At 38.5% G+C, this 72,089-nt stretch overlaps 1 protein-coding gene across 1 annotated transcript; it reads right to left on the minus strand.

Annotated features, from left to right (window-relative positions):
• Window positions 1–23,428: 23,428 nt before the first annotated feature.
• On the minus strand, window positions 23,429–58,583 carry LOC145098491 (uncharacterized). The gene is made up of 2 exons (XM_079036128.1): window positions 58,322–58,583; window positions 23,429–24,192 (listed from the first exon to the last, which is right to left on the minus strand). Exons 1-2 carry the CDS (start codon window positions 58,581–58,583, stop codon window positions 23,429–23,431), a joined length of 1,026 nt encoding a protein of 341 aa, XP_078892254.1.
• Window positions 58,584–72,089: the final 13,506 nt, after the last annotated feature.

The raw sequence follows: 72,089 nt of genomic DNA on the forward strand, positions 1-72,089 counted from the left end.
TCTCCCTTTTTTAGACCCTCCACCTATACCTGCTAAATCATATCAAATAAAGGTGAAATCACTTTTATCCTCAAGCAAAGATCTCGAATCGGGGCACTTCCCATCTTACGGATCAAAGCATCGGCTACAATATTGGCCTTCCCGGGATGGTACAAGATCTCACAATCATAATCTTTCACCACATCTAACTGTTGGATTAGTGTCTAAGCCCGTAACTATATTTGGTATGTACTTGACCCGGTTGTGCATGGTCCTTTTGGGTTGCCTTCACCAAAGCAACTTGACAAGGTAATTTAAGGAGAGAGAGAGAGAGAGAGAGAATATTATGGTTTTTTAATATATTACAAGAATAATATATTAAAGGAGAAATCATATTATTTAAATAGTATTGGTCATAAATTAATTGGGAATTAATTTGGTGACTAAAAGAGATTAATTAAATAAAGGGGTATAAACTGTGAAATGTATGATAGTTGGGTTTTGGACTAAGGAAACCTAATGGCTCAAAGGGTGAATGAAATTATGATGGGGATCCATCAAAATTTCGTCCATACGCCTTACTCCAGAAGGTTCCATGGGCTGCTTGGTCAATAAGCTGTCTATTAGGGTTTTGACTGAAACCCTAGCATCCAGTAGTATAAATAGAGACCCCTAGCTCCCAAATTCAGCCACCTGCTTCCAAGGGAACCCTAGAGCCGAATTTAGCTTCATCCCACCTCTCTCATATAGTTGCCTTCTTGCTTGTGGTGTTTGTGAACCATTAGAGGACTTATAATTGTGACTCTAAGCTCAAGATCAAGAAGATTACAAGGATTAAAGCTACTTGAAAGAGGTAAAACATTTAGATCTGTTTTCTTAATGTTAATTTTGAATTATATCTGATAGATCTAGGGTTACAAGTCTTGGATTCAAAGCATGTACAATAGAGAAACCTAGATCTAAGCATTAGGGTTTGTATGAGCACATATGATTGTTCTTATGCATAAAACCCATCAGTGGTATCAGAGCCTTGATTGGTTTCAATTGTATATGATGTTTAACTACTTTCTTGCTGAAAATCGAGTTTTCTTGCCTCTGCCTGACTCAACTCGGCGAGTCAGTATCTCGACTCGGCGAGTCTTTGCGTCAGACAGAGGGTATTTCAAGATTTTGTTGTTGTTTTGTCATGGATTTGATGCCTAAATCGTTTTTTTAAGTTAAAATCTGAATTTTACTTTAATTAAATGATTATCCCTGCCAAAACAATAGATAATTTCAAATCTTTTGAATATTAGCTGTTTATATGATAAATATGGATTGTTTAAAATTATTTGGTAATTATCTTATGACTAAAATTAGATTAGATCAAATATAGATAATTCTGAAATTAATTGTTTAATTTAAATGATTTGTTATTTGATCCCTTTTGTTTTGAAAAGTTCAAAACTTGCCCTTAAGTTTTGAAATTTGAATTTTATGATTAAAAGTTTAATTTCGAATAATTTAAATTTCAAACCCTTAGAATTTTACAAGATTAAAATTCAACCTTATATTATTATATTACAAAATTAATTAATATATATGTATAACTTAAAATGCTAGTCTTACCGTTAGTAGGCCTCATTCACGAAGACATTCTATAAGGTGGGTATAAGGCTGCTGCCTATAAAATGGCGCTTAATGGTTGTACACTCACACCCACCGCTTGCTTGACTGGTGGAGGGTCGTTAGCCGAACGGGTAGGATAGGGCAATCCTCTCCACATTAAAAGTATAATGTAAGATATAAAGTAACTACATGTTTTACAAATTCCCAATCTTAGTTACTTTAGGGTAAAATGTGAAAATGATGCTAGTCCATGGAATCACACTTTGTACCCTTGTCAAACATTGGTGGAGCGCGTGTGGTTAACCGACACACTAATTTGGGGATGACATTGGTAGCGAAGGGTGACTCGATGTTTGTCATAGATCAATGACGCGTGTATGGTTTACTGACACATTGATTGGGTGATAAAGACGTTGAGTGCACCATGTTGATTCGCATGGTTGTTCACAACTTGTTTGTGAACCTCGGTATCCCAGTCGCAAATTTGAAGTGCATATCGAGATTTAAACATGCCATTGAAAAGTTCAATGAATCTCAAAGATTTAGGAGTTTTCAGTACATTTAAAACCTAAATCTCTTTTTCGTTTTTCATGGTGAGAATTAGTGAATCGTCATTCACTTACCTTCAAATTATTTACTTTTAGAGTACGACATCCCTTACTTAGTTGTAAATAATGTTGTTGGGTCCTAGCCCAAATTTCTTGTTTGGGTGTTTAATTAGGGACTCATTTCTAATAAAACTTTGTTCCTTTCTTTTTTAGATGTCTACAAACAACAACAACAACAACAACAACAACGCTTCTGGGTCATTTTCGTTGATGAAACTATGTCAAAAGGTGATATTTGATGGTTCAAACTTCAACGAGTGGATGAGGTACATTCGCATGATCACATGCTACGAGGACAAATAATATGTCCTTGATGAAAATGTAACACCCCAAGTTCAGAAGTGCAAGTTCAAGGATCTTAGTGTAAATATGGAAGGTCGACTCGGCGAGTCGATGGATAGACTCAGTGAGTCGAGTTGCGATTCTGGTCATGTGTTAATGACCAACTCGGCGAGTCGGAAGTGGACTCGGCGAGTTGGTGCTGAAGGGAGAAAACCCTAATTCTGGGAGTTGTGCTCTATGTAAAGCAAATTATAGCCACCCTCAGTCTCTTTACTACCCATTTGAGATCCAGAAACCCTCATCTCATGTGTGTGACTCCATTGATGAAGAATTAGAGCTTGGAAGAGAAAATTGGTGTAAGAAGCTTGGGGTTTTGGAGACCATCATCAAGGGGCTTGGGTAGATCTGGAATCTACTTATGTTTAGGAACATTTCAGGGGTAAGGAAACTCCTCCTTAAGCTATTCATTATTAATTCATGAATGGTGGTTGATTTGGGATTCATTAGCTTCTTTGGGAGCTATCTCGAGTTTGAGGCTTAGATCTGAAGTTGCTACTTCGGATCTAGACTTGTGATGGCCCAAAAGGTCACAAAGTTCCTGTCTTAGAGTCATTGGTGAAGCCCTTTGTCTTAAACCCTAGACCTAGAAGTGTGTTGGGCTTATATCTCCTTGCCTTCACATAAAGTTTGCAACATTATGTGAGGGTTAGGCTGTAGAGGAATGGATCTTTAGGTTGGAGCCCCTGCATGGCTTGAAAAGCCTCTATATGGAATGAGAACTGAGGAGACTCGACGAGTCACATGGGTGTGCTCGATGAGTTGTATGAATATGTGCATGGACTCGGCGAGTTAGAAGAACAACTCGGCGAGTCTGTTGATGATTGCCTTTGACTCGGCGAGTCTGTTCTTGGACTCAGTGAGTCTGGTCGTGGAACCCTAACCTTTTCTGGTTAAGTTGTGAATCGGTGAGTCGAGGGATGACTCGGTGAGTTGAGCAGGAAGGGACTCAGAGCTTGATGGACTCGACAAGTCTTGGGGCGACTCGGCGAGTTGAGTCGTGGCATGGGAGTTTTTGAGCATAGGAACTCGATGAGTCAACACGTTAACTCGGCGAGTAGGGTCAACCAGGAAGGTTGACTTTGACTGAGGTGTTTGAATTTGACCAAGGGTTGACCAGTTGACTTCCAGGGGTATTTTGGTAATTATTAGTATTTATTGGATTTGGTTATTTGGTAATGTTAAGTGGTGGAGTTCATGTCGATGGTCGGAGCAGCGTGATCTTACTCTTCAGTCGGCAGTTGCAGGTGAGTTATCCTCACTATATCGACAGGGTCTAAGGCACCAAGGTCGGCCCTTTATCGGATGGTAATCCGGGTAGTTGATGGTTATTTTACTGCATTGCTATGTCTGTATCCTGGTGGATAGGATGGTATATGTTAGAGTCCTGGTTAAGTTCGGTATCCTGGTATATAAGATGATGCTATGTTAGTGACCGGTTAGGTTGGTATCCTGGTTAGGATGTTGTTATGATATGTGATCTGCTAAATAGGTATGATTAGTTGTGAATTATTATTTGATTATATGTTTATGTGCACATGGTTGTTAGACTGGAGTTGGGTTGAGGCGGGCCCTGCTTTGTGTTGTAGGCCAATATACCCTGGGCGGACTGGTTAGGCCGAAGGCCCGGCAAGCGGTTCGGATAGGCTGAAGGCCCCAAGAGGGTGGACCAGACGTGCCGAGGCTCGGAGAATGGACCAGATAGACTGAAACCCCGGTGCGGGTGGACCAGTCATACTATAGACTCGGAGAGAGGACCAGGTGGACTGAAGGCCCGGTGCAAGAGGACCAGCCACACTGTAGACTCAGAGAGAGAGTGGACTGAAGGCCTGGTGTAGGCGGACCAGTCACACTGTAGACTCGATATGCATGGATGTTCTGTTTATGATATGATATGATATGATATGATATGATATGATATGATATGATATGATATGATATGATATGATATGATATGATATGATATGATATGATATGATATGATATGATATGATATGATATGATATTGTGGTTGCTATTTTGGGGGGTAACTCACTAAGCTTTCGGGCTTATAGTTTCAGTGCATTGTTTCAGGTACTTCAGGAGACCATGGCAAGGCGAAGGCGTGATCGTGCCGCTCCTTTGTTTTATGTTGATGGTTCTGGGATACTCTGATAATAAATGAACTGAAAACCTTTTTGTAATAACTTAATGGATATGGGTTGTTTTTGAAAATTTTAAATTGGTTGTAAATTTTTGGATGTTACAAGTTGGTATCAGAGCCTTGGTTTGAGTGAATTGGAGGAACATTCGTGTGAATCCAGTCTCAAATCAAGGAGAGTTTTCAAATTGAAATTGAAATGGTTTTCAAAAATAAGTAGAGGAGGATGCGGAGGTACGATCAGCCAGAGCCAGTAAGTAGACCCCAAAATACCATACAAGTTTTTTGATTAGGTGATATGTTAGAACAGCGTGCTAGTACTAGGCTAGGGATCTTCAAGAATTGCATGATAGAATTGTCTGATTATATGATGCCTTCTAGCCTAGGGTTCCCTGTTATGTAAGGTAGTTAGCAGTTCCTCTAGAGGCGAGGATTGAGTGTTGCCACATATATGTTTATCGCTAGGGTGTGGTGGTGATACTTGATATAAATATGGGTAGGTGTGGAAGGTAGTATTGGCCCGTACTACTGAAAGCACAGGACCCATGCGCGTATCAAGGAAGTCACAACCCCTAGAGTCGGGTTGGGAGTTGGTTCCCAGGTTATTGGGGAAGCATCTGATTTTTGGCAGTGTATTTACAGTATGGTGGTTACGAGGCATGCCGGGGGTGGATCCGGGTCAGGATCGAGATCAAGAGAGGTCAATCAGGGTGGATCGATGCCACCAGAGGTCATCGGTCAGATGAGTACAGAAGAGTTGGATGCCAGGATTCGTGAGATCCTCCATGATGAGGTTGCTGCTATGTTCAGGGCGGAGATGCCGGAGATATTTGGGTCAATCAATACCGCCATGGTTGAGTATTTTGATGAGGGCTACGCGGCTCTTGCAGAGACGGCTGTCGCGGCAGCTGCAGCGGCTGTAGTAGCGGCAGGTGGAGGAGTCGGTCGAGGCTTTCAGTATCAGGACTTCGATAATACGAATCCCCCTACTTTTGATGGAGTTCAGGATCCGATCGTTGCTATGAGATGGTTGTTGGGTGTGGAGGGGTGTTTCTTCACGTGTTCATGCCCTCCGGATCAGAGGGTGAGGTGTGCTCTGAACCTTTTAAGGCTCGGGGCGAAGGATTGATGGAGGTTGAATACAGTATCTTATTCTGATGCGCAGCGGGTTGCGGTTAGATGGGATCAGTTCCGGGAGATGTTCAGTACCCGTTATGTTCCACGGGTTGAGAGGGAGAGGTTGGCTCAGGAGTTCTTAGAACTGAGGTAGGATTCAGAGTCGGAGACAGAGATCAGCAGGATGTTCACTGAGAAGGTGATGTTTTTGCCCTGAGTTTGCTTCGGAGCAGCCTCAGATGTCCCGATATCTGAGTATGCTCAAGAGGGATATCAAGCAGTTTGTGTCTACGCAGAGGTGCGAGACTTTCTTGGAGTTGCAGGAGGCCGCTCGACAATGTGAGTTGGAGATTGAGTTACAGTTGCGAGAGCAGAGGCAAGCCCCGGTGCAGTCGCAGCCGGCGCCGAAACGGTCCAAGACCGTTGATTCCAGGTTGGGAGGTTAGGGTAGCCACACCTATGAGAAGTGTGGGAAGGGTCATACCGGAGTTTGTAGGTCCAGTGGTGTGTGCTGCAAGTGCGGGAGAGGGGGGCATTATGCGAGCGATTGTCAGCAGTCAGCCCTGATTTAGGATTTGAGGATTTGTTATCAGTGCCATCAGGTTGGTCACCTGAGGGCCAACTCTCTACAACTTGTTTCCAGGCCAGTGCAGGTTCCAGCACCGTCCACTTTGAGGACTACTGGCGGGGGCCAGGGTGAATCGGAGCCTACGAGGGCTCAGGGGCGCCCTTTTCAGCTAACAACAGAGGAGGTCAGGGCAGAGCCGGATGCGGTTGCGGGTATGTTTTCGTTTCGTTGTTGTCTGGTTATCTTGTTATTTTGTGGTGTTGTATTTTATTCGCCATTCTGCGTGTTTCATGGGTTGGTTGAAAGTGATAGTAGCCAGGAGTTGTAAGTGGTGGCATCCAAGGGATTGATGGTCAGAATTTGGTTATATGGTCTTGTTGCCGGATATAGCAATTGCGACTTGAGAACTGTTCAGCGGAGATTCGAACTCCCTTAGAGTTCGTGATGTGCGATGCCGAGAAGTGATTTTGTGAAGGATTGCTCGCTTTAGAGGAAATCAGTTCATGGATAAGAGGAGCATGTTGAGTAGGGTTATTTAAGTGATGCCGGCTGGGTCACCGGTGGTTGGAAATCAGTGCTCTAAGTGGAGAGAATTGGAAAATTCTCAGGAGGATCGACAAGTATTTGAGGTTGATTAGCTGTTTGGAATTCAGCGGTGTTTCAGTCAGCCAAGAGTGTGGGCTGGTATGAGTAAGTGACAGACAAATAGGATGGGGTGCAGGCCAAGGTTTTCGTAAGAGGTGATTGGTTGTTGTGAGGCCTATGATTAGGCTGGGATCTGAGTAGACGGAATGGATTTAGAGTTCGGAACCCCTAGAGTGCTAGAATAGTATGTATGTGAGAGATTCCCAGGAAGGATAGTTCAGGATGATGTAGGATAGTTGAGCGATCTGGGGAGACTGAAGGCCGGCGAGTGTACCAGTCAGGCCGGAGGCTTGGAGAACGGTCCAGACAGGCTGAAGGCCCTAGAGGGCGGTCCAGACATGCTGAAGGTTCTGAGAGTGGTTTAGATTAGTTGAAGGCCTGGTACGGCGGTCCAGTCATGCTGAAGAATTTGTATGTGTTGATAGATCTATATGAGGAGGTGGCTTGAGTATGTTGTGATGTAATAGCAACCAGTAGGTTTAGCCCCGAGTATTGATTATGTTAGTAAAAGGTGGTGTATGGACTTCGATAATCCTTGTGATCAGATTCTGAGTATATGCGATGCATGGAACAATGGTTTCTCTACAAGGGATAGTGTAGAGTAGGGTGTGAGCACGGTGGCACTTGTTGTTATGGCAAGGTGTTCAAGTATACTTCCTTGGATAAGGAAACGGAAAGGTATGTAACTCCGGGAGGGAGTGTTGGTTCACGGAAGTGAATGCAGTAGTGAGAATGGATGATTGAGAGTATTTCAATTATGGTTTTTGAGCACTATGATTGTGCCAGTGGTATGGAAGCACATCCGGATTGGGTGTCTGTTGAGGTTACGGAAGAATTTCCGGTGGTGTAGAACCAGAGGAGTCTGGAAGGGATGCAAGAATGGAGCCTTGGATTTTTAGTATGGTTGTGATCAGGAGGTTATGTATGTAGAGGTAATTCATCCTAGGGATGTCTGAGGTATCGTTAGTAAGTCAGTTTTTTTTTCCAGCCCGAGGGTGCTGGATCAGGTGCAATATGAGTATGGAAGTGTAGATGAGAGCTCATGGGAGCTGCTTAAGAGCTGTAGGATGTATTATCTTGACAGAACAGAAAGGAAAGAGTTGGATTCAGAAAGGAAGCGGGATGAGTCCCAGCAGAGATTTCGAGAGAGGTAACACCAGTTAAGGAAAGGGATAGCAGTTTGGTTCAGGGTCAGGACCCGGTGGTTCATGGTGATATCCAATTCTGTAAGGGGAAAGTGAGTGGGTAAGTAGGAATGATGGAAGTATCATCGGGTGATACTTAGTTGATATGGACATCATTAAAAAGAGAAACTGGTAGCTAGTTTGAAACAGTTGTCGTGACTCTATGAGGGAAGAGTTGGACTTCATAGGGTTTGATAGTAGCGTTTGGAGGAACTTGAGTCGGTTGAGACTAGGATCTGTATTGTGGGAGTATCATCTGGGATGCGTTGCTGCAGGCTTCGAGGACGAAACCTAATTTAAGTGGGGGAGAATTGTAACACCCCGAGTTCAGAAATGCAAGTTCAGGGTTCTTAGTGTAAATATGGAAGGTCGACATGGCGAGTCGATGGATAAACTCGGCGAGTCGAGTCGCGATTCTGGTCATGTGTTAAGTGACCAACTCGACGAGTGGGAAGTGGACTCGGCGAGTTGGTGCTGAAGGGAGAAAACCCTAATTTTGGGAGTTATTCCCTATATAAAGCACATTATAGCCACCCTCAGCCTCTTTACTACTCATTTGAGATCCAGAAACCCTCATCTCGTGTGTGTGACTCCATTGATGAAGAATTAGAGCTTGGAAGTAAAATTAGTGTAAGAAGCTTGGGGTTTTGGAGACCATCATCAAGGGGCTTGGGTAAATTTGGAATCTACTCTTGTTTGGGCACATTTTAGGGGTAAGGAACCTCCTCCTTAAGCTATTACATTATTGATTCATGAATGGTGGTTGATTTGGGATTCATTAGCTTCTTTGGGTGCTATCTCAAGTTTAAGGCTTAGATCTGAAGTCGCTACTTCGGATCTAGACATGTGATGGGCCAAAAGGTCACAAAGTTCTTTTCATAGAGTCATTGGTGAAGCCCTTTGTCTTAAAACCTAGCCCTAGAAGTGTTTTGGGCTTATATCTCCTTGCCTTCACATAAAGTTTGCAACTTTATGTGAGGGTTAGGCTGTATAGGAATGGATCTATGGATTGGAACCTCTGCATGGCTTGAAAAGCCTCTATATGGAATGAGAACTGAAGATACTAGGCGAGTCACATGGGTGTGCTCGACGAGTTGTATGAATATGTGCATGGACTCGACGAGTTGGAAGAACAACTCGGCGAGTATGTTGAAGATTACCTTGGATTCGGCGAGTCTGTTGTTCGACTCGGCGAGTTTGGTCGTGGAACCCTAACCTTTTCTGGTTAAGCTGTGAATCGGTGAGTTGAGGGATGACTCGGTGAGTTGAGCAGGAAGGGACTCAGAGTTTGTTGTACTCGACGAGTCTTGGGGCGACTCGGCGAGTTGAGTCGTGGCATGGGAGTTTCTGATCATAGGAACTCGCCGAGTCAACGCGTTGACTCGGTGAGTAGGGTCAACCAGGAAGGTTGACTTTGACTGAGGACTTTGACTTTGACCAAGGGTTGACCAGTTGACTTCCAGGGGTATTTTGGTAATTATGTGTATTTATTGGATTTAGTTATTTGCTAATGTTCAGTGGTGGAGTTCATGTCGGTGGTCGGAGCAGCGTGATCTTACTCTTCAGTCGGCAGTTGCAGGTGAGTTATCCTCACTATATTGACAGGGTCTAAGGCACCAAGGTCGACCCTTATCGGATGGTAATCCGGGTAGTTGATGGTTATTTTACTGCTTTGCTATGTTTGTATCCTGGTGGATAGGATTGTATATGTTAGAGACCTGGTTAAGGTCGGTATCCTGGTATATAGGATGATGCTATGTTAGTGACCGGTTAGGTCGGTATCCTGGTTAGGATGTTGCTATGATATGTGATCTGCTAAATCGGTATGATTAGTTGTGAATTGTTATATAATTATATGTTTATGTGCACATGGTTGTTGGACTGGGGTTGGGTTGAGGTGGGCCCTGCTTTGTGCTGTAGGCCTATATACCCAGGGCGGACCGGTTAGGCAGAAGGCGCGATGAGCGGTCCGAATAGGCTGAAGGCCCCAAGAGGGCGGACCAGACGTGCCGATGCTCGGAGAGTGGACCAAATAGACTGAAGGCTCGGTGCGGGCGGACCAGTCATACTGTAGACTCGGAGAGAGGACCAGGTGGACTGAAGGCCCGGTGCGGGCGGACCAGCCACACTGTACACTCGGAGAGAGAGTGGACCGGGTGGACTGAAGGCCTGGTGCAGGAGGACCAGTCACACTGTAGACTCGATATGCATGGTTGTTCTGTTTATGATATGATATGATATGTGTATGGTATTGTGGTTGGTATTTTGGGGGTAACTCACTAAGCTTTCGGGCTTATAGTTTTAGTGTATTGTTTCAGGTACTTTAGGAGACCGTGGTAAGGCGAAGGAGTGATTGTACCGCTCCTCAGTTTTATGTTGATGGTTCTGGGATACTCTGATAATAAATGAACTGAAAACCTTTTTGTAATAACTTAATGGATATGGGTTGTTTTTGAAAAGTTTATTGGTTGTAAATTTTTGGATGTTACAGAAAAGCTTGAAAAGATCATCCCAGATGTTGCTACTCCTGAAGAGTTGGCCGCCTTTGAGGCCCACGAGCATGATGCTACGAAAGTTCATTGCATCATGCTGGCCACAATGAACCTCGAACTCCAAAAGTCCTATGAGGACATGTATATGTATGAAATGCATCAGGATTTGCTGGACAGGTATCACCAGAGCGCGAGGCAAGAGCGCTATGAGATCATTACTAACATGATCATTGCTAAGATGGGGAGTGGAGAATCCCTAACCTCTCATTTGCAGAAAATGCAGAGGTATGTTGATCGTCTTCTCAAACTTAATGTTAAGTTTGATGAGGATTTGGCTATCGACATAATCCTCCACTCCTTTCCCTCCTGCTACTACTAGTATAGGATGACCTACCACATGAACAAGGAGGAGGTCTCCTTGAGCAAGCTCCAAGGACTTTTGAGGACTACTGAGAGAAACCTCAAAGACAAATATGTTGCATGTTCCCCTGATGTGGCCACTCCTGTGATGGCAATAGGTCAAGGAAAGGGTAAAAAGAGGAAGGATCCATGTAAGAGCCACCAAAAAGGGAAACCCTGTGATGGTTCATCCTCAAGTGGGACCAAAGCAGGCCCTGCTAAACCCTCTTCTGATCCCAAGGAAGCATAGTGCTTCTACTGCCACCAAAAGGGACACTGGAAACAAAGCTGCCCTCAGTATCTGCAAGACATAAGGGATGGGAAGATTAAGCCCACCTTCGCAAGTATGTATTCTATTAAATCTAATAACTCATCATTTGCTACTTCATGGGTTCTTGATACAGGGTGTGGTTACCACATTTGTTCTGATATGCAGGGCCTAAAAGGAAGTAGGGAAGTGGAACATGGAAAGACGAACCTGATTATGGGAAACAGAAGATCGTAGCCTGTGACCAAAGTCGGTGTTTATTCTTTAGTGTTGAGTAATGGATTAGGGATAGATTTAAACAATTGCTGTTATTCGCCAGATATGGCAAGAAATATTATTTCATTTAATGGATTGTTTAGACAAGGTTTTAGATATTCTTTTGATAATAGCAATGGTTCTATTATTGTAGGGATGAGCATATGACCCGTTGGACCGGACCGGACCGGAAAAAAACCGGGACCGGACCCGAACCAGACCGGATATACATATTAATGGGCCGGTTTTCGGGTTTTGTTTTTACCACTAATCGAGTTTCGGGTTTGGACCGGACCGTACCCAGAATACGAGATTTAACCCGGACCGGATCGAATTTTTTTTTCTCCTTAGAATATATAGATAAGGATATTGAATTATTAGTTAATGTTATATATAACATTATGTATAAAACTTGATGTTTTTATTTTAACATTGTTTATAAATCTTGATCAACGTTTGTTCCTATCACTTTACAATAAAGAATGTATCTAGCATGCTATTTTTTGTTCAAACATGCAAATTTTTTTATAAAAACATGAAAAAAAATTTATAAAAACATGCAGTTTTTTATAAATAATGTAGTTTTTTATTATTTTTTACACAAAAAATCTGTTAAAATGCAATTTTTTATTAGCAATGTTGTTTCTTTTTTGTTAAAACATGCATTTTTTTTTTATAAAAAGTGTAGTTTTTATGCTAAATAGTGTAATTTTTATTTGTTCCAAATGTTAATAAGGTTTGTATATTTTTGTAGACACCTCGTTTGCACGTGGTCTAAGTAAAGTCCCGCATTGTACAAATTTCAAAGCCTAGTTCGGTCTAAAACCCGAAACCCGGTTTAGTACCCGAGACCGGACCGGACCGGACCGAACCCGAACCCGATACATCCAAAAACGGTCCGGTTTTCGGGTAAGAAAATTCACGATTTTCGGTCTTCGGTTTTTCGGTCTTCGGGCCGGTCTGGTCCGAGTTTGGCCTGTTGCTCATCCCTATATTAATGTGTATTTGAATGGTGTCTTTTACTTCAATGCATTACGTTGTAATGGGATTTATGAATCTGTGATGGTTGTTGATAATTTAGGAAATGATGTTTTGAATATTGATTCGTCTACTAGTCTAGACAAGGCATGCTTGTGGCATTGTCGCCTTGGCCATGTCAACAAGAAACGCATAGCCCAACTCCAAAAGGATGGAGTGTTAGAGTCATTCGACCTTTAGGGACAATGACACATGTGAATCTTGTTTACTTAGGAAGACGACCAAGTCACCCTTTACTGGCACTTGTGAAAGGGGTGAGGGTCTATTGGATCTCGTACACATCGATGTGTGTGGACCCTTTAGATCCACCACAAGGGATGCTTGCCGCTTCTACGTGACTTTTACGGATGATTATAGAAGATATGGATATATCTACTTAATCAAGCAAAAGTCAGAAACCTTTGAAAAGTTCAAAGAGTTTAAGAATAAAGTGGAGAATCAGTTGGGCAGGAAAATCAAGATGCTTCGGTCAGAACGAGGAGGAGAGTACCTAAGTCTTGAGTTTCACGACTATCTAAAAGAATGCGGAATTGTTTCGCAATTGACGCCTCCGAGAACGCCACAATTGAATGGTGTGGCTGAGAGACGTAATCGGACCTTGTTGGACATGGTTCGTTCTATGATGAGTCAGACTTCGTTACCAATAGCTTTCCGAGGGTATGCTTAGAGACTGCCGCCCATATCCTTAACTTAGTTCCCACCAAGAAGGTTTCTAAGACTCCTCACGAGATGTGGATAGGGAAAGCTCCCTCGTTGGCACATATTAAGGCTTGGAGTTGCGAGGATTTCGTAAGACGAGAGACTCACAACAAGCTCGAACCTCGTAGTGAGAAGTGTTAATTCATCGGTTACCCACAGAAATCTTTTGGCTATCTTTTCTATAGACCGAGTGACAATGTTGTCTTCGTTACCAGAAGAGGAGTTTTCCGAGAAAGGGAATTGATAAGCCAAAAGGACAATGGGAGGCAAATTGATATTGAAGATATTCAAGAGGAAAGCGATGAAGGAACCTCTGACACTGGCAATCAACCTGAGGAGGAAACTCCTGTTGAACCTGTTGACGATTCCTTACCTCTTCGACGTTCCACTAGGGCTAGTGTTCCACCCCAATTGTATGGATTTCATATTACTACTGAAGGGGATACATTTATTAGTGATAGTACACTAGTAAATTTGGACGAACCTAGCAGCTACAAGGAAGCCATGGCAGGCCCGGAGTCTGCTAAATGGAAGGAGGCGATGGACAGCGAGATTCAGTCCATGTATGACAACCAAGTTTGGAATTTGGTTGATAATGTATCGGGTCGTAAGACAGTCGGGTGCAAGTGGATCTTCAAGAAGAAGACAAACATGGATGGGAAAGTGCATACTTATAAAGCGCGATTGGGTGCGAAGGGCTTTACTCAAACTCCCGGAGTTGACTATGATGAGACCTTCTCACCAGTTGCGAAGATAAAGTCTATTAGGGTAATGGTTGCAATAGTTGCGTTTCATGATTATGAAATATGGTAGATGGACGTGAAAACTGCTTTCCTTAATGGAAAGTTGGCTGAGGATGTTTACATGAATCATCCAGAGGGTTTTGTTGATGCGAAGCATCCGAATAGAGTATGCAAGCTTGAGAAATCCGTTTATGGATTGAAACAAGCGTCTCGCAGATGGAATCTTTGTTTTGACGAGAAAGTTAAAGAGTTAGGCTTTCTGTGAAGAAAATATGAATCTTGTGTATATGTCAAAGCCAGTGGGATTATACTGAGCTTCCTCGTATTGTATGTCGATGACATACTGCTCATAGGAAACGACGTCCCAACCTTGCAGGAGATCAAGTCCTGGCTTGGGAAGTGTTTCGCTATGAAGGACCTCGGAGAGGCTGCTTATATTCTGGGAATAAGGATAGTAAGAAACAGAGAAAAGAGACTGATAGGACTCAGTCAGGATACATACTTGGATAAGGTACTAAAGCATTTTAGTATGGAAAATTCCAAGAAAGGGCAGTTGCCAATCCAAAGCAATACCAAGTTGAGTAAGACTCAAAGCCCGAGTACAGAGGCAGAGATAGTTGATATGAGCCGAGTAACTTACGCTTCCGCAGTAGGCTCTATCATGTACGCTATGACTTGTACTCACCTTGATGTGGCCTTCGCTTTGAGCATGGTCAACAAATATCAAGGGAACCCAGGTAGAGCTCATTGGCTTGTAGTTAAGAATATTCTTAAGTACCTACGAAGGACCAAGGAATGGTTTGACTTAAGGGTACGAGGGTACATTGACGCTAGTTTTCATACAGATCGGGATAATTACCGATCGCAGTCGGGCTGGGTCTTTACCCTAAATGGATGGGCAGTGACTTGGAAAAGTTCCAAGCATGAGACCGTGGCTGATTCAACGTGCGAATCAGAGTACATTGCAGCGAGCGAAGTGTCAAATGACGCTATATGGTTGAAGAACTTCATTGGAGATCTTGGAGTTATGCCATTCTTAAAGGAGCCAGTAGAATTTTTCTGTGATAATGAAGGAGCGATTGCCTTAACCAAGGAACCAAGAGATCATGGTAGATCTCGACATATCGACAGAAAATACTATTTTATCAGACATCGGGTAGAAGAGGGACTCCTCATAGTGAAGAGGGTATCATCAGAAGAAAACCCAGCAGATCCCCTTACGAAGGGACTGAGTAGGGTCAAACACTTGCAGCACGCTAGGAGCATTGGGGCTGATGGATGATATAAGTTTGGATTAGATAGGAAACGTGTAATAGATAGTTTGTACTTAACATTTGATGAATAAATAAAGTTGTGTTATTTATAAGTAAAGCTACTATCTTGTGTTGGTTATTTATCTATTGTTTCAATTTTGCATGTTTTGACTTCCTGAATGATAGGATTATTCAAAGAGCCCACAATCGTTTATATTTTGGAAAATGAGAAAGCAGAACAAGACGTAAGATGTTAAGTGTTTAAGAGACATGTGAGATTTATTTTGTTAAAAGTCAATGTAATTAGCATCATTATAGGAAGTATTTGAGGAAGTTATCAAATTATTTAAATACCCTTGTTTACTTAATTAATTAATTATTTAAATACCCTTGTTTATGTGAAATTATATCACCTTATAATTTCTATTAATTTTATTTTAATTTTTATTGCATTGTTATTTATTTATTGTAATTAAAGTGAAAATTTTAAAATTTGAAGTACAGAATTAATAGGTTGACAAGTGGCATGCATTAATTAAGATGTTTAATAGGGTGACACATGGCAAAAAAAAATGTGTGTTAATTAGGAGGCGTAATATGATGACACATGTCAAAAGGATATTAAAACTATTCTTTTATTAGAATAGGGATATATATATATATATATATATATATATATATATATATATATATATATATATATATATATGCTTAGGTTATTTTATTTTTACTAACTATTGTGTGCCAGAATGCACAAATTTGGACCAACGGATGAAATTAATCAATGGACATGATTTGAGGGTGTATGATACTATAATGGGATAACATGTACCATATAATCACACAAATTTTAGCAAAAGGGTATTTTGGACAAATAATTATATTTATAAAAGGAAATTTTCGGATTTGTAGGGATAATAATTTCTCCTAATTTTAAAAATCTGATTTTTTTAATTAATTCAATTTTAACTCTAAAGTAATTTGTAAACATAACCGATTTTATTCTGTCAGAATATTTTTTTATAAAATGGTGTTTTTTCAGAATTTTATTCTATTAGAATATTATTGAAGAATAACAAAATTCTTGAATCCGATGTTGAAAAACAACAGCATTCTAATATATTTTTATACATCCGAACTTAAAATACAAAATTCATGCATATTTTTACAAACTAAAAGCCTTATACATTCTAATATAATTGTACATATTCTAAAAGAATATCAACAAAAATGAATAAAATTCTTAAAAAATAACAACATTCTTAAATTGTGAGTATGATCAAATTTTGATTCATTCTTCAAGTTATTCCTCTTAGGTCTTCATCGCGTTCTTCCAGCCATTCCTATCACAAATACAATAAAAACTAATAATCGTTAAAAATATGTTACTTGCAATTAACTATCACTTTATATATTCTGATAGAATAAATACAATATGACAGAATACATAGAATACATTATGGCAGAAATACACAAATTTTACTCTGGCATAATACATTCTGAAAGAATACATAGAATACATTCAAGTCATTCCTATCACAAATGCAACAAAAACATCAATATCCAACAACAAACACTAATTCATTCTGAAAGAATACAAACATTCTGAAAGAATGGATTTATATAAATAAATTTTGACAGAATACACACAAATCCATTCACACCTCATACTCAACTTTCATATCATAATAGACTAATTTCTTCTAAAAAAACAACACCAATTGCGTTTTCTTATACATGCAAGAGAGAAAAAGTAAAAAACAAACACTAATGGTATCCAACTGAGAATTAGTCAATTATTGGGAATTTGGCTTGAAACATCTCTTATGCATTCTATCGAACACCTTTTGTGCATTATCAAATGCTTCTGTGTAAAAGAAAAACCACCAACAAAAGAGAAACTCAATACAAACATAAAGGGTAAAAGGAACTAACAACATAAACCATACCACAACTCCAGGAAAAACCCACCACACTACCACTAAGCAGCAACAAACAATTACACACAAGCCAAAGAACCAGCAACACATAAAAAAAACACCAGAGGTAAAAAGGTCAACTGTGACAACCCGAAATTTCCATTCGGAACAAACCATTTGAAGCCAATAGAAGTAGAACAGTTGCAGTGAAAACTCAGATTTCGAGTATAAGTTTGGCAGTTTTCAGGATTTTACACTTAAGGAGATATTAGGAGAGTGGATGCACTAGGGTTTTATGCAACGCTGTTATTCCAAGACTCTAGGACATTAGAGTTCATTCCAGGAATAAAAATATTTTCTGCCAAAAATATCTCACGACTATAAATAGAATTCTGAACCAAATTGGTTCATTTGTTGAATTCCATTTAGAGAAAAGTCAAAATTCTCTCTCATGGATCTTCGGGTTTTTATCCCAAATTGTGAGTAACTCTTTCTAGTAGTGTTAGAAAGCTTTAATTGTGTTCATAACATAGATTACATAGCTAAATCATCCAATTTAGGAGTTTACTACCCAAGGTGTTCTTGGGCGGTAAACTCCCAAAACCAAGCCTAGATTGTCCCCCGTGATGTACTACTTACTGCCTTGGACTTGTATAGGAGTGTATTAGGAACATGAAATCAAGCTAGAATCACCCAAGTTTGGGAGTTCACGGCCCAAGAATATCTTAGGCCGTAAACTCCAAAGAAGATGCTCTAAATGGTGCTTTTAAGGCACCCAAGGCTTAGACTTTATTTTAGACATGTACCCTAAAGTGTTTAGAACCTAGAAAACATAAGGAACCACAAGTGTTGAGGAGTTTATGGCCAAGACAAGTTCTTGGGCCGTAAACACCTATAAAGGGGTCAAATGACACCCTAACTCCTTCCTTAAGCCAAGAGACCAATTTGGGCATGTACCTAAATGAGTTTTGGACTTGCTAACACACTTAGAACACCAAGAGTAAGGGATTTTACGGCCCAAAAGGTTCTAGGGCCATGAACTCCATAAAATGGTGCCAAATGGTGCCATAAACTCTTCTAAAGCCAAGTACAAAAGCCTAGTTTAGTTCCTAGTTAATTTAGAGACTTGAAAACACCATAAACACCCTCCCAAGGGAGTTCACGGCCGTAAACTCCAAGGGTATATGGTCCCTGGGCCGTAAAATCCTTAAAGGAGTTAATATGGCACCCAAACACTTGATTTAGCCTTGAAAGAATTCACGACATGAGTTGTATAATTGTTAGACTTCATTTAAGGGCTTTGTTGAGAGTTTACGGCCAGGAGTTTACTCCCCTGGGCCGTAAACTCCAATACATATGGTCATTTGACCATAAACTTCCATTAGAGGCATTGCACTCCTTTGTTGCAACCCATTAGCCTCCTAGCACTTGACCAAATGTGTTTTCCTCGCGTTTAAATGTTTATACTTGTATAATTAGTGTTTTAATCACTAATTATTTATATACATATGTTTTCATATGTAATTAGGATCATTGTGTGTGTCTAAGTCTTCACTTGACACCAAGCACTTGTCCGATCTTTCCGTACGATAACAGTCCGTTCAATTCCAGTCACTAGCTGCAGGTGAGTTCATACCCCTTAACTAATGTTTTAAACTATTTTTAAATGTTTTATGGGGGGATACAAGTAGAATCATGCTACTTCTTATATCAATCACATGTGATTAATAAGTAGAATTATGCTAGTTATTACATCAATCACATGTGATTAATATACAACATTCAAATGATTTGGCTACTCATTAGCCGGTTTACCAAACAGTTTCCTTCAAATGATTTTTATAAACATTTTATATGTTTTAAACTCCTTATTACATTGTACATCTTACTTTGTATATTACATTTCAAACTTATTTACAATTGTGTTTCAAACAAATGTTTCTTTATACTTAAACTGTTTTATCAAACTTATGCCTTCAAACTGTTTTATAGATTGACATCAAGTCGATCATTTCTTAAAATAATATTTATGTTCAAATGTTTACAAAACTTATTTATGCTTTTATATTATAAATTGCATGCCTCTATATGTATAGTTATATAAGAAATATTTAAAAGACTTAGGAAGGCTATCCACCCTATTTCCTTTTCGCACTTGAGATGTGGTCTGGTGGGATATCGGGTACTCGACCGAAGGTCGTTTAAATATTAGTTATATATCATGTGTACATATATAGTCATAAAAGTTCTTTTCAGTTCATCCCATGCCCTTGGGTAGCAAGGGTATACATCCATGTCTATACGTACCAGATAGATTACTAGTAAACTACCATATGGGTAGTTTAGGAAGATACTAGAAAAATTACTAGAACGCGATATCATACAATGATTCAGTTCATTCATGAGTCAATACTTTCTAGAACATTACAGTACATTACATATACAACTATACTAGGAAGAGAACATATACAACTATACTAGGAAGAGAACATATACAATTATACTGGGAAGAGAACATATACAACTATACTAGAATGATTACATTACTATACTTGCTAGGTAGAGAGCATGTACATTACAGCTAGAACAGTTCATTACATTACATATACAAGAATACGTTGATTATTGTGATTTAAATCGGAGCATGACTTAAATGTCATGACCCGAGTTGTAGCCAGAGTCTCTTGGAGGGAGAGCGTGAGTTTGCGTATAGATCTATACTGGATTGACAATCCTACACCTTGCTGCTAGCTACAGCCAAACCTGCAGGTCTGCGGGTGCCAAACGTCATTCCGTTATTACGACCATTCGTATGTCGTTGTTATCAGTCGATAGTATGGCGCAATTTATCACATAATGCCTTAATATAAATCCGGTTTAAGGTAATTAGTACAGCAGTAGTTCTTATAGCGCTACGTTTTAGTACTACATTAATTTTCACTGTACAGATATTTAGTGATCTTTTCACTTAAACTATAAATGTAAAAACTATATTTTGATAATGATAGTTACACTTGGGAAAATTACACACTTTTACAAGAAACGAGCATTTAGAACAGTTAAGTCTTGGTAGAAGACTACATTGAGAACAGTTAGGTCTTGGTAGAAGACGCACTTTATATATAATAGTAGGAATCATAGGGATTTCTAGGGTTTTTCAAACGTTTACAGTTGTTTTACAAACATTTTCATACTTACAGTTCATATACATTTTCCATACTTACAATTCTTGTACTTACAAATTCTTACATACAAATTAAGACACTAAATACTTATGATCTCACCAGCTTCAAAGCTGATACTCGCTTTCAAAATTACTTGTATCCTCAGGTCATCATAGACAGGTACCGATGCAAGGAGAAAGAAAGATGGAGCTTGTTAAAGACTCATCTTTCATTTTGATTTATGCTTTAGTGTTTATCAAAATTTGACAGAACACATTTGTATAATAATTATATTATTAATGCAATGGATGATGTTGTTGCTTGTTTACTACTTTACATTGTTGTGATATTATACATGACGTCCTCCGCCCCAGAACGTTTCCGCCGTTCTTGGTTTTGGGGTGTGACATCAACTACCCTGAAAACCATTCTGGACGGCAAGAATCACAGAGGAGCCCTAGCAAAACAAAACCAGACAGTTACAAATCGAGCCAATCAAAACTCAAACTTAGGGGAACTCTATGAAACAGAAATACATAGGAAGAATCCATAAAACAACCACATAAATGTGACCTGATGTGGAATAAAGAAAAGAAACAATAAAAAAACAATCAAATTTATTGAAAAGCTAAATGATTTGAAGTCATGAAGAAAAAATAAAATGGTTGAAAAAAAATTACAGAACCTGTAACTGGAGAGGAAGCGTTGTTGAGGAAATCAAAATCGAACTCACAAATGTAGAAATCAAAATCGAACTCAGATATGAACCTAAACTGAAGATTACCGCCTAAAAATCGAAGTTATAGTTGTGATGAATCGTAGTCGCCACTGAAGCCGCTGCTGGAGTCATCGACAGAGGTGTGTTGGAGATGACAATCTCGCCGGAAATTCAGAGATGTGTAGCATTGTTTTTTTTACCTAGAAAAGAACGATCGGTAACAAATCAGTAACAAAAACAGGAGGGGGAGGCATTGCTGGAGAGGAGGAAGAAGATTTGTAGATGCAAATGAACGACAGGGGTTATTTTTAGGGTTTTAAAATTCTGATTTTCTTGCCTTACTTGTAGGATTAAATTAAATGAACTCATTAATTGTAAATACAAAAAAACCGAAAATGCCCTTATTTGATTTAATTAATTATTTAATATTTACTAATTTGTGATTGGTGCATACATGCACACAATAGTTGCTAGGAACATTTGAACCTAGCTATATATATATATATATATATATATATATATATATATATATATATATATATCATGTTTTAAACGGGTTTGTGATTCTTTTTTTCCCTATTTTCCCTCTGTTTTGCCCTATTTACACAATCCTTTTCAGTTCCTCTTTTCCTTTGTTTCTCAGAAGTCGGTTTTGCTTAAAATTGACAAATCATAGCAACACACAGTGTAGCTATGATTATTTTTTTCCCAACCCAACACTCTCTTCATCTCTGAATAATCTAGATTTAAGAAAAGCCTTGCAAGACCCAATACAATGAGACCTCTACTTGTTTGTCAGTATTACTCCTAGTCGTGCGAGAGTCAGAAGTATAAAATCTACGAGGGAACTTCCTTCTGTCAGTTAGCTCTTACATCATCTACGTATCTTTGATAATTGTTATGAAGTTTACTCTTACATAGTGTGGATCACCTAGGCGAGGATGGAAAATCCAAACACTTAACCTCCATATAACTTTTGGTAATGGTGTTAGATTCGATCTCAGTAGCCCATTCATATGTGACATTGCATCTAAACATTGTTTAGAGGGCCTCAAATCATCTTCCATATTTTCCACCACAGGGTTTGAGAGATCATCTCAAATTAGATTGCAACACTCAAAACCAACATATCACAATATCCTAAAAATATTACAACCCACACATAGATGAAAACAATGAGAAGAGTGCTAACATTCCTATCACACATCTAAGAGATTAGAATTCATACAATCAAGGGGAAAGTACCAAATATTTGCAGCAAAGAACTTACCTGCATGGGGAAAGTAAAATATGTTTGTAGTAGAAAGAGCATGTCTTTTTCATTTTTATCAACATATCTCCTCTTATATGACCAATCATCCAATGGCTCCGGTTTATCAACAAAAATATGTATATAGTGATCAAGAAAGAATTTATATTCTTCACATGTCTTTTCACATTGCACCCACTTGATTTCACTAAAATCAAATCCATAAAGCTTTTCCCAAGCATGGATGTGAAAGATTATTGGTTTAAAGTAACATCAATTTAAATTGACTCCACATTGAATGTCAATTCACATAAATCATAAATCTCACATGTCACTTAAAATAACAACAGGTGTTGAAGCCTGAATGTGGGTTTCCCTTTAAAGCATGTAAATCAAGATTAAAATGGTGCCATAATTTGTGAATGTAAAATGATTTATGCTTGTAGATGCCAAATACACAAAGACCGCTTAATGTAATTTTAAACTTTGAGATTGTCAAAAAGAGTATTGTATTAATTAGATCCGGGTAACCACATAAATCAACATAATGTCAAGAAAGTGATAGAAGAAAAGTTGTCTATCAATGTAGAAGAAAGTAAATTACATTAGACCTATGGCTAGCCTTTTCACGTCATACCAAAAGAGACCATCAAATGGTCCTTCATAACTGCATCTGCCAAGGTGCTACTTATAATGGAGTAGTCACATATTTGAAAGCAAAGGACACAAAATCATATAAAAGGGAAATTTAATTGGTAATTGTATTATTAAAAGCAAAGGTTGAGTGACAACCAAACTCTCTGAACAATAAACTGAAAATCCAAATCCATTTAATGGTGCTTCTCAACACCTTGAAAATGCTAAAACATATGCAAATATAAAAACCAAGACAAGAGTGCATCAAAGTCATCGTTAATCTTAGAGATTAACATTCATGCAATCACAGGGGAAGTACCACAGCTGACACCCACCTTTTTGACTTCTATCAATGGTGTCATGGAAGTAAGCATATCTCATGTATTGTAACTCATGATCAACCCACAACTATGGTTTAATAACAGCAGAATACTTCAATTCGTTAATAAAGAACGCACATTCTCCTAATGTGTTTTCTGATGACATCCACTTCATTTCCTCAAAATCTAGTTTGTAAACCTTGTATGAACCTCCTAACTCGCGATACATCACACACAGGTTTTCATCCAAACTTACAAACTCCGGACATAACACGACTACCTTTGGAAAATTCTTGGTTTCGAGTAACGTCAATTTGGGCTCTGGATTGAGTCTCATTTCACATAAACGACAACCCACATTTAAGGTATATATCTTCCCCTTGAAAGCAACTAAATCAAAGAAGGGAAAAGTGGATGAGACATGATTCCATGCTCCAGTACCGGCTATAGAAAACCAAACTTGATAGGTGAATCTATGTAACATCACAAAGGCCCACCCAGATACTAAAGGTGAAGAGACAAGGATACCTCTAACTTCTTTTAGATTAGTCCTTGCATTATAGGGGAAACAAGGGAAATGAAGTTCATGCCTTGTGATAGGATTCACAAGCCTGAAGTCTTTGGTTTTCCACCCGAACAAGATCAGGTAACCACAAGTTATTCCAACACAGATCCTGCCAGCAGAACGAGGAAGGATGGTTTTGAATTTTCTTCCTTCAAAGTCCTCTAGGTAACACTCTTTCTTATAAGGACGATCAGAGATCCACAAGAACATAGGTGGTCTGGATGCCATAAAAATCTTCCAGTTATCAAGCGCAAGTGACCTCCATGATTTGCATACCCCACTAAATGCTACAAAATCAATGACACCCAATTGCATCATAACTAAAAAAGCAAATTATGGTCAAGATCTGACCAAGATGCCTCATCACTCTTGTCACAACTCGCGATCCTCTTCCTGGTAGATGATGATGCAACATGATCATGATTCTGGATTCTGGTTGTACTTCGTGTCTTAGCCATTCCTACACTGCAAAGGAAAATAAATATCCGGACTCTTGGTAAACGCAAATTCCACATAAGATACAAGAGTTGTAAGCATACACTATCTGTCCTGAATAAATGAATATTCACAAAATGTTGCAAGAAAAAGAGAAAAATGACGCTAGTGTATATTACAGTCATAGATACATTTAGATTTCAGAAGCCCAATAAGTAGACTAGTATAACTAACCGAGATCCCAATGAAAAGAAAACATATGCGAACTAGTTGAAGTTGTTTTGCAGTACCATAACAAATGCATCATACACTAAAAAAGGATAAGACCATGTACTCATCATCTCATTGCCAAATAGGTATCTCACCAACTTCTTTCCCCAAATCATAAAGCTTTTGTCTACGAAATATACATCTGGTTGATGCCATCGATGAGTATATTGTTGGGCGGTTGAAGGAATGTGAAGGAAAGAAACTTGTTTCGGCCGCCAAAGAAGGGTTAAATCTTGAAGTGACAAAAAAAAGGTCAGAAACAGGAGTCTCTTAAGAGGAAGTTTGAGGGATTTTTTGTATCTATTCGCAGGCCACTAATGTTATACTTGCATTGTTTACCTTTTATTTTTGCCACTACACTTGAATAGGAATACAAGAGTGACATTTTTTTCTTCACCTTGAAGACAAGGTGAAAGTTTGGGCCGCCGGGATTGATAAGCCCCAAACCTATTTGGTCTATAGCCAGCAAGCAAGCAAGTCTAAGACTTGATTATTTATGGGTTTTGCAGGCCCAGTTCTTGGTGGGCTATTTTGGAACGGAAGAAGGTATATTTATGTTTATTAGTACTTAGAGGATATTTCTTTTTCTTATTTTGTAGTGGTCATAGCACTAACTTAATCATGGGGACAGTACCTTCCTTGGTCAGCTAAGCTGGCAGTTTTGGTTTCACGTGGCTGGTATATTAATCTAGCCATGAGTACTAGGAAGTAGGAAAAAATATTTTGAAAAGTTCTATTTGAACCTGTAGAGTAGGCAATCCCTTTGTTTATCACTGGAATGTGTCATATACTATCGATTAAGATATTACTGAAAGAACGGGTGATCTCAAACTCCTGACAAACCACCTTGTATTGTGACAACAAGGTGGTAATTTCAGTTACTTCCAATCAAGTTCTTCATGACAGAACAAAGCATGTCAAAGCAGATAAACATTTCATCAAAGAAAAGAAAAGACTGGGTTGTGATAAATAATTAAATATAGACGTCTACATTCCTAATGCAGATGAGCATATCAATACACACACTAAAGGACAACCAAAGAAGCACTTTTACAAATTGATTCTCAAACTGGAAACAGAAGATATCAACAAACCACTTGAAGAATGGAGTTTTCAAAATGTAGAGATACGATTTAATTTAGTTTCCGAAAATAGTTCCCAAAACTCTATTGTAAATTAGGAATTGATAGTGAACTAGTTTGAAAATTTTTCTAAACTAATAAAACGTTAGAAGTTTCCTAAATCCATGTATGTTTCTTCCCTGTAAGATCTTAAATCATCAGGAAAACACAATGTACAGATACAAAATATACATCATTTTCTCCATCACTGGCTCTGCAACAATGTTCCCATTATTTCAGTTTTCATTATAACACATAAAAGCAACCAGTATCATAGATTTACAGATCCTCTATTGCATTCGCAAGAGGATGGTGTAGAACTTGAATTCCAGAACACATAAAAGCAACAAAGTTCAATGAATTTACTTCAACTAGGACGTGATACCTAAAAGGTAAGAACCCAAAAGATAAACGCCCTTTTCAAAAGTTGTTAGCAGCAAGTTTTTGCCTATACGGAAACTCGATTTTCATGTGAGAATCCAACTATTAGATCAGAAACGTTAAATCATCGTATAGAGATCCAAAAGCTGATTTTGCAAACATTATTGCAGCTTTATTAACAGTATAGTGCAAAGTCCAGTGCTAATTAACCAAAAAGAACTGATTAGAACACATTGAATCAATCTAGGGCAAACTAAATTCAGGTGAGATCAGCTCAAAGACAAATTAACGAAAAACAATCAGATCGGAAAATGATCAGATTTCTAGACTAAAATCCTTAAGAAATTGTATCAAATATTTTAACAATTTGTATCAAATATTTTAACAATTAAGTTAGAGAAAAGGTTTTAATTATGAAAACTATGGTGAAGAGCGAAACACATAAGATAACTTGACAAGAGGAAACACTCAAATATAGAAGCCAAGGAGAAAAATATACCTGCAATGGTAAAGACACGGCGTTGAAGGTCGAGTTCTAGGGGTTGTACTTGAGACAATTGTGATGCTAGGAGACAACATAAATACTAGAGATGAGATGGGAATTGAGGGCTTACATTAGGGTCCGATTTCGAGGAGAAATTACAATCATACCCCTTAACAAGGTGGGGTGAATGCACGTGACTTCACATGTGATCATCGTGCTTCCACCGGCGAATTAAAGTTGTATCCGAACATATAATTCCTAGTATGCATTTGTATAATCAGAAACTTCATATATAGTATAGATGACTTACTCTATATGTCTAGATTAACCATATATTCAACTCACGAGAATAATGGCAAAATGATTATGGAACTCAAGTATATGATTTGCAATAAATTGTAAGACTTCCATATGAAATATATCCATGCCAAGATTTCAACTGGAAAATCAGGATTGAAATAATCGGTCAACCACACATGATGACACGATAAAGAAAGTACCTGGTAAATGATGGAATTCATTGCAAGAAACAAATAGCATAAGCTCTGCATTGAAGTAAACAGATCACAGATCATAGAATGCCAACCTCCTACAAGTAAACCAAAGGAAATGTTCATAACAAGATACCTAAACACACACACTCAATCACTAAAAGACCAGACAAATAAGAAATGGCAAAAATGGAACACAAAAATTGTATCATGGTTTTTTAGGGGAGGCAAACTAAAAAGAGTGCCCCAAATTTGGAAATTATGTTAACTTTAGAAATAGAAAGTACAATAAAATCCCAATCTTAATAATATAAGTAACAGAAAAATCAAAGAAATCATGGAGATCTAATAAGTAGCTTAACTTTTGATGATGGTTCACCAGGGTGATGAGTCAACTGGTGGCTCGATTCAGGTAGGTTTGAGTTTGCTCAAAAGATTGCCAGGTCAAACCATCTAACGAACATCAGGATATTCATGCAAAACCTATAAGACTGATTAACAAGAGATATTTTCCCTAGTGACAAATATAGACTCCAAAGTCTTACTTATTATATGTGTATTATGATTGGAGACATATTGAAAATCTTGTTTAGATAGAAATTCGAAGAAAGAGGTATTTATATCCATCACATAATATAACAAGATACAAACCAATAAAATAATTGTAAGGCTGAAAGAACTATGTTTGAATTCTTACAGAAGATGGTCAAACTTATCGGCTACAATCAAAGTCAAACAAATCCCACCATGTTTTACAAAATTCCAGTAATTTAATAAAAAAAGTCCATTTTTCTTGTTTATCTTTACGGTATTATTCTAACATTTAACGATTAGATAAAATGTTTGAGATAGTTTGTAGATGCAAAAGGCAAGGGCGGGAAAACAAAAACGTAATTTAAACTTTTAAGATTATTAAATGACTAATGTATTAATTAGATTTGAGTAACCACACAAAACAAGTTGATCCTTCTTGATCAACATAATTTAAAGAAAAGGATAGAAGCAGAGGTGTTTATCAGTATAAACAAAAGTAAATTAAAATACACAATGTACTTCTAACCTTGTAGATGCAATCCTCAAGATGGAAAAACCATACCAACAGCAATGGTATTGGTAGCAACATAATGCAAAGACTGATGCATAAAGAAGTCAACTCACATCTCGCCACATCATGAAAGATATCTATCACACCTTTCCCTATGTTGCCACGTGTCAAATCCTCGGTCATATGTGAAATTAACATTCAAACACCCATTGAGAAAGTACCACATGTTCACAACAAAAAAACCTTCCATTTCCAATATTATGGGTATCAGCATATCTCCTGAAATCAGAGCAAGAATGCATATTCATCATTTCATCTCATGTCCTCTTATGCAACACCCATTTCAATTATTTCATGAGCCTTGTAATCTTTTAAAACAAATTGCATCACATAAAGGGTTTTCCCCGACACTTACAAAATCCCAGCATAAGTTCGCCTTTGGATGATTCTTGGTTTCAAGTATCATCAATCAGATAAATGTCTCACTTTCCATATAAGATAACTGGTGTTTAGAATCTTATTCCTTCAAAATTACTTCTTTAGGTAGCACTGTAGCAGTAGTCTTTCTCATCAGTATCAGTAGAGAATACAAATGTTGATTTCTAGTGATAATACACTTTGTCTTAGCCATTCCTACATTTTCAAAACAAAACTATGCATATGATACATTGGTAAATACCAGATAAGATATGAGACTTAAGCAAACACTGATATGTACATACAGACGCTGCGCTTCTCAAATAATCCAAAATTCAAAAAAAATGTTGTAAGGAGAAGAGAAAACAAATGCAAGATTAAAAAAGGTCTAGAAGTGAAAACAAACACAAAATGTTTGGAGGATATACAGTCTAATTGTGCCTGGTAATATTAAGGAAGACCTAGATGATACAGACACTTTTAGAAGAGATGAATGCACTTAACAACAATAGTAATTGGAAATTGTAGATCAACCACATTGTAAAAATGTTATTGGTGAACTAAAAAGGGTGTTGCACCTTTTTGACAAGGTTACAACAACCACAATATCTCTCCTTACCCTATGGCGGTCCTTCTTGTAATCAAGAACTTGCATGATACCAAAATACCAAATTCAACCAAACCCCGATAATCCAACAAACTAATTTAAATCACTTTATCTACACATTATAATAGAGATAATTAGTTTCATATCATCATCGTATGAGTTCTAAGTTATGAGTTATGACCCAATTTCCCAATAAAAAAACATAACTATAGATAATCGGGACAAAAAAAACTCATCTGATATAACTATTTAATGATTTTGTTAAGTAATTTGTACATTAGTCCATGGCTAATATAACCTATTAAAACCATAAAAGAAAAAAAAATCAAAAGAAACTAAGCTAAACTAATGGGAACATAAATCTAAGAAATGAAAATCACATTAAACTGAAATATGGATCAATCCCAAGTTTCTAAGTGAGCCTCACACAACCAAAGTCTTCTTATTGACACGTAAAACAGCATGATATGCAACAAAAAGTTAGTGTTTAGTACTAACAAAACTCAAATCATGCAAATAGTAATTACAGATCTGTCGACCACAATACAGGGGCTAATAAGAGACGACGTGGGCATGTGATCACGCATTAACATCCAAATTGCTCTCAGATCACTTATAAACGAAGAAGTAATGCTATTGAAAGAGAATTTAACTGATAGAAACCTAGTAGTGAGGAATTTGAGCCGTTGAGTGTGGTTTACCTATCCGACAGAAGTAATTTCGCTGTTGGAGGATTTCGTTTCCATGAGTCCACTGACTGATCATGATTCGTTTCCCTCTTCGGCACTCCTGTATATCGGGCGATAATCTAATATGGCCATTGTAATTGCAATGGAAATCCTGAGAAAAATATTTAAATTTTATCGGTATAAAATAAAGGGATTTGGTTTATCAACCCTTTTATTTTCTAAGTTGGTGGTTATCTGTTTGATTCGCATGTAAACCCGTAAACCCGATTATATGTATTATATGTAAAAAATAAAATAAAACTATATCTATGAATTAATAAAATATAGTACCGCAAACCTTAAGTCCTAACACTCATAACCCCAGATATAAATGTGTTGCTTATTAAGTTATTATTTTTTAGAGCATATGGTATGGGTAACTTAAAGTGGTGTTATGACAAGAAGCAACAAAAAGAGAGGGTGGTGTTCATGGTGTTATAACACCATGTTAAAAGGAGAGAGAGAGAGAGAGAGAGAGAGAGAGAGAGAGTTTGGGCAACCAATAGAAAATCACGTTGCATCTAGTCATGGCCACAACAAGAAGCAACACAACTAGATACAACAAGAAGGGGGGGGGTGTTGATGCTTCTTAATGGTGTTGAGGATGCTCCACATCAGCAACAACGAGATGTAACATGACCCATACCTTATACTCTTAGGGATAATGTCATAAAAACCCTTAAGTTTGACAGAAAATGTCGGTTTAACCTTTCGACAGATTTTTGGTTCGTTTATACCGCAAACATGTCATTTTTTTTGTCGGTTTTGCCATTTTTACCATAGTAGGTTTCCAGGTTACCATGAATTATTATTTGCGAAAAAAACCTTTAAGTTTACAAATATTTTGCAAAAAAAACCCTTAAGATTATAAACATATAAAATATAAATATATATTCAAAATTTGATAAAACTAAATAGTTTTTTAAAAATTAAATGTCAAAAATTATATCAAACTAATATAAGTTTTATTCAGCTTATATTATGAAACATAAACTAAAACATATTTTTAGCTTTACATACGGTAAATTTATATTAGTTCGATATAAAATTTTTATATATAAATTTTAAAAAAATTACCTAGTTTGATCAAAATTTGAATATATTTCTTATTTGATATTTAAACTTTTCAATGCAAAATTAAAAAAAAAACGTCTGTTACTTAATAACTAATTATGTTACAATAGTTAAACATATGAATAATATGACAGTAATTACATTCAATCAATTTTTTTTAAAGGAAAAAAATATATTTTATATGTTTAAAAGGTTTTTATTTCAGAAATAATAAACTATTATATTTTTTATAAAAAGAAATATAATTATATAACAAATTAGAAAAATATATTTATATTTTATATGTTTATTTTTTATGTTTAAAATATTTATGATATTTTATAAAAAAAAATATGATAATATTATTATTTATTTAAACATATAAAAATTATGATACATTATTATTTCTGAAATACAAACCTTTTAAACATATAAAATATTTTTATTTTCCTTTTAAAAAAATAATTGAATGTAATTAATGTCATATTATTCATATGTTTAACTATTTTAGCATAATTAGTTATTAACTAACAGATGTTTTCTAATTTTGCTTTGAAAAGTTTAAATATTAAATAAGAAACATATTCAAATTTTGATTAAACAATGTAATTTTTTTAAAATTTAAATATATACATTTTATATCGAACCAGTATAAAATTTACCGTGCGTAAAGCTAAAAATGTTGTTTCAGTTTTGGTTTCATAATATAAGTTCAATAAAACTTATATTAGTTTGATATAATTTTTTACATTTAATTTTTAAAAAATTATTTAGTTTTATCAAATTTTGACTATTTATTTATATTTTATACGTTTATAATCTTAAGGGTTTTTTTGCAAAATATTTGTAAACTTAAGGGCTTTTTCGCAAAAAATAAATCATGATAACCTGGAAACCTACTATTACAGGTAAAAAGGGCAAAACCAACAAAAAAATGACAAGTTTGCGGTATAAACGAACCAAAAATCTGCGGAAGGGTAAAACCGACATTTTCTACCAAACATAAGGCTTTTTATGACATTATCCCTTACTTTTTATGTTAGATTGGCATTTGGTGTTCAGAATGATTCTAGTCAACGTAAAATGCTAAATTTTAATTAATTTAGTGACGTATATAATTCGTATAAATTTAATATGTGAAAAGTTATCCGAAAATGACCCAAAATCAACCACGAACCCATATACTTAATCAGGTATGCGGGTTGGGTTGGGTTGATGATTCCACCAGCAAACACATATATTATATGGGTCAGGTTTGGTCAATATATTCTCAATCGCCAACCCGTGATCTGCCAACCCGAACCTTATCCAATTGTCAGGCCTATATAAAACAATAAAAAACATAATGAATCTTTATATATTTGGGATTTTAGGATATAAAGGTTCCCATTTAGCTGTAGGGTTTTTCAAAAAACAAAAACCTTAATTACTGGTTTTTTGAAAATACTTAAAATGACTTTTGAATAACTATTTCAAAAATAAAACGATTTTTCAGTATTATATATAGCTTAATATTCATATGCATATACATTTATTCCAAAGTCTAATATTATCTTTTTTGTATGTGTTTGTTAGTTTTGACAAAACTACAAAAATAGTCCCCATGATATGCATTTTTCAAGAAAAGTCTCCAAACCTAGAAAAAGTTAGATGAAATGCCCTTTTCAATAAGTTTGCATGTGTCTTTGGTTCTTATCCAAATTAAAAAGACTATTATACCATTCCTTCTTATTTTTAAGAATTTTTTTAATATTTAATAAATATTAAAAAGAAATAGACCCACACCTTTCTCTTTCTATCTCTCTCTCTCTCTCTCTCTCTCTCCATTTCTCTCTCTTTCTCCCTCCCCCCCCCCCCCTACACACACAAAACATGAATAAACAATCATCCTCATTTTATACATCTTGCACCTCCCCACCCCAACCTTTTTCTCCGGAAGAAACTAATGTGTTTTCTAGGTTACAACAAAGAGATTTACACAAGGGATTTTACTCATAAACTCTTATGGGTACATGCAAACTATAACTCTATGGTATTTTCACTATTATAGCAACATACTTTATGAAAAAAATTCTAACCTACTGATAATCAAAATTCGCAAGGTTTAAAACATACATTTTAGTATATTTAAATATAGTAACTCTTGAGTCTTCAAATGCTCCATGGAAATCAAACATCCAATAATGTGAATGTCTCTAATAGTTCACACCCAAAACCATAAAACACTAGAAATTGACATGGAGAGAGGATACAAGATGAAAATCATATTTTATCTTTCTTAAAGGCATAAGAACAAAATTTGGATGTCACTGGGTCCTATTTATAGTTGGTGAATATCTAAGATAAGCCTTGATTTGAATAATAAAATAATCAAATTTTATCATATTGAAATCCTTGCCATATCAACACTCAAGAGGCTTCTAGAACCCTTCCATAACACTCCAAAACCGTCCATGCCTTGGACTATTCTAAAATTGCTTCTTTTGTTCAACTATTGAATAATTATAGTTCTCTCCCTGTACCTTTAATTAATTCAAATTAATTTTAGATTGATTATTTAAACAAGCCAAAAATACAGTCCAAAAATTTCTTTTTAAAACTTATAATAAAACCATAAATCATCCATCATCATAAGAAAATCAAGAATCATGTATCTCAAAACATCATGTCATATACTGTATCAAAATCATGTGAAAAAAATATCAAAGTCTAAATAATCTCAGGCTAAAGCTGTGGTGTGTGCCATACGATCATCCCGAGTCATTCCCCTTGCAAGTGGAAGTACCTGAAACCAAAACTAAAAACTGTAAGCACAAAGCTTAGTGAGTCTCCCCAAACTAACACATACCATACACTTAACATGCAACTAGGAGATACGGGCCCCGCCCACACTCCGTTGACCTTGAGATACAGGCCCCGCCCACACTCCGCTGACTTTGAGATACGGGCCCCGCCCACACTCGGCTACTATGAGATACGGGCCCCGCCCACACTCAGCTACTATGAGATACGGGCCCCGCCCACACTCAGCTACTAGACATACATACAAGTATCACACAAACAACAAGTATAGCTAATTCTATCAACCAGGAATATATCCATATTCAAACTAAGCTATGAGATACGAGCCCCACCCACACTTAGCTAACTGGGAAATACGTGCCTCGCCCACACTCAGCTACTAACATAATCATATTGTGGGTCGGTCTTGGTGTCGTAGACCTGTTCCTACTGAAGGAAACTCACCTCGCAAAGTTGTCTGCAAAAACTCGTGGTGAGGAATATCTGATAGCTGCTCTAACAAATCCTCGGCTATCAATATCACAATAATACTTAGTCAAAAATCTGATAATCCTTCTCAGGGTAAAATGGGGTAAAATGACCATTTTACCCTTGGTCAAAGTCAACATCCTGGTCAAAGTCAAGGTTAACTCCCAGTCAACCCCAACTCGTCGAGTTATCTCTTAACTCATTGAGTTCCATGCTACATAGTCTCTTGGTTAACTGTGTCAACTCGTGTAGTCCCTTCCCAGACTCGTCGAGTTCTTCAGTTTTCGAGTCCTAATCTTGCCCAACTCACTGAGTCATCTCCTAGACTCAATGGTTCCACTCAAACCAGAAAAGAGGTTAGGGGTCCACGACCCGACTCACTGAGTCACAAGAACAACTCGTCGAGTCCCTCATATGCCAAATCCATACAATCGATTCTAATCAATTCTAATGCTTCAAACTCATAGATCTAGACTCCTTAGACTAGCATTACACGTAAAGTTCCTAACTTTATGTGTACACATGGTGTTATGAAGCTAAAACACCCACCACAGGCTAAAATGGATGTCTAAGTCATAGAATAGTGCCATGGCTGAATAAAGGTGGCAAATTTTGAGCTCCTAAACCTCAAGAGTGCCCAGATCTAAAGTCCTTACATCCCCAAGAGTTCAAATCTCGGAATAACCTTGGAAATGGCCCAAAAGTGACAATATACAAGCTCAAATGAAGATCTAAGTGAATAAAAGCCAAGGTATACGCTTTATACCTCTATCAAGACAGAAATGAGTCCATAGCTCTGGATCTTCAGCCTTCCTTCTGCAACTCCAAGTCCTTGCTTCCTTCTTCTAGCTTTAAATCACAAAAATGGCAAGAAATTGCTCAAGATCACTCAAGGTTGATTAGGGTTTCGAGGTGATGGAGGCTGGGGTGGAGGCCAGATATGATGCTTAAATAGGGTGCAAACCCTAAAGATTAGGGTTTCATCCAGACTTTCCTACTCGTCGAGTCAAGACTTCGACTCGTCGAGTAGCTCACTTAAAACCCATGCATATTATGCCTTATACTCGACGAGTTAGGGCCACCAACTCGTCGAGTAGCTCTTCCAAAATAAATAAATAAATAATTTAAATGCATACTAGGAACCAGGCGTTACAATTATGATTAATAATCAATTAATTTCAACTGTTTCTAATTAATTTATTACTCACTTAATAAATTAACAAATCAATTTATTTCTTTCGTAAAGTCATTTCTAGCTATTTCTAGCTTTTGAAGGCAACCCAAAAAGGACTTCACCGTTATTCCATAAAGCTATATCAATTTAGTTATGACCTTAGACACTTATTCCAATAGTCTCCCACTTCGACAACTCACCAGCTACAATTGCAAATATAGACTTTGAATAACTAGTAATGAGTACTTTCCCCAGCCACTACTGAACTTTGATAAAATCAAACATTAGCCCTTAGATAAGTAATCAATTATTCCTTCATTCTACAAGATATCTTATGGACACGAGACATGGACACAAATCAATCTCATAGTCCAATATTTTGTTTCCCGACTTCCGATTTATGATGACTAAGTTCATACTACTAATTGAACAAATCAATTTAGTTCGGGCTAGGCCTAGCACATGAATGTCAACATCAAATCATCAAGGGGCCCAACGATATCGCTTTTTCATGTTAAGGCAAAAGGAACGAATAAACTTTGACTATATAATCATACATTTTACTCACCATACCATACACGGAATTAATTTTTATAACATTCAGTTACAGATGCGTTGATGTAAAACCAATGCACAACAAACTTGCAAACTATGACTTATATATCTCCGTTTTGAAGAATATAAGATATTATTGTTTTAGAATTACTTGTGATTGAATCCATAAAGTAATCTCTAAGCTCAAGTTTCCTTAATACTCAAAATTCCCATTTTCCAAGTACTCATGAATATTGCAGCAATCTCCATGCTATGTCCAATCACTATGTACTGACGGTTTATATCGATCGGATATACTCAAGTATGAGTAACAATGAATAAACAAACTAAGCAAAGATTAAACAGAAAAAAAAAACAAAAGAAAATAAGTAATCACAAAGATTCTTTCACTAATATAGAATGTTCTCACAACGAGAACGATGTCACAAAGACTTACATAAGGGTTTCACCCTAATATTGATTATATACGATTATAATAACTTAAATCCCACTAAATAAGGGATGTATACCTATCTAAGTAAAGGTCTGATCCTAATCACTAAGATTACTAATCAGACATCTGTTTTGTATATATACATATAACTGCCTAATAAACATAAGATCACAAAGATCATTGCTTCACGTTAACGCTGATAAGATCTGACGCTGGCGCTAGCATTGGCGTTGATGGTCAGTGTGTAGTGTTTGATTCATCAGATCATAAAGTGTGACCTTACAATCTCCCCTATCTGATGATGTCAAAAATAATCTTCAACAGAGTCATCAAGGTCATCATTGGGTAATTTTTCATTTTCAGTTAACATTTTAGGTTTCAACTACTTGAAGTCATCAAGATGAAGATTAGCGAGACACTTACTGAGTTCAAAAGAAATCAACACATGATATCCTCGCTCCAATTCCTTGTGTCACATACCATATAGACGAAGATTGAACAGATGTTCGCTAGGAACATCAGGAAGGTCTTTAGTTTGTTGAAAGCCTATTTGGTTGTGACTATCAAGATAGAAAATACCATATTCTGGTTCCCAAATGAACATATGTTGAATTGGCTCAACACCCACCGGGTGGCTTGTTGTTGATGTATGGAGTGCCATATGGAAGAAGGAACTTAGTGTATTTGGACTTTCTAGGCTGGCTAGTTCTTTCTAAGGTAGATGGATGAGATGGACTAGCTGAAGGTACTAAGTTCAACTTCTTGACTTTGTTGATTAGGGTTTGAATAGCCAATTTTACCTCCTGAGCATGAACACCTTTGTTTTTGTGTAACATCCCCCTCTGGCACGTATCACAGTATTGTCCACTTTGGGCTCCTTGCACGAAAGGGGTCACCCATCCCTGGATTGCTCTCACTCAGACACGCTTAACTATAGAGTTCTTATGGGATCTGCTTCCCTCGCGGCTTTAAAACGCATTGTGATAGAGAGGATATCCACACCCCTTTAAGGAATGTGTCGTTCTCCTTCCCAGCTGATGTGAGATCAGGTGCAGCTAACCTGCCCGCCTTTACCCTCTATTATAGTATTCGACGTCCCCGTCGAACACATCGACCCGTTCCCCAACTCCGATACCATTTGTAATATCCCCCTCTGGCACGTATCACAATATTGTCCGCTTTGGACTCCCGACGCAAAAACTTCCCAGGGGGTCACCCATCCCTGGATTGCTTTCTCCCAGGCACGCTTAAATGCACAGTTCTAATGGGATATGCTGCCCTCACGACTTTAAAACGTGTTGTGATACAGAAGGTATCCATACCCCCTTTAAGGAATGTTTCGTTCTCCTTCCCAGCCGATGTGGGATCAGGTGTAACTAACCTGCACGCCTTCACTTGTAACACCCATAAAATTTTAGTAAAATTTAAACTTTCCAAAACAATCCTTTTTGTATATAAGTATTTACAACATCGTTGTTTCCAAAACATTTATTTAAAATCGGAATCATTTACACATAGTTTTCAAAACATTAACAATATCAGAGCTTCCCAGAAACCGTAAGTCCAAAACACGAGGATGTGTACGGTCACGCCTTCACATTGCCAAAACATCTAAAGCACCTAAAACAATAAAATGAAACCGCAAGCACACAGCTTAGTGATTTCCCCTAAAGTACCAATACACAAACAACAACACATATACAAATAACAGCATGCATACTGAGCCATCAGCATGAATGGACCGCCTCGCAAGGCCTACAACCTATCTGGACCACTCCTGAGCCTGCAACACGTCTGGAACACCTCCCAAGGCCTATAGTCTATCCAAACTGCTTGATGGGCCTTCGGCCTGACTGGACCGCCTCTCAGGGCCTTCAGTCTATTTGAGCCGCCGTGGGTCTGTAGGCCTTCAGCACAAAGCAATATTGCCTCAACCCAACCATACACACACACAAATATGTCGACATACTCATAACACATAAACAATCAACAAACAAGCACATATCACTAAGCATAGCATCATCCTATCTACCAGGATACCGATCTAACTGATCATAACAGCATAACAGATCATAACTGCATACAAGCACACTATAACCATGATAACAATCCAAAAGGTTGGCCTTGGTGCCTTCGACCCTTTAGTACAGTGAGGAAAACTCACATCACACTTCCGAACATACAGACGATCTATGGCTGCTGACTGCCAGATCCCGAACCGCCAACATCAAGACAACGCCCCAACAAATTTGATTCTCTGAATAATCTCTGACTGCAGATCCGCTATCACACACGCGCTAACAGATTCCAAAATGACAATCCATGAGTATCTAATCATTGACTTGTACAATGAGTCCATATCAGGGTAAAAGACCTTTCTTCCCTTCCTCAAGCTTGGCCCATAGCCAAAGCCCAACCTACATGTCAAAAGGTCCAATATCAAAATAAACCCCTTAAGTCCAATTATAGCCCAATTTTCCAAATTGGGCCTAATGGCCTTTACTCAAGAAAATCTAGCAAGCTAAAAGCCCAAACCATAAAATTCCAGACGGTCCATCACAACCCAATGCAAGCCAAAGCTAAATCTTGATCTAAAGGCCCAAACCACTTTAAGCCCACACTTGGCCCAATTTTCCAAATTAGGTCCAACTCCTTATTGGGCCTTATCCAAAGGTCTGATCCTCTACTTAGCCCAAAGCACACTTGTCCAGTTAGTCCATTAGGGCCCAAGTATCAAAGCCCAAAAGATGGCCCAATACCCGAAGCCCAAAGTCTGAAGCTCAACAGAAGACGTACGCAGGACGTACCTCGCCTCGCATTGACCCATTATGGGGGTTTGACTCCAAATGCGGGGCGTATAACAACTTATGCAGAGCATACCCTCACAGAGGCCAAAATCATGATAAGTGCATAATGGCTTAAGCACTTAAGCCAAATTTCAGATCCATTACTCAAATGTGCTCTAGAATCATAAAGTCTCAAACTTTAAGACTTTGGTCGACTAAAAAGGGCTTAATACATGGTCTTAATCCATTAAGACCTCCTACAAAGAACTAGGGACCAAACTAGCTCAATGGACCTATTTTTTATGCCTTAGGACCCATCCTAGGGTCTGAAAGGACAACTTAACTCGACCAAAACAAAGCATGCACAATATTAGGACTCTTGGGACAAGAAAAATGCCAAAAAGTAACCAAAACAAGATCTACACAATCCAAGCATGAAGGTAGAAGCTTTATACCTTCTAAATCTTCCCAAGATGGTGATAACCCCATATCTACAAGTTTGATTCCTTCCTTGACTCCTTTGATGCACTAACTTCTTCTTTTGGCACACAAAAATCACATCATAAGCTCAAGATGATCACTATGGGGGTTAGGGTTTACTCTAAACGGCACAAGAACTTGGAGGCTAGAAAAGATGAGAGGAAATGATCCATAAGATGCTAAAATACTCCACAAACCCTAATAGTTAGGGTTTCACCCTGACACTTCATACGCCTAGCGTACTCACATGTACGCCCAGCAAAGTACTCAAGTTCCCAAAATCACCATTTTGCCACTAGGGCCTCCTTTTGCCACTTCTTTCCAAACCAATGGCCAAAATGACATAATTAAAATCCAAGGGATGAATTTGAAGTTCCTTGAAAGATGGGGTGTTACAACTCTCCCCCAATTAAATTCAATTCCATCCTCGAAATCATTCCTTACCAGCCCCGGCAACCCGACAACCTGAGGGGCACATCCACAACCATGACACTCATCGACCTTCGAAGGAGACTAAACCCAAAAGAAATCTTTTCAATCCGAGGAAGACGAATCCATAATCCCATGCAACAAAACAACCCTACTTCCTGAAAATCTGCAATCTGGAAACTTGAATTTGGTCTGGCTCCCCGATAGACCGCCCATGCTAACCATCACTAATTCCCTAAACGGACTACTCAACCCTGGAAACATGAAGTTCCTTCCAGAAAACAGAACCACGGATCATACTCTGCTGCCGACAACTCTTTACTGGACAAAAGAGATTCGATAATCCTTCCAGAGAAAACTAGTTATGCTGAAAAAACTTCCTAGGGTATGATGAACAATGGAGACAACTGGGAGACGAACCTCTTATGCCGACCGACAATGCTTCCTTTAACTCCCGAACCATTATACACATCACTGCTAGCTCATAACTACTAACACCCATGACTGTCCCGATCAGCCTCGGTATGGAATATCAACATGTTGAATTCCAATCAATCATCGGGTTAAAATTCTCAGGGTTTGTTGGCCTACCGCCTCAACCCTACCGCTCCCCCTAAGCCTCCGTGCCTACCACTTACAATCGGCCCGCACCGGGTATCTTGGCCTACTGCATAGAGCAGGACCACCTCAACCCACCCAAATACAATGTGTCGCCATAGTCAATCAGGATAAAGATCTAACCCGGTTCCCAGAACCTGAAAGACAGGGACATTCTAACCTGGCCACCTTCGATCTCACTATCGATGACATCACACCTTTCGCCTAAAACTTGCGACTCGCACCTCAAACCCAAAGATTCCCCACTTACCTCACTGACTTCCAGAATGCATGCCTCATACGGATACACTTACGGTTCTCAACACAAGTTTCCACTATAAGCCATCCCGAAATGGCCATCCATGAATCCAACCGAAGTTTATACCTGAACATACCACAAATCATGCAGAAAATATCCTCAAACAGGTTGATAACGAACCTTTCCCATTCCGAATCCATATGATACACCAAAACCTTAGTATAACCCTTGACTCTCTTTCATGCCATTACCAACCTCCGAACCGAAGAAAGAAGGTTATCAAACCAAGAACTTCCGCATTTCATCCAATCCCTAACAACAACTTGTGAACAAACAAAAATACAAATCAAATATTCCACAGATTCATTCTGATACCCGACTGGCACTCCCAACAACCCTTGACCGCTCCCTATCCAAACCAACCGACAAATGGGTCTTCTGATCCCCATCAACGCGTCAATACTGAGAGTATCCCAAAGAGATTAAATGAACAACCATGACCATTAGGCCCACAACCCATGATTGGAATACCCCTACTAGGTCCTTGGTCTGTAGCTGGAATGCTCCTGATCTCATACTGACCTTGTCGGTATTACATTGCTTGCCCAACATTGTGGGTCCTAAAGATACCTTCCTCCTTTCACTGCCTTGAGGGGACCTAATCACCGTCCCACACAACACTGAACGCTCACCACCATGCTGCAACCCTACCATGTACGATTCACTTATAGAACAAGTTGCTACCCAAGCAAAACTTACAAACCCATGGTCGCGTACAACCCGAGGTTAGGAAAATGGTCGAATTCTTGATCCAATTCGAAGGCGATAACCCAACCGAATCAGGCACATAAGTCGAACTAAACACCAATGCTACGTGATTAATATTGAACAGATTCTAACAATGTGAAGCTAACTCGAGAGGACTTCCAAGGCGATCCTCAAAGTTGCCAACACCTGAGTTTACTATGAACCAGAATTCCACTGCACCATAGAGGATAAACATACCCAAAGACCAAGGGAAACATAACACACTACACTGGAGGGTAGGTGACACATTCCTTACTCTTAACTGTCGCCTATTGAATCCTTCGAGGAATTTCCGCTGAAAGACGAACTCAATGACCTATGGTCGAGGACATCTTGACACCTAAACAAGATAATCACAAACCTACATGGGGCTGAACATACCTGCTTCTGGAGAGGTTCACCGATCGTTATCTACCCAACAAATCTAAAAACTGCAGTCCGAACAGCAACTGACAAAACCTTCAATGCCTGACACTCAACCTTAGAATCCCCAATTCTCCCCCACTTAGGGTTTTAACTACCACCCAATGGTTAGAAATCAACTCACAACTCAAACTGGCTCAACCAGGTACGATCTTTCTTGACCATGGAATGGATAACATACGCCAAATGATCATCCCGCTACAGATCAATCAGAACCCAAGAGAAACCTGAATTTTAGTTGAAGACTTCTGGCATGCAGAATGACATATAACGACCCCCAATGACTAATAGTAGAAATTCAACATGGGATATAACTTACCCAATCCTTCAAAATTCCAACACAATACAATTCTCGATACAACCCCTAAGAATATAGGGGATGACACACCCTCAAAACATTTGAAGAAATCCTGACCTCCTCCTCCTCCTAAGTTACCCTGACCAACCTGTCACACCCTCGAACCAGACGGCGGAAACGTCCGGGGGCTTGCGCGTGACTTCATCTTGAAATATCAGTATAGTGAATATAATTATAACATAACATCATCATCATCACACATGTAATATTACAACATAGTAAGAGTATGATGAAACAAAATATAACACAATATCCATTAGTTTGTTTTGTTCATCCTGCTTCAACGATTTCCTGAGAATACAAGTTATTCTGAAAACGGTCAACATAAAAATGTTGGTGAGTTCATAAGCACGTTTGAGAAAATGATTTGTATAACTTTGAAAACCACCAGAAAATCCGATATTTTTTGAAAACTGTTTAGTGTGTTTGTGTTATATCTTGTATTAATGCATGTATGTTATTGTTATTTGACTAAAAAGGTAAATAGAATGTAGAGAGAATGTAAGAGCATGTAACGAGAATGTTCCCAGACAACCCGATGTTGTCTGTACAAGAGAAAGTTGCCATACCAACCCCCGAGGTTGAGTACTAGTAAGAGAATGTTTCCGAGTAATCCAAGAGAAAAGAGAATGGTCTTCCGTAAACTTCATAACGTTAATTCCTCTAAGCGAGCCGTCATAACCATACTAATTTATGACAATTTCACCTGTCTTGGCATCGTGGACGCCGACGGAAAATACAATAAGGTTTTCGTCACCCTAGACTGAGTTAGTCTAACTGTAGCGAACAGCTCAAGTGTGGGGTGTCATCCCCGTATAGATCTATACACAAATACCCGCTCTCCCTTCAAGAGACTCTGGTTATAACTACAGGTTGCGATCGTACACTTAATAGGTGTCAACCGATAAAAACTCGCTAGATCCTTAATCGAATTTATGCGAAGAGAAAATGTATAAACTCATTCTAGGACCAATGATCCATGTAAGTGAACCACTAAGGCATCACTAAACATGTAAATCATTTCAAGACCTAAAGGGAATGAGATTATATAACATGGGCCTAAAATATATGTGAAAGGACAACTAAGGCCCATTTCACATGTAAGGTATTTATAGGCCCAAATAGCATGCAAATAGTATCCACTAAAATAGCATAAAAAGAATAACGCATATAAAACCCATTCCTAGGCCCAATAAACATGTAAGTGGACCACTAAGGCCCACTATACGTGTCTATTATTTCCAGGCTCAAAAGGAATGTGAATGTCTATCCTAAGCCCAATATACATGTAAAAGGACACTAAGGCCCACTAAACAAGTATATTATTTCCAGGCCCAATAAGGATATGAATACCTATCTCGAGCCCAATATGCATGTAAAAGGACACTAAGGCCCACTAAACATGTATATTATTTCCAGACCCAATAAGGATATAAATGTCGTTTTTAACCGATTTGTTATTGTTTTGTTTATTTTAGCTTGATTATTTACATAATTGATATCTAAAGCCCACTTTTGTAAAAATAACGTTCTTGGCCCAATAAGCCAAAAATTTACAATTAAGGCGCAATTTTTTTAAGAATAACACTTAAATCTCCAATTTTGTTAAAAACTTGTGTTGATGACTACTTTGTGATAAAAATAGCATTTTAAACCCATTTTTGTCAAAAATATCATTTTTGGCTTGGTTTTGTGAAATTACATATTTTTCTGGTTTTTGGCTTTTCTGAACTAGTTATTAGAAAATTTGTAGAAAATTCATCGTAAGTCGAAATCTGGATCCGTAAATTTTGGAAGTTTGGAAATTTTGTCTACCTTGCTCACAATTTTTCTCATAATTTTTGATGGCTTCAAACTAGTGTGAAATTACTCATCTTCACAGGTTGGTCCGAAATTATTTCAAATATGATAGGCAGTTTTGTAAAATTCGCCAAAAATTGTAGAAAAATCATATGAAAACGTGAGAGTAGTCACTTTAAAAGTATAAATCTGAACTTTATCCATGTAAAACAGTTTTGAAAAATACTTCCATTTGGATGGTCAAAACAGTCCGAGATTGGACCAAAAGTTTTCTGTCAAGGGCTGTTTTGTGAGTTTAGCTTATAGATCTTTGAACACAACACTTATTTTTGCTATATCAAGTATACAAATCCCAGATCTACATGTTTACACGTAATACTTGTGATAAAACATACTTTTCTCAAGATTCATATGAAGATCCTAGTGATAAACTTCAAGTTTCTTAACATATTTTTAGAGTAGTGAAGATATCAACACATAATCACCAAATAATTCATGGAAAACACACATAGTCATGCATATACACATAGATCTACACAAATCAACTTGTATTCTCCCCCAAAAACAAGTAAAAACCAAAAACAAGGGGGTATGAACTCACCTTGCTTGTTGATTTCGGTTTTAGTGAAGAAAAAGAGGAAGTTTTCGGCTCTTGCAAGCTTCCCTTGAGTAGATCTCGAGTTCTATGAAGTTCTAGGGTATGGATCATGAAATGATGTGGGTTAAGAAGAGATTTAAGGTGTAACTTGGAGTTAAAACTATGAAGTCTAACTAAAACTTACCAAATGTGATGAACTTTGTTGAAGAACCCCTTGGAACACAAACAACCCACGTGATTTTTATTTGGAGGATAAGAGAGTGTCTTCAAGATGAATTTGAGAGTGTTTGTAAATATATGAAGGTGGTGGATATGGTTCCACTTAGAGTCCCATTAAGAGTTCTAAGCCCAAAACAATCAAGTTGAAATCTTATTGGCCCGTTAGGTCCAATAAGGAAATCCTAGTCCAAAATGGACTTAGGTTGGAATTTCTAGGGTTTCCAACCCTTATTTGAACATATGAGATATATTTGAATGAGAATGAAGTATAGTATTCACTTAGAGTAAAAGTTATTACACTAGGTGAATGATTGCATGAGAGTAGAATTTCCTAGCAAACATGCTAGTTGTGACACAACCTGAGGGCATTCAGGAAAACTCCCCTTTAATCCCAGGTGACATGAACTAATCCATGTTTGCAATCCAAATGGCAATCTGACACCCGGCCTACCCGAGAATATGGTACCTAACTTGCCTCGCAAGATACCCATGCCACATCAATCCACCTGTGTTTATCAGCGCCGAAATACTGCCGTCAACCCCTGTGACCGACTGACCTCAAGCTGGAAATACAACCTGACCCTAGGGTCATAAGCCTACTTACTCCTTCGGACTCAGAAAACCGAAAGGGCTCAAACCTTACCAAAGATAACGAAATTGCAATCCATCAATCGAATATTCCGCTTTTAGCTACAAATCTCCAGCCGATCGTAATCATCATCCCCTTCTTGAGTCATGCGACTCGTATTCCCGGCCTCGAGCAAAACCCCCGAGGAATCAAACCAAAACTCACTAGATTTGCACCACACAACCCAAAATCCAAAATACCATTGGGCTCAAAACACATACCAGGTCCATCCTCATACCTGAGTAGTCATAACTAAAAGATTGACAGGAACAGAACTACTGTCGCGAACCATGGTATCCAACCATGCTAACTTCCCTGACCAGCCCTTAGAATCCCTGAGATCTTCCTTGATTCGGTTATGGATCTTGTGCTTTCAGTAGTACGGGCCCAATACTACCTTCCACACCTATCCATCATTTCATCAAGAATCATCTCAGGTCCTCTAAGTCCTAGTCATAAAATACTCCTGAAACTTGCTCAACAGCAAAACAACCGCACTAAATACTCCCTAGGCTATCTTAGGACTCACCACACCTCCTCTGCCATCAGCTGCTAAAGAACCCCCTACCAATGCCAGCTAACCACTTTACGAATACAATTATATGTAACCAAGCTTAAATAATCCTTCAGCTAAAGGACCTAGCCCTACAACGGTTGGACTCGGACGAGAGCTGCGCAATAGGTCCAAGTCCTTTATCCTAAGATTATTTAACCCTCATAGCATGTAATTTTAATGTATTCATTTGACGGTTAGCTCCCATCAACATGGGTCCCACAAAGCACAAAGAAAGCAACATTCGAGCAGAAAAGCCGAATAGCACTCAGATGCAATAAAACCAGACATATCCTCCCATGAAATCCTCGATCTCAGACTTCCAGCACCTTGCGTGCATCTTCGCCCTGCCTTCACTCTCTCGAGAGTGGCTAATCCTTCCTCATGCCGACCCGCTATGAACTGCGCTCAACCAAGGAAACCACCTCTACCTTGTCCAAGAACGCTACTGGCCGGTTGACCCCATAAGACTCATCTATACCATGCTTTCCATACGACCCTACATTGGTGTCAGATGACTATCGCATGAATACAATCAGATACCCCAATGTTTAAACAATCTTAGGCTAAAAGATTCAATCCCACAACGGTTGGACTCAGATGAGAGTTGTGCAGCAGGATCAAACATCTCAGCCTAAGATCCTTTAAACCATGCATCATGTGACTTAGCGTATCCACTGAATAGCCAGTTCACACGCGAAAGAGTCACAGGTCATCTCAACAAGAGAAATCTATAGGAACTAAGGCATCATATAATCAGACAATTCTACATGCAATTCCTGAAGATCCATAGCCTATTGCTAGCACGATGTTCTAACATATCATAACATATCAGAAGCTCAAATAACTATGTGGTAATTTGGGGTCAACTTACTGGCTCCAACTGATTGTACACATCACATCCTCTTTGATTATTTTGAAAACCATTTGAAAATTTGCTTTGAAAACCCCTTTTTTGTTAGTTTGAGACTGGATTCACACGAGTGTTCCTCCAATTCACTCAAACTAAGGCTCTGATACCAACTTATAACACCCATAAAATTTCAGTAAAATTTAAACTTTCCAAAATAATCCTTTTTCTACAGAAGTATTTACGAAATCGTTGTTTCCAAAACATTTATTTAAAACCGGAATCATTTATACATAGTTTTCAAAACATTGACAATATTAGAGCTTCCCAGAAACCATAAGTCCAAAACGCGAGGATGTGTACGGTCATGCCTTCGCATTGCCAAAACATCTGAAGCACGTAAAACAATAAACTGAAACCATAAGCACACAGCTTTGTGAGTTCCCCCAAAGTACCAACACACAAACAGCAGCACATATACAAATAACAGCATGCATACTGAGCCATTAGCCTAACTGGACCACGTCGCAGTGCCTACAACCTATCTAGACCGCTTCCGAGCCTTCGACACGTCTAGATCGCCTCGTAGTGCCTACAGTCTATCCGGACTGCTCGTCGGGACTTCGACCTAACTGGACCGCCTCTCAGGGCCTTCAGTCATTCCAGGCCGCCCTGGGTCTGTAGGCCTTCAGCACAAAGCAGGACTGCCTCAACCCAACCATACACACACATATGTCGACATACTCATAACACATAAACAATCAACAGACAAGCACAGATCATATAGATCACTAAGCATAGCATCGTCCTATCTACTAGGATACCGATCTAACATATCATAACAGCATAACAACATCCTATCTACCAGGATACCGATCTAACATATCATAACTACATACAAGCACACTATAACCAGGATAACAATCCAAAAGGCTGGCCTTGGTGCTTTCGACCCTTTAGTATAGTGAGGAAAACTCACCTCGTGTTGCCGAACACACAAACGACCCCTAGCTGCTGACTGCCAGATCCCGAACCACCAACATCAAGACAATGCCCTAACGAAGGTGATTCCCTAAATAATCTCTAACTGCAGATCCGCTATCACACACGCTCTAACAGATTCCAAAATGACAATCCATTAGTATCTAATCGTTGACTCATACAATGAGTCCATTTTAGGGTAAAAGACCTTTTACCCTTCCTCAAGCTTGGCCTATAGACAAAGCCTAAACTAGATGTCAAAAGGTACAATATCAAAATAAACCCCTTAAGTCCAATTATGGCCCAATTTTCCAAATTGGGCCTAATAGCATTTACTCAAGAAGATCCAACAAGCTAAAAGCCCAAGCCATAAAATCCCAGATGGTCCATCACAACCCAATGCAAGCCAAACCCAAATCTTTATCCAAAGGCCCAAACCACTTCATGGGCCTTAGCTAAATTGGGTCCAACTCCTTATTGGGCCTTATCCAAAGGTTCGATCCTCTCCATAGCCCAAAGCACACTTGTCTAGTTAGTCCACTAGAGCCCAAGTATCAAAGCTTAAAAGATGGCCCAATACCCGAACACTAATGTCTGAAGCCCAAAAGAAGACGTACGCGGGGCGTACCTCTTGGGTACGTTGGGCGTACCTCGCCTTGCATTGACCCATTATGGGGGTTTGACTCCTAACGCGGGGCGTACCCTCGCAGAGGCCAAAATCATGATAAGTGCTTAATGGCTTAAACACTTAAGCCCAAAATTCCGATCCACTACTCAAATGCTCTCTAAAACCATAAAGTCTCAAACTTTAAGACTTTGGTCGACTAAAAAGGGATTAATACATGGTCATAATCCATTAAGACCTCCTACAAAGAAGTAGGGACCAAACTAGCTCAAGGGACCTCATTTTTATGCCATAGGACCCATCCTAAGGTCTGAAAGGACAGCTTAACTCAACCAAAACAAAGCATGCACAATATTGGGACTCTTGTGACAAGAAGAATGCCAAAAAGTAACCAAAACAAGATCTACACAATCTAAGCATAAAGGTAGAAGCTTTATACCTTCTAAAGCTTCCCAAGATGGTGATAACCCCAGATCTACAAGCTTGATTCCTTCCTTGACTCCTTTGATGCACTATCTTCTTCTTTTGGTAAAAAAAATCATATCATAAGCATAAGACGCTCACTATGGGGGTTAGGGTTTAATCAAAACGGCTCAAGAACTTAAAGGCTGGAAAAGATGAGGAGAAATGGTCCATAAGTTGCTTAAATACTCCACATACCCTAAAAGTTAGGGTTTCACCTTGGCACTTCGTACTGAAACACCCAAAAATTTCAAACCAATTTAAACTTTTAAAAACATGTCAAGTTCATCAAAACATTACAACTTTGTTTTCAAAGTATTAATTATCAGAGTTTTCCCAGAAAAATAAACATAATATAAGGAGCTGTACGATCATGCCTTCGCCTTGTCGCGATCCCCTGATGTACCTGAAACAATAAACTTAAACTGTAAGCCCGAAAGCTTAGTGAGTTACCCCCAAAATACTGATACACATACAGTCCACATAACCATATCAACAATAACATATCAAAACAAACTGAAACAGATGAGCACGTAACGGGTCCACAACTTCACAGATTGGAATACCCATGGGCTCACAGTATGAGTCTGAAATGCCTACCGGGCCCTCAGCTCACATCTGGATTGCCACCGAGCCCTCAGTACGAGTCTGGAATGCCTACTGGGCCCTCAGCTCGTATCTGGAATGCTCCCGAGTCCTTAGTATAAGTCTAGAATGCCTATCGGTCCCTCAGCTCATATCTTGAATACTCTAGGGTATGTTGGCTACCACACGGAGCGGTACCACCTCAACCCATTCCACATAACATGTCTACATGTAACAGATAAATGCACATACATGTAACCAATCAGTATCACAGGTAGTCCTACCGACCTACCAACTAGCATAACAACTGGCATACATTACTAACTCAAACTCAACATATCAGTAACTACTAAGATATTGAATCCAATGAGCCGGCCTTGGTGCCTTAGACCCCTTAGTATAGTGAGGATCACTCACCTCGCAACTGTCGTCTAAAACTAAAAAGCTCAACTCCCGGATCACCAACACGAACTTCACCACCTATAGTTACCATAAAATCCCTTTTTCATAAATCTCCAAATTACCAGAATACCCTCAAAAGTCAACTGGTCAACTCTAGGTCAAATTCAAAGTCCATAGTCAAAGTCAACAGTCCATGTTGACACGACTCGTCGAGTGTAGCTTACCGACTCGTCGAGTCCTCCCTGAACTCGAGAAGTCATGAAATCCTTGATTGGCTCGTCGAGTTCCCCTTTAACTCGCCGAGTTCATATGTGTCCACGGATTGGGAGAAACCCTAGCCGACTCGCCGATCTTCAACGGACTCACCAAGTTGTTCATCCAACTCGTCGAGTACATGGCCATCTTCATGTGGCTCGCCGATTCCCTTCAGTCCATCATCCATACAGACACTTTTTAAGCCATGCGGCGGCTCCATATTGTAGATCCAAGCTTCTAGGGCATGTTTATCACGTAAAGTTGCAAACTTTACGTGCATGCAAGGCCCTATGGGCTCTAAATGTCCAATCTAAGTTTCTAATGGAGCTTTACACCTTAAGAGAGTCTCATCCTTGCAAGAGCTGGAAACTTTATGGACTTAGGACTCAAAAGAGGTTCAGATCTGAAGTTTCAACTTCAGATCTAGTTCCCATAACAAAATCCCTTAATGAATAACCCAAGAAAGCCCTAGCCTCCACATATGAATGATTCTAGAAGAAAAGAGGTTAAGGTAACAGCTTATTACCTCCAAAACGTACCCAAGCTGGAGTGGATTGTGGATCCACACGAAATCCTTGATGCTAGCCTCTTGATCTACAAGTTTCCTTCACAAAAAATCACTTCTCAAAGCTCCAAACACCCTCCAAGCTCACACTCACTGAAATTAGGGTTTCTGGCTCTCAAGGGGTGGTAGAGGACAGTGGGAGGCGCTAATGGTCCAATATATAGGGTGCAAAAACCCTGAAATTTAGGGTTTCCAATGCCAGCTCCTACTCGTCGAGTCCCCCATGCCGACTCGACGAGTCACTCATTAAATGACATGTCCTGGCCCGCTGCTACTCGACGAGTCACAGCGTCAACTCCTCGAGTAGACCTAAAAAAAGAAATCTAAATGGAATAATAATGATACCTGACGGTTGGGATGTTACACGTATGCCCAATGTACATACGTGTACGCCAAGCGTATTGTAACAACCCAAAATTTGTTCCCTCGCCGTAACCGTTTCATCAATAAAACTCGTCTTAAGCGAATTGTTCCGCTTTCATCTTTGAACTAGGTCAATTAAGTTAAAACTTTTATTTTGACCTTGTAAGTATCTAAACATGTTGGAAACATGTGAAAACGTCCCAAACTAGTAATATGAAAAATTATAGTTTCGACCATATCGGGTAACGACAACTTAATCGGGTGCGACCAAAAGCATCGGTTAACGACGGTATCGGGTAGAATTCCACCGTGTATCCAATTCAAACCATATTTCAAGTGATTTAAGACTAATTTGGAGCCTTTTCACTCTCTCTCTCTAACCTCTCTCCTTAAACAAATATTTAGGTCCAAAAATCATCCATTTCAAGCTTCAAAACACCAAGGTAATCATCCTAGCTCCTAGTATAACATCCTTAGCCTTCATTTTCATGTTGAAATTATGGAATAGGACCATAAACATGTGTTTACGGCCCTGGAACAACCTTAGGCCGTGAACACATGTAAATGGGGTTTTTGAGCCTTAAAACCCATCCAAATCACCATTAGAGCTTAGATATGAATTAAGGACTTATTGGATTGGAATTAGGACACCTTAAACTCAACATTTGAGGAGTAAACATGAGTTTACTGCCCAAGAACAAGCTTGGGCCGTAAACTCATATACATGGGTAGTAAACTCCTTTTTGGGTGTTAAAATGCAACTTACACACCTCATAAACCTTGGAATAAATCCTAGAATCAACCAAAAATCATTTAGGGGCCTTAAACATATCAAAAATCCTCTAATTGAGAGTTTACGGCCATAGCATATGCTCCAGGGCCGTAAACTCCTAGAAGTGTGTCATTTGATGCCCTAAATTCACCCCAAGTCTTGTAAATTTGAGTTGAATCATTTTTTATTAGTCTTTGGCCTTCAAAACACTTAAGATTGATGTGGGTGAGAGTTTACAGCCGTAAACACTTAGTTTACTACCGTAAACTCATCTATTAGTCCATATATTTGATTTAGCCCCTTTCAAATGCCCTAGAACCAAACCTAGCAACACCCCTCTTTTGATTTAAGGTCATTTAGCACATAAGGACACCCACCATGAGTTTACGGCCGTAAACTCATGGGGATGGGTGTATAGGGCCGTTAACACTCCTTAGAGTTTACTCTTGAAGAGTAAACTTCATATCCTAGCCATTCATGTCCAGAAACGTCACCCGGGTCACTCCAAACACTCGATATGGAGTGTTTACACGTCTTGAAATGTTTAAGTGTATCTAATTAGTGAATTTAAATCTAATTAGATATATGTGTGTATTATTTAATATTACATAGGAACCTCGCTCGTATTCAAGCCTCGGTTCGACGTTTAGCATCCTAGTCGTCACATTCCGCGTTCGGTGAGTTCATACCCCTACCCTTTTTCAATGGTTTTTCAATATTTTCAGGGGGAATACAAGCAGAAAGTACAAGAATATCTTGTACTTAAACACTTTTATTTCATTGGAAATGTTTCATATTTCACTTGCTTTTAACAATTGAAACCGTATTAATCAACTATTTAACTTGCAGAACCATTACAAACCAATTTCATATCTTATTAAATAATGTTATATTATATATCTTTCAAGTGATTTGTACCATAACATTATTGTTAAAAGCATTGGATTAGTTATATGTTTTGTCCTCGGTAAACACTCCACAGAGATACGCGAGTGGAGGATCGTCTTTATAAAAAGAACATAGTATAAGACATTTAGCATTATTACTTCTAAACTTGTTAATCCTATATAATTGGAGACACGTCCTCGGTGAACACTCCACAGAGATACGCGAGTGGAGGACCGTCCCCGTAACCAGAATCTCTTAGATATGGAACGTGACTTGAGTGTATAGATCTATACGGGGCTGACTACCCCGCACCTGGCTGCTAGCTACAGCCGAACCGAAATGATTCAAGGGTGACGAAAGTCATAAGGTGATGTGGACTACTTATTGTCATATCTAGTCTATTGTATGGTTATGGAACTCGCAATTAGGATAACAGAGATTCATTTAATAGTAATAATGGATAAAGTAGTTAATTTACTTTGTTAATATTAGTTTTATATATGTATTAAAACTAATACATCTTTCACAACTGATAACCAACATTTAGGAAAATATGGGATTTTCCTGGGAAATACACTCGTACATCTTTTACATTACATTTTTGGGTTGGTAAACAAACACACACTTCACAAGGTTAATCAGGTTTTCAGTACACATCTTTCACATTAGGAAAATATAGGATTTTCCTGAGGTAATCACAATTCATAACCAGAACCGTGTAACTTAACATAACAACTAAACTTTACTTTTAAGAAAATATGAGATTTTTCTTGGGTCATAACTTTTCATAAAATTAAAGGAACCCTGTACATTTTTATAAAAATCAAACCGCTTATGAACTCACCAGCTTTATGCTGATTTTCAAACTGTTTGTATTCTCAGGTTCTCCTTAGACAGGTACCCCGCGTCCTTTTGCTGAAGACGAAGCGAATGGAAGTCACGACTTTCTTTTGTTTAAACTTATGTATCTATAAAACTTGTACTACTTAACTTTTCAACTGATGTAATGAAATCTATGTAATGTAATGTTTTGTGTTTTACTTCGCTTACTATGTACATTGGTTATGATATTCACATGAAGTCACCTCCGCCCTGAGACGTTTCCGCCTTCGGTTTCGGGGTGTGACATGTATTAAGACGTGCCCTAGTAGGTTGGGCGTACACATATGTACACCGGGTGTACGAAGTGCCAGGGTAAAACCCTAACTTTTAGGGTTTATGGAGTATTTAAGCATCTTATCGACCATTTCCTCTCATCTTATCTAGCCTCCAAGTTCTTAAGCCATTTCGAGTAAACCTTAACCCCCATATTGAGCATCTTGAGCTTATGATTTGATTTTTGTGTGCCAAAAGAAGAAGTTAGTGCATCAAAGGAGTCAAAGAAGGAATCAAGCTTGTAGATATGGTGTTATCACCATCTTTGGAAGCTTTAGAAGGTATAAAGCTTCTACCTTTATGCTTGGATTGTGTAGATATTGTTTTGGTTACTTTTTGGCATTCTTCTTGTCCCAAGAGTCCCAATATTGTGCACGCTTTGTTTTGGTCGAGTTCAGTTGTCCTTTCAGACCCAAGGATGGGTCCTATGGCATAAATATGAGATCCCTTCAGCTAGTTTGGTCCCTAGTTCTTTGTAGGAGGCCTTAATGGATTAAGACCATGTATTAAGCTCTTTTTAGTAGACCAAAGTCTTAAAGTTTGAGACTTTATGGTTCTAGAGCACATTTGAGTAGTGGATCAGAAATTTGGGCTTAAGTGCTTAAGCTATTAGGCACTTATCATGATTTTGGCCACTGCGAGGGTACGCCCCGCGTAAGTTGTTATACACCCCGAGTTCGGAGTCAAGCCCCGTAATGGGTCAATGCGAGGCAAGGTACGCCCATCGTACCAAAGAGGTACGCCCCACGTACGTCTTCTGTTGGGCTTCGTACTTTGGGCTTCATGTATTGGGTCGTCTTTTGGGCTTTGATAGTTGGGCCCTAAGGGACTAACTGTACAAGTGTGCTTTGGGCTAAGTAGAGGATCAAACCTTTGGATAAGGCCCAATAAGGAGTTGGGCCCAATTTGGAAAATTGGGCCAAGTGTGGTCTTGAAGTGGTTTTGGCCTTTGGATCAAGATTTGGGTTTGGCTTGCATTGGGTTGTGATGGACAATCTGAGATTTTATGGTTTGGGCTTTTAGCTTTCTGTATCTTCTTGAGTAAAGGCCATAAGGCCCAATTTGAAAAATTGAGCAATAATCGGACTTAAGGGGTTTATTTTGATATTGGAACTTTTGACATCTAGTTTAGGCTTTGGCTATGGGCCAAACTTGAGGAAGGGTAGAAAGGGATTTTACCCTGATATGGACTCATTGTATGAGTCCGCGATTAGATACTAAATGATTGTCATTTTAGAATCTGTTAGCGTGTGTGTGATAGTGGATCTGCAGTCAGAGATTATTTAGGGAATCAGCTTCGTTGGGGCGTTGTCTTGATGCTGGCGGTTTGGGAACTTTATAGCGACTTCCAGAACCTCGAAGTGAATATGCTATCTCTATCGGAGATAATGGATACGGGAACACCATGCAATCGTACAATCTCCCTAATGTATGTTCTTGTTAGCTTCTCCATTTTGTTAGTCTCTTTGATTGGTAGGAATTGTGCGGATTTGGTCAATCTGTCGATGATGACCCAAATGGTATCAAGTCCGCCCGTTGTCTTGGGTAACTTGGTTATGAAGTCCATAGTAATCCGCTCCCATTTCCACTCTGGTATCTCCGGTTGCTGAAGTAAACCTGATGGTTTCTGGTATTCGACCTTTACCTTTGCGCAAGTAAGGCATTTACTCACGAAGGTAGCAATTTTTGCTTTCATGTTAGGCCACCAGTATAACTTTTTAAGATCCAGATACATCTTATCTGAACCCGGGTGGACGAAATACCGAGTGTTGTGCGCCTCGGTCATGACCACGTCTCTGAAGCCACCGTGTTTCGGTGTCCAGATTCGGTCCATGAAATATAACGCTCTGCCACCCTTGATTTCCAAGTTCTTATCTATTCCTCTCAGGGATTCTCTTGCCAAATTTTCAGGTTTCAAAGCGTCGAGATGAGCCTCCATATTTTGTGTGGACAAGTGTGAATGGATTGTCATAGTCAATGATTTGACTCTACGACAAGAGTATTCTTTTAGACTTACGGTGTCAGATACTACGTTGGCCTTGTCGAGATGATAATGAATTCCACATTCGTAGTCATTGAGTAGCTCGACCCACCGTCGTTGTCTCATGTTGATCTCCTTCTAATCGAAGATGTGTTGAAGGCTCTTGTGGTCTATAAAGATAGTGTTTTTCGTACCGTACAGATAATGTCTCCAGATCTTCAGAGCAAACACAACTGGTCCTAACTCAAGATCATGTGTGGTGTAATTGACCTCGTGCGTCTTCAACTGTCTCGGGGCATAGGGGATGACCTTACCTCGTTGCATCAAAACACATCCGAGCCCTTGGTTGGATGCATCGCAATAGACTACGAAGTCTTCTATTCCTTCTGGGAGGGATAGTATTGGTGCGGTGCATCAGGCTCGCTTCAGTGTTTGGAACGCCTTCTCTTGTTTCTCTTCCCAGTCAAAGGCTACGCCTTTCTGGGTCAGTGTATTAAGTGGTTTCGTGATACTAGAGAAGTTATGTATGGACCTGCGATAGTAGTCAGCGAGACCTAGAAATTGACAAATTTCAGTAGGTGTCTTTGGTGCTGACCAGTTCTTAATAGCCTTGATTTTGGAAGGGTCCACGTGTATTCCCTTTTCGCTAACGACATGGCCCAAGAATTCGACTCTTCGAATCCAAAACTCGCATTTGGGGAACTTCGCATAGAGCTTCTCCGATCGTAATCTTTCTAAGACTTTTCATAGGTGTTGACTATGCTCCTCCTTACTTCGGGAGTAGATAAGTATGTCGTCGATGAAGATGATAACGTACTGATCCAAGTAAGGACGGCACACCCTATTCATTAGGTCCATGAATACAGCTGGTGCGTTGGTTAATCCGAACGACATCACAACAAATTCGTAGTGTCCATAACGAGTTCGGAAGGCTATCTTGGGGACATTTTCCTTTAGCACTCGCAACTGGTGATACCCGGATCGTAGATCTATCTTCGAGAAGTAATTTGCTCATTGTAGTTGATAAAATAAGTCATCAATTCAGGGTATAGGATAACGATTTCTAACGATAAGCTTGTTGAGTTCCCTATAGTCGATGCACATACGAAACGATTCGTCTTTCTTCTTGACGAACAAGACCGGTGCTCCCCATGGTGAGAAGCTTGGCCTAATGAATCCCTTCTTGAGAAGTTCGTTAAGCTGACAGGAAAGCTCCTGCATCTCTACTGGTGCCAGACGATAAGGATATTTGGCTACTGGCGTAGCCCCTGGCACTAAGTCGATTCTGAACTCGACTTGACGCTGCGGTGGTAATCCCGGTAGTTCTTCTGGAAAGATGTCGGGAAAGTCACGTACTTCTGGAATGTTATGAATTTCCTTTACCTATTGACTCGTATGGACGATGTGTGCAAGGAATGCATGATTTTCCTTTCGTAAGCACTTTTGAGCTTGAATACTCGAAATGATGCGAAGGTTCGTACTAGATTTGTCTCCATAGATAACTAGGGTTTCGTTGTTAGGGAGGTTAAGACGAACTACTTTATCAAAGCACATGATGTCGGCGCGACGATGACTTAACCAATCCATGCCGATTATGATGTCGAAACTTTTAATTGAGACCGACATGAGGTCTATTTGGAAAGAATGACCATCTAGAGTTAGAGTACAACCTACGTATATGCAGTTAGTACTTTCCGTTTTCCTGTTTTCCATTTCTACAGTGATTGGTTCCTCTAGTGTATGTGGTTTTCGTTTAAGTAAATGAACAAATTTCTGGCTTACAAAACTTCTCTATGCTCTGCTATCGAATAATATGCATGCTTATGAATTATCGAGGAGAACGTACCAGTAACTATCGTAGGATCAGCTACAGCTTCCTCGTGACTCATAGCCAAAACTCGCCCCACTTCGCCAGTATTCGCTGCCTTTGGGCAGTTTCTTTTGAAGTGACCCACCTCGCCACAACTGTAGCAAGCTTGGCCTACACCAGCAATGGGAACTTGAGTGTTCAGCTTTGCGGGAGTCTTGCAGAAACGGGCAGTATGCCCCTTTCTGTTGCAGTTAGAGCACTGCATTTCTCGGCAAGGTCCATTGTGGGGGAAGTTGCATTTGTTGCACTTCGGAAGGTTACCCCCATAAGGCTTAGCTGGAAAGGGGTTAGTAGGAACAACAGTAGGTACAATAGCAGCATTTACTATAACTAGTTGTTGTTTCTTTGAGGATTCTTGTGAAGACCCTCCTTTCCTCTTGTTCCAACCTATCTTCCTGTTGTTGTTGTTTCCCTTTTGTTGATCGGGTGTAGCAATTGTTGCGTTCAAGTAGTTTCCGTGATCGATAATAGATTGTCCCAGTTCTTTAACGCCGTCAAAAGTAACAGGCCTTGAAGCTAGCATGCTTGACTGTATCTGGGGCGACAGTCCCAAATATATCTCTATATTTTCTTGCTCTCAAGAGCAACCATTTCTGGGCATAGAATTGCCAGATCACAGAATCTATTGGTATAGGTTGATACGTCAGAATCAACCATCTTGAGATTCCAGAGTTCCTGCTCGAGTTTGTGAATTTCGCCTCATGGAGGGTACTCTCTCATCATCATGGCTTTCAAGTTCTCCCAGCTTATTGAATTTACCATAATTAGAGTCAGTGACTTAACGTGGCCATTCCACCAAGTCAAAGCCCTGTCAGAAAAGGTACAAGTAGCAAACTTGACCTTGTTGTTCTCTAGGCAGGCGCAGATTTCAAAGACTGCTTCTGTCTTTTCCATCCACTGCCTCAAAATCATCACCCCTCCACTTCCATTGAAATTCTGGGGTTTCATACATGGGTTCGGTCCTCCAAGGCCTATTAGAGCTCTCTGTTAAACGATCGGACCAGACAGGCGCAGGTAGCTTGACCGCCTTACCCGTCATTGAAACATAAGTTGGTGGCTAGAAAGAGAAAGTCTTCAGCCTAGCTCGACTGAAAGGAGAGGAAGCGCCTAAAAGAAAGCCTTTTTTTGAGATTTGAAACTCCTAAGAACCTTCCCGGGTAAAGTCCTCTTAAATGGATTACTAGTTCCTTCCTTCCAAATCAATGCTAACTCGCTAGTTGCCATCAGTTCAATTATTGAAATCAGTCTCATTTCACCATTAGGGAGAATCCACTTTATCCATTCAAGTTGGGTAGTCCATTTTATCCGTGACTCTGAGTACAAGATTTTCAGGATCAAGAAACTAAGTCACAATAGCAGGCATCATATTAAGTTTGGCGCTAATGGAATCCATTTCGACCAAATGTATTCTCATATCACAGACAAGCCAGCTTGAAGAGCGAAGTGAGTTGCGCTAGCCTATTACGTTTTTCAGCAGCAAGCTACAGTCTGATACTCGTTAATGCCTCACTCCCTTCTTCTACTTCTGAAATTCTACTTGAAATTCTGATATCCGATAAACCGTAAGACCTTGTTCCTTTCTACTTGACTAAGTAATATTCCACTGCAGTGGGTGTAAGGGTGGACCCTTATTTTGGCATTCGTAAAATCCTTGTAGGTGCACTCTTGGGGTTGCCCATGACTCTCTCCATGGGTGGAAAGAGGTGTACTAATTCCCGATCCACTAGGGACAGGAGTATTGATGTGTGACATGACAGCCGCTACTGCCGTCGTGACAACCGCTTGGAACATAGCAGCGTCGAACTGAGGAGGTGGAGGTGGTGGTGGTATCGGTGTTTCGTTATTATTGTTACGCCTTGGATTTCTACGAGGAGGCATTTTTCAACTATAAATTGAAAGGATAAAGACAATGATAAGAATTCAATAGTATAGAAAATGAATGTGTCTCATGAGCTAAATCGCCATAGTACAACAACAGATGATAGTATGAGTTTCTGAATAGATTAGATAACATGCCAAAATTACTGGTATAAAAGATGTAAATAAGTTTGGGAAAATGACCTAGCTAAAGGACTTATATCATACCATAGGGGAAAATGTTGGCAGTTTAGAAGTCTAATAACGTACTTGAAAGACATGAATAATTTACAGACAAGTGCTACTTAGAGCATAGGTAAGAAAGTTATTCCTTGAGTCAAAAGAAAAGATGTACTAAACATCTTCTAACGACGATGGGAATTCCTCGGGCGAACCCTCAGATCTTCCAGTTGACGAACCACTTCTTGAAGGTGTCGCTCATGAGCCCTCTAGCGAACTCGAAGTTCTATGACTTCAGCTCGGGAAGCAGTTAGCTGTTGCTGCAGAGTCTCATTGGTTCTCCTGGTCCTTTCCATATCTTCTTCAAGACGGCGAATGCGGACCGTGTTGACACTAGAGTTGGCATCAATTTCCGTGGTTCGGTTGAGGGCTGCTCGACATTCCAAGCAATCCTGCGGACAACAATGGGCAGGACTCGGTCAGCCGAGTCTCCTTCGCTGAGGTTGTAAAAGCTTCGATCTCCATTGAAGGGTAATGGTTGACCCTTTTCATCACTCCAACGATTCAAGTTTGTTGCCCACAAGGGTGTGGGACCTTGAAACGCGGGTCGGGGGTTAAGATTTGGAGCTTGACCCTCTTGGGGTAGGTTGTTGACTTCTGGCTCGGAGTCAAAACCATCTGAAAAGCCTTCAACGAGGTGATCATCCAAAGGGATTGGATGGTCATCTTCTGGCTCGTCATCCAGCATTGCCCTGATTTGGGAAGTACGGGTCTCCAGGGATATGAAATCCAGTCATGTTATCTACGCAAGAAGTAGGGGTAAAAGAATCAGTTTAAGAGACGTACTAACTAAGATAATTATAGCAACATGAAATACTCCTATAGTATTTTAAGTTTATGTTTTGTTCTAATGATCACATTGTAGTAGTGTTGGTAAGTTTTTAGACTTGTTGACATACCACAACCATTCCTGGGCATATGCTAATCACTTCTCGGACCAGCATAGTTGATCAGGCTATGCCACTCCCAAAACTGACCATACATCCCCAAGCCTATTTGTGATATTCAACAATCGTAATACTTTTGTTCTGTCCTAGAGACACTGATTTTAGTATGAATGCAAGTATGTATACTTAGTTAAATATTTTATTATTTAAAAGTATAAACTCTTGGTCAGAGTACTTTAATCCCATTGTGTTTATAGTTAGTATATCTTTTATGGGTTGATATACTCAATTCACTATAAACAATGCTCTGATACCAATCTGTCACACCCCAAAACCAAGAATGACGGAAACGTTCTGGGGCAGAGGATGTCATGTAAAGTATCATAACAATGCAAAGTAGTAAACAAGCAACAACATCATCCATTGCATTAAATAGTAAAGTTTTAATACATGTGTGTTCTTTGTAATGTAATAGACACCAAAAATGAATGATTCAAAATAAAAGACGAGTCTTGTATGTGCTCCGTCTTCTCAAAACCTGTCACTGGTACCTGTCTACTGAGGACTTGAGAATACAAGTTATTTTGAAAGCGTAGATCAACATTTAAGCTGGTGAATTCATAAGTATTTTAGTGTCTTTGATTTGTAAAACTGTAAAGAACATAATTGTAAATGTTTGATGTAAGTGTTTGTGTATGTTTGAAAACCCTAGGAAATCCCATATTTCCTACTAGTATAAAATGCAGTCTTCCACCAAGACCCGACAGTTTTGGAGGTTTGCTTCTCCGTATGAATGAAGGTTTTTCCCCATGTACAACTATTATTATCAAAATATAGTCTACCTCATCGTATATGTGAATGTGTCACAAGATAAAAGTAATAGGGAAAATTATAATCATTGAAATCATATCCTTTTGTACTAGGATAAACACGGCGTGGCAACTTGCCGAACCGAAACAACCGCACACATCCGTCGATTTGCATTTTCCCACTGTAGCTAACAGCCGAGTGTAGAATGGTAAGTCTCGTATAGTATGTAGAAGTATCTCTTAATATAGTATGTAATAGTATCTCTTCATATAGTATGTAATAGTATCTCTTCATATAGTATGTAGTATATTTGTATAGACTCATGAATGAACTGACTCTTGTATGTTCCCTTTGTACTGGGAATAGCAAGTAGTATCTCCTAAACTATACCTATTATAGTTTACTAGTAATGTAGTTTGAAAAGTCCATTTATGTTTATACACCTTTGCTACACAAAAGTGTTGGAGCTGAAGTCACAACTATCTTATCAATACATACATACATATATATATATATATATATATATATATATATATATATATATATATACTTACTACATAAGTGTATAGATATGGTTTTTAACAATACATAAGCTGAAAAGAGCTTTTGTAATACATTTAAAGGGTTTGAAACAATAAACAATAATGACTTGATGTCAGTTTATAAAACGATTTAAAAGTAATTTGATTGATAAGACAGTTTGAAAGTATAGCAATTCCATAAGTTTGATAGTAATTAATCACATGTGATTGATATAATAACTATGATATTCAACTTGTATCCCCCCCCCCATAAAAGCATTTAAAAGCATGTACAAGCAATTAAAAGGTTGGTTAAGGGGGTATGAACTCACCTGAAGTGAGTGATACGAATGTAAGATTGGTAAAGGATGCTAAGTGTCAAGTGAGGACTTGAGCACACACGGATCCTATTCAACATATAATGACACATATATGCTTTCCATTAGTGTTTATAACAACTAATTAGATAATGGAACAACCTTAGGGACTAGGACACACTTGCACTAAAGTGTTAAACCGGTTACATAGGGTTACGCATAAGGGGTGTAGGGCCTCACTTGGGAGTTTATGGTCCATATGGTATCAACCATATGAGTTTACGGCCCAAAGACCATTTCCCCATGAGTTTACGGCCGTAAACTCATGGTACTAAGTGCCAAGTTGTGATTTAAGGTCTTATGAATCAATATGAAGTGTTCTATGATCAGGTCTAAGCCCTAAGAAGGAATGGTGGCACCATTGCACCACTAACTAGTGTTCACGGCCTAAGGACCATATCCCCATGAGTTTACGGCTGTAAACTCATGGTATCTTGTACCAAATTAAAGTTTAAGGTCCCTAGATTATGATAGAAGTGTTCTAGACTTGATCCTAAGGCTTGAGAAGTGATTAGGGCTCATTTGGACCCTTATATAGAGTTTACGGCCCAAGAAGGTTCCTTGGCCGTAAACTCCCTTTTGATTATGATTTCTTGATGAATTCTAAGTGTAAACTAGTTAATTCAAGCATACAACAAGCTAAGACAAGAGTACTCACAGTGTAGAAGCTTGAAAGGGTGTTTAAGGCTCAAGAACACTAGTGTGTGTTCTAGGTGTTCTTGGTGAAATTATGAACACTTGATTATCTATCAATTTGAACAGGTTTCATGGATGAAATCACACACATACACTAGATAATGAAGTTTATTCACTAATCAAGGAAGAAAAATACTTACTATGTTAAAGATCTAGTGATGATACTTGAGAGAGAAAGGGGTTCTTAGACTTGAAAATGGTTGAAAATGATAAAAATGACAAGTATCACCTTTATACCCTGGAGTTTACAACCGTAAACTCCATGTTAGGGCCGTAAACTCCAAACTCTTGGAGTTTTGGAACTTAATTGATGCATACTTTAACATAAAGTATCCTCTCTCCAGTTATCTCTTGCAGTACTAGGCTTTAGAACACTCAAACTGACTCCAAAACTGCTAAAATTTAGCAATTGAAAGTTTGACTTGATTGAATGCAGGGATTGATATAAGATAGAAATTTCGAGTTGTCACACTATAGCTATATTTAACCAATTTACGACCAAATGTAACTTCAGTGTATTCAAACTCAGCGTTTTTCCTAACTAGATGCAATTTTAGAGATTCATTCTTGGGTTTGGTGCATCTGACTTTGATGATGCAATCAGGTTTATATCTTCGACCTAGAATATTCCCAAATTTCTTCCAATTGATCCGATCATTCAGCTCAGAGATTCTATTTCATTTGGCTACATCAACATTAAAACGTTGACTATTTGTCTTTTGAGCATCCGCTGATGCAATATTTTGGGCGAGTTTGGTAGATCGACGTTCATATTTTCTTGTTAGAACTATAACACTATGTTCCAACATAATTGAAACATCCCAAAAATAGAGTCCAAAAATTTTGTTTCAAATTACTAATAAAACCGTAGTTATCAAATCATCACATAAAATCATAATTCATTGTATCTCAAAATATCATAAACATCCGTCAAATATATCAAAGTAAAAACATCTCGGGTTAAAATCATGGTGTGTGCACTGCAGTCATCCCAAGCTCTTCCCCTTGCTACCAGAAATACCTAAAAACAAAAGTGAAAACTGTAAGAACGAAGCTTAGTGAGTCTCCCCAAACTACCACATACCATACACATAATCATATACTCACATAATATAACATAACATGGGCCTTGCCCACTTCATCGAGCCCTGCCCGGCATCAGAAAATGTCCGACATCGGGCCCCGCCCGGACCCGACCGGCATCGAGTAAAGCTCGGTATACATATAAACATATCAAAAAGTACACATAAATAATCACATAACATAAACATATAAACATTCCTCGGGACCCGCCTGGCATCGGACCGAAATCCGGAAACATATAAACATTCCTTAGGCATTTCCCGACATTGGACCGTGGTCTGAAAAAATATAAACATTCCTCGGGCATTGCCCGGCATCGGACCATGGTCCGGAAACATACTAAACAGACACATACAAGAATCACGAAAACATCAAGCATACAAACATTCATCGGGCCTCGCTCGGCATCGGATCGGAATCCAGAAACATATAAACCTACATCGGGCACTGCCCGGCATCGGACCTTGGTCCGGAACATACTAGCATACACATACGGACCGACATTGGTGCCTTCGACCCGTTCGTACAGGAGGAAACTCACCTCCAATGTCGAATGATAGTTGAAACGTCTATGTCCCGGAATCAGCTCTACACACTACCTGAATCAAAACAATCCCCTTAGATACCATCTCATGCTCATAACCCCTTAGGGTTAACTATGGTCAAAGTCCCAGTCAAGTCAAAGTCAAAGTCAACGCTACGGGTTGACTAAACTCGTCGAGTTCTTCGATGAACTCATCGAGTCCTTCCCTATTACAGAATCGTGATACTTCATTTCAACTCGTCGAGTCCATCCTTGAACTCGTTGAGTTCCTCATTCTGTTAACCCTTTCTTAACTCATTAAATCATTGTCCTTTAGATCTGAACCCTAAACTTCAGATCTCAACTGAAAAAGCCTCTAGAAAGGTAAAGTTTCCAACTTTACCCCTTGATGCCTCTTCTTAAAGGATTAAGCTCAAACCCTAATCTAAAGAGGTCAAGGTCTTAATCCAAACACCATCAAAACTAAGAGCTAGTCCATGAGATCATAGATCTGGACTCTAAAGAATAAATAATCATGTAAAGCCTTGAACTTTATCCACATGCATGGCCATAAAGGCTTTAAAGGACCAAAATGATGGTCTAGAGATTGCATGGGACTTCCATGGCCATAAAGTTGGCACCTTTATTCCATGGAAATCCTTCTAGACCTCAAATCTGAAGTATAAACTCATTTGGGACGTCCAACTCCCAAGGACCATGGAACTTGGATCAAAGCCACTAAAAATATCCCCAAAAGAATATCTAAACAACCACAAGGAAAGGTTCAGAATTGATACCAGAAAAATGTCGAGAATGAAGCTAAGATTCTAGATCTACAACTCCTTCTTGCGTCCTCAAGCTTTTCCTTCTTCCAATGGCTTCAAAACACTCACTTAAACACTTAGAATGGCTCACAAATACTCACAATAGAATTAGGGTTTCTGAATTTAGGGTTTGGGACTTGGAGGCTGGAAATGAGGCCAACATGGAGGGTTTAAGATGCTTAAATATGGCGCAAACCCCAGAAATTAGGGTTTCACCACTGCCAACCTACTCGTCGAGTTGAGGCCTCTCAACTCGTCGAGTAGGTTACTTAAATCACGCGGCCCATACGGTCTATAATCGATGAGTTTGGGTAAGGTTTATATCTATATGTTGTATGTGTATATGTTATGTATATGTTGACATGTTGTGTCGGTGTGGTTGGGTTGAGGCAGTCCTGCTGTGTGCTGAAGGCCAAGAGACCCAGGGCATCTCGGATAGACTGCAGGCCAAGGGGCGTACCAGTTAGGCCGAAGGCCCAGAGAATGTTCTAGATAAGCTAAAGGCCCGATGAGGCGTATCAGTCATGCTAAAGATTCTGTGAGCGTCCCAGATAGTCTGTCGACCGGTGAGGCGTTCCAATCATGTTGAAGACTCTATGAGAGTCCCATATAGTATGTAGGCCGGTGAGGCGTTCCATTCATGTTGAAGGCTCTCTAAGCGTCCCATAGTCTGTAAGTCGATGCGGCGTTCCAGTCAGGCTGAAGGCTCTGTATGCATGTTGTTTGCTAGTATATGTTATCTGTTCATGTGGTGGTATTTTGGGAAAAACTCACTTAGCTTCGTGCTTACAGTTTTGGTTTATGATTTCAGGAACTTCAGTGGGTCGTGGCAGGGCGATGGCGTGACCGTATACATCCTTGGTTTACAACTGATTTGATCATGGGAGACTATGATTTTAAATAATATTTTGAAAATAATGGTTTTGTAAAACTCTATTAATAAAAGGGTTGTTTTGAAAATTTTAAAAATTATTGAATTTTTTGGATGTTACACATCCCCACTCAATCAATCCAAGAAAAAGAATCACATTATGTGAAGAAGGCTCCATTTCATTCCTTATGGCACCACCAAACAAGATATTTTCATTTCATTGTCTAATATTCTATTTCATTGCCTCTTCGATTACTAAACGCTATCCAAGTATTTAGTGGCGGTAAAAACTAAAAGTCAAATACAGCAAATTAACATCCAAATCCAATCAATTCACTTCTAAACAAAGACACACAAAATCAAGATGTTGAAAAACAATTTAGATGACTAGAACTTCCTCAATCAATGATATCTAGCCATGTCATGAGTACTAGCCATAATTCGGTCATCACATTGTCCACACATGACCAACGTTAAAACCGAGATTACACTTAAAACTTGCTTTTCTAACAAAAATTTGAAAAAAGAAAGAATATATACATCCACTGGAATCTTAGTATATATAAACTCTAAACTTTTATTCAGTATCATAACATCAGTTACATGTAAAAAAAATATTAACCTAAATGAAAATTTGAAAAACGTATTAGATAATATCTATCGAGATTACCTTAATCAGTAAAATAAATCTAAATGGAAATTTAAAGAATAAGATTTTTATAAATCTACCATTTGATTTCAATCAAATTTCAAACAAATACTCTATATTTTACAAACATTTCATTAACCGGAAAAAACCATCAAGTTGATAATTCAAAGTACAGATAAGCTTTTTAGCCGAAAACCGAACCAAACCATAATTGGTTGGAACCGATTAGTGGTATTCGATTCGTTTTCCGTTTCCTCCATTTCGTCATTTTTTGTTTTCGTTTCTTTCGGTTCGGGCTGGTTTCGGTATCAAACACCTACTTAGATAGTACACTTCCTAGTAGAACCAAACCGAACCGGTTGGAAACACACACAGTTAGTGGTATTCAGTCTAGTTTTCGGTTCTCCATTCACTTTTTAACCAGTTTTCAGTTCTTTTGGTTCCTGTCCGGTTTGGGCCGATTCCAGACTGATTTACATCCCTAAATCAAAGATTAAAATTTTAAAATAGTTTCAAAAACTATAATGAAACCTGCCAAAAGGACGTGTTTTTGCTAAAATAAAGCTTTTTAGACTAAAATCAAAGAAAACAACGTACCCATTTATGCAGTTTTTTCTAAGTTTGATATTCAAATGACTTTCAGAATTGAAATCCTCTTCTCCTAGCTCATATTCCGTTTCAGCCTTAATGAAGAGGAGTCATGCATTAGGGATCTAATTATCTAAAAGATGTATAGTTGCTTTTAGACTTAGTTTAAGATTATTAAGTTGTCCATTAATGATGGCCATTATAGTCAAGATTGACACCCATGATCATCTTAGTGAGGTAATTAAATTTCTTCATTCAGAGCACAAATGCAAGTTTAAGATTATTAAGCTGTCCATTAAGTCACAACTTTTGTCTAGAAGCCATTACAGATGCAAAAAAAAAAAAAAAAAAAAAAAAAAAAAAAAAAAAAAACAAAACAAAAACAAAAACAAAAAACCCTTAACTGCAAGGTTTTTTTTTTCCTAGAAACCAAATTTTTGGTTTAGTTTGAGTTTTAGTAAATAACCAAATCGACTCAAACCATGATTAGCTCTAATTAATTTCAAACAGAATTTCAATCAAGTAATAAAACATATTTTCTCAATAAACCTAAGACATTTAATTCCACGAACGTAAGTACGTAAAACACAAATATGGAACCAAATAATCCAAAACCATAGGTAGCAAATGACATACATCAAAATATTCAAAACAAATAGGGCATCAAATTACATAAAAAAGAAGATATTACTGCTAATTGTGCCCTTTGAAATTGCAAAGATTAGAAATCTCAATTCATATATGATGAGATTTCACTTTCAAACAATCATTTGGGAAGTACCATGTGTCGGCAGTAAAGAACACACCGTTTCCACTTGTATCACTATAAGCATTTCTCTTGTAAAGCAACCAAGAGTCGGACAACAACTCTCGTTTGATAGCAGCACTATGCTTCAAGCCGCTAACAAAAAAGGCATATTCTTCCATTGTCTCTTTTTTTGGAGACACCCATTTCATTTCCCCAAAATCTAGTTCGTGAACCTTGAACTTAGTGTCAGGAAAGCATTCCATAGCATAAAGGTTTTCATCCGTGCATACAAACTCCAAAAACTCTAAGCCATAGCCCAGAAAATTCTTGGTTTTGAGTAATGTCAGTTTGGGCTCTGGATCGAGTCCTATTTCATGAACAAAAGAATCAGCGTCTATTGCATATATCTTTCCCTTGAAATCATGTAAATCACGGATGGGATAATTACAGTAAACATAATTCCATTCTCCTTCACCCGCTATTGAAAACCATAATTTAAAGGAATATCTGCGTAAGACCACAAACACCCACGCAGATCTTGAAGATGAAAAGACTAGGAAAGCCCTAACTCCTGTTCGATTAGGAGAGACTTTACTGGGGACATTAGGAAAATGAAGTCCATGCCTTGTGATAGGATTCACAAGCCAAAAGTCATGACTTGCAAACTGCGCTAAAAGCAAGAAAATCAAAGGCTCCAAGTTGCATCATAACTAAACAAAGCAAATGTTGGTCAAGATCTGACCAAGGTGCCACACAACCATTGTCACTAGTAGTCTTGAACCTCTTCCTGCTATATGCATCACCATGATTCTGGCTTTCGGACGTACTCTTTCCTTTAGTCATTCTTGCACTTCAAAAGAGAAAAACCAAATATTCATAAGACACACTAGTTATAAACATGAGACAAAGCATAATCAAAGGATTCTCAGGTAAAAAATGCAAATGTTACTTTGATGAAAACCTTACATTAAACCAAAATACCAAATTCAATCAAACCCAAGATAATCAAGCAAACTAATTAAAATCCCTTTATCTGTACATTTCTATGAACAACCATAGTGTTTTTGACACTTCAAACTGAAGAACACAAAATGACTGAAATTCATGGATTTCCAAAGTTAGGAATGGATTCCATTTGCCTAATATGTAGTAAAAGAGCAATGTGCAGCAAGAAGTTAGTGCTTAGTATTGATGAAACTGAAAGTACTGCAAGTGCTGATTATGGCTCTGTCGACCATGAGTTAATAAATATCCAAATCAGTTACAAACAAAGACACACAAAATCGAGATGTTGTGAAATAACTTCCCTGATTGAAACCGAGGAGGGAGGAACTTGAGCTGTTTTAAGAACTAATCGATGACTTTCTCGCCATTTATCCGTCAGAATTGAACCGTTGCAGTTGCTTCCATTTGCGATGTTTCCTCCCCGGCTGCAGTGTACTGTATCCCGCTTTGTAAATTGCAGAATCTTTGCCTCAAAATTAAAATAGGTTAAAATGTGCACAAAAGTTACTTTGTTCCCAAAATATTAGCTCAAGTTAACACCTTTTGGGCTAGATATGAGTGCGGACCAGTGTTTTAAAAACCGATTCGAACCGGTCGAACCGGAAACCGGAGGTGAGGACGGTTCGATTTTGACCGGTTTTATAATGATTTCCTGAACGGATTGAACCGGCCGGTTTTGCTAAAAAACCGGTTCAACCGGCTGAATTGAACCGGACAATCTTGAATTTTTGTGTTTGTTTTGGGCTTCTTTGTTTGATTTTGGCTTCTATAATAATTGTTTTTATATATTATATTCTATTTACGTTTGTAATACGAAAAAGATGACAAGTTTTGTAATCAATGTATGCAGGATAATTAAAAACATATAAAAATATAGAAACGGTTTGACCATCCGGTTGAACCGGAAAACGTCACCCGACCGGTTCAATCAAAAAACCGGTTTTTAAAACATTGGTGCGAACAAAAGACGAATGTTTTTTTTTTCTTGAAGATTGGAGTAATGGAGTTCCATTTCACCAATTATTTGATAACTACACCTCAATTTCTCTTCTTCTTTATCGTTATTTATTTATTTATTTATAGGGTAAATTACAAAAGTAATCTTTGTGGTGGAAATATGGATCAATGTTTTAAAAACCGGTTTTTTGATTGAACCGGTCGGGTGACGTTTTCCAGTTCAACCGGTTTGACCGGTTCAACCGGATGGTCAAACCGTTTCTATATTTTTATATGTTTTTAATTATCCTGTATACATTGATTACAAAACTTGTCATCTTTTTCGTATTACAAACGTAAATAGAATGTAACATATAAAAACAATTATTATAGAAGCCAAAATCAAACAAAGAAGCCCAAAACAAACACAAAAATTCAAGATTGTCCGGTTCAACCCGGTCTATTCCGGTTCAATTCAGCCGGTTGAACCGGTTTTTTAGCAAAACCGGCCGGTTCAATCCGGTCAGGAAATCATTATAAAACTGGTCCAAATCGAACCGTCATCACCTCCGGTTCCCGGTTCGACTGGTTCAACCGGCCGGTTCGAACCGGTTTTTAAAACACTGATAGGGATTTAGTCTAGATTTCGATATCATATTATGGAACTGTTTTTCAACAAATTTGTAATTACTTATTCTTATAATTAAAATAATTTTCATTGAATATTACTTAAGATATATCATATTTAATTTATATACAACTAAATATAAACAAAAAAAGATAACATAATTATATCATGTCACCTAGTCGTGCAACGTATTTTTATAACTATTTAATATTACAAAAAATATTTAAATGATAATACCCTTGTTGTGATTCCTCAATAGATAAATAGCAACTTTGTATCATATATATATATATATATATATATATATATATATATATATATATATATATATATATATATATATATATATTACAGCCCCACCTAAGGGCGGAACACAAACGTTAGAACCGGAGGGGCCAGAACTAAAACTTCACATATAAATAAGTTTAATTTGAGATCAATCCTCCCTAACATGAGCATTAGCCGTATTTGCACTTGCGGTTTCAGTATAGGGCACACAATGGCCTATTATTTTTTTTGGACATAGTGCAAAAAAATTTGATTTTTATTATTATTATTGTGCAATCTTTAACTTTCTCGTGCAATCCCTACTATGTAATCCTACATATTTGCAACTGACGAAGGTTGTTCAAAATACTATGAAAAACTTTCACTAACAATTAACAAAGAACCAAATGAAAGAATAATTAACAGTTGTATTCGTCAAACTGATTATTTTTAATTTATTGTAACTCTTTTACAACAATTATAATTATACATTAATGAAAATATAAAAATAATTAATAA

The sequence above is a fragment of the Lactuca serriola genome, chromosome 4 (genome assembly GCF_051521515.1).
Source record: "Lactuca serriola cultivar US96UC23 chromosome 4, Lser_US96UC23_V15, whole genome shotgun sequence".
In the NCBI taxonomy this organism is placed as follows: Eukaryota; Viridiplantae; Streptophyta; class Magnoliopsida; order Asterales; family Asteraceae; genus Lactuca; species Lactuca serriola.

Bases quoted from the DNA above. Each gene is read 5' to 3' on its own strand.
- LOC145098491 (XM_079036128.1), bottom strand. From the start codon at position 58,583: ATGCTAGCTTCAAGGCCTGTTACTTTTGACGGCGTTAAAGAACTGGGA. The intron at 24,193-58,321 runs GTAACCTTCCGA...TTGATTTTGTAG, and splicing joins TCCAGCTAAGCCTTATGGGG to CATTTAGTGGGGTATGCAAA.